Source organism: Sander vitreus, chromosome 14, assembly GCF_031162955.1.
Source record: "Sander vitreus isolate 19-12246 chromosome 14, sanVit1, whole genome shotgun sequence".
Lineage (NCBI taxonomy): Eukaryota > Metazoa > Chordata > Actinopteri > Perciformes > Percidae > Sander > Sander vitreus.
In genome coordinates, this window is record NC_135868.1 from 23,455,000 (window position 1) to 23,515,947 (window position 60,948).

The following is a 60,948-nucleotide window of genomic DNA, read 5'->3' on the forward strand; positions in this document are numbered from 1 at the left end:
GCTCCTCATCAGCCTGGCTTGGCCTTTGTGAAACGCAATAAGCTAGGCTGCACAGATTAGATAGACTAGGTCAAGCCTCGCTTTATCGGTAATACTGGATTTATAAATTCTGCTTTTGTGAAACAGCCCCCTGTTTTCTTTTGTAGTCTGTTTTCTCTCATGTCTTGTTTTATTTCCTGCCTTTTGTTTTCCCACCTTGGTGATTGTCTGCCCCACCCTGATGTGTTTCACCTGTTCCTGAGCCCTCGTGTCACCTGTTCCTTGTTTCACCCTCGTTACCTTGTGTTCATAGACATCGGAAAAACATTTTTCCGAGTGAAAACGTCATCATTCACGTCCCTTCCTGTGGGAATCAGAGGTGGGAAACTGGGGCTAGATTTTGTTAACCGAGTTTCCCAGTTGGTGACGCGTTGTTGACAACTGACGTTTGATGTAGGCGACTTTGGTTCACTGAACATATTTCAATGACAATAAACTGTTTATTGTGGACAAATGCCTCTGCCAAGAAACATACACAGACATAACATGTTTCAAATTATTCATAAATAGGCCCATGTATAAAAGAACAACACCTTATCCGTGTCCTTTCCCGTTCGTTGTCCTGCAGATAACACAAACAAACACCTGTCCGTGTGCTGTTTCTATGCTCGCATAAGAAAACAGCAGCAAATCTTTTGTTATTGTGGCCTCCATGTTTTCACACACCTGATGCTCTAGGCTACGGCCAACCGTTGGTGGCAGTCATGCAACAAGTTGTTATGCCAAACGCCAATATAACAGAAGAAGAAGAACACGCATCCCGGCCATGTGAACGCTGGCAGTCGGAAAAACAAAGTAATCACGGGGGGAGGTCCCTGTTATTCCCAGGTTGCATGAACGCAGCATAAGTCTCTGTGTTGAATTTGTCTGTTGTCAGATCATTGTGTGTGTATGTCTACCTCCTTTGTCTTGGTGTGCCAGTTTATTTTTGGGTGCCTGGTCTTTTGGTTCCTCAACGGTTTTTGGTTCCGTTTTCTGCCTGCTGTCTTCAGGACTCCTTTTGTTGTATCCCTTTTTATTTTATTAAATCCTCAAGCTCACCACTGCCCTGTTGTCTCTGCATTTTTGGGTCTGCCATTTCCCTAAACGTAATACTAGTATGTGCAGTACTAGTCATGTTGGCATCACTGGTACTACACTTTAAAGGCCCCATATTATGCTTATTTTCAGGTTCATACTTGTATTGTGGGTTTCTACTAGAACATGTTTACATGCTTAATGTTGGATGTAAATTTCCATTCTTATGCCGATGACACCTACATTTATATCCCCCTCCTGCCTGGAGATGTTGACTATGTTCTCAAACTTGAACATTGTTTAACTACAGTTAGATTTAGGCTTTTAGAGATTTTCCTCCACCTTTTACAATGACAACAAATATCCTGAGCCTAAATAGTTACTAGTCCGTACAACTAAAACAATGAGTTGAAGGAGCTGAGAACTGCAGAGTTGGTGATAACTCTGTGGTTCTTCACAGTGTTCTTTCATTTTTCTTTAAAGGTGGAGTTAAACCACAACCATATTAATGTCAGCATATGGTTATGTTTTTAAATAATATATGTAAAAGCAGTTGTGTCTGTGCATCTCTCCTCCTCTCTGTTCCATTTTCACAGATAGTGTTATAATAGGCCGAGGCATTGTTTTGTCATTTCGCTCATCAGCTCTACTCCCCCTTCTTCCCCTGCTGAGGCACCCAGTGCTCCTTCCTCTCCCCCCTCCTCCCTCTCTCAAATGTGTTTCTCTCTTCCCCTCATCATCATGCCGTTCTCCCACTGTCATAAACTACCCAGTTAGACATTTTCCCCCGTCACGACTCCGTCATATCTCTCTCCCTCACTCTTTCACTTTCGCTCTCTCCTCATTTATCTACATTACCTCTGTCTTTTCAACTCATTTTCAAATGCTCTTTTAGGCCATTGATTAGCCATAATTCAATTTCACCCTCTTTGCCATTTTAGTAAATAGCCTTTTCGCCTACAGCTTTGATTGTGTATTCTTCAAATGAACAACAAGGATATTTACAATGAAAAAATGGACATGACATATTGTGATTCTCTCTGGTTTGAGTTGGTGCAGTCTGTGGATGATTTGCTGATGGTGCTTTGTATTCTATCCGTTATAGATGCATAATATGGCCTCAGGTGGCCTGAACACACACACACACACACACACACACACACACACACACACACACACACACACACACACACACACACACACACACACACACACACACACACACACACACACACACACACACACACACACACTGGCTTAAGGTAACAGCCTGCCTCTATTGTATTCAGTGTTCATTTTGCCCTTTAGCTGATTACTATCTGCTCATTTGGTTCATTTATCATGTAATAAAAGGCTTTCTCAGATGAACAGCTTAAAAATACACACACACACACACACACACACACACACACACACACACACACACACACACAGGATTGAGATCGGACAAAAACCAGAGGATCTCAGTCTTTGCCAGAGAAGTCAATACTAAGCAGTTTGCTATGACAACTATTCTCAATCCGGACCCCTGCAACAGCCCCTATGGGCCCTAGTGGCCTTTAGATGTGTTTCTCTTACACACATGTACACATACACTGATGAAAACGCTTTAATAATGTGGACAATTTTAAAAGAAGTCTTAATTGCAGGAATAAATTAAGAGTATAACTGGTATCATGTTGATACTTTATTATTCCTTTTCAAAATGGGCCATGCTGAGAGACTTTCTATTTCAAGTGCACTTGAAGTTGTACAGTAGAAAACTGTTTTGAATATCTATGCTAGGCTTTGACAGAGTTTGATATTTCTGGATATTACCTGATAATAATTCCTTTTATATTTCTCTCAGGAACCTGTGAGGACACCTACCCTAACAACAGATGAGGCCCAGATTTGAAATGGATACCAGCAGGGAGACATTTTAATGAATTAATATGCATTGGCCCAATTAGCCTCTGCACTGCAGTAATTATCACACATGTATGCGCTGGAAATCGGAACATCCCATTGCACAGTTCTGACAAACCCAAAGGATTGTGGGACTTATTTTTAAGCTGGAGTAGGTCAAATGTTTCCGATTTGTTCTCTCAGCACATTAATTAGCTGGAACTCGCTTGCGTGAAGAATGTGATGTGACAGATGAGTGGTCTGATATCACACCTCCAGGGATGTGGGGGAGGGGACGTTGTTAGAAAGCATACATTGTTTGCTTGGAACATGTATTATCATAATTAGCTTACATTCAATCTCATGGCACACAAATTTGCTTTAAATTGGGTTTTGTTTTTATTATTTGAAGTAAAGTGAATGGGACAGAAGAGACAGTATAGTGCTCCATACACTAACTTGTTTCAGAGTTAGGCCAAACAAACTTAACTAGTGCTAAATCAATGAAATGAATAATTAATTAGTTGAATTGACAGAAAACTGTTCCAAAACCATAATGATAAGCTGCACAAATCCACACCTTTTATATTAACAATGGGTCAAAAGAGGTTTTGCACACGTGTTGCAAAAAGGCCTTGCTGTTAGTAACAAACATACATAGAAATATTAGCTAATTAGCATCTTTTAGGTCATTGTGTTGGTTTCCCTGCAAACTTTGATCCCATCAACCTCTTTAAAAACTCTAACAAACAAACTGTACACAACCTGCCCAGCACCAAACAACAGACTAAAACACATATCACATCCGGACAGGACACTTAAAAAAAAAATGTACATAAAAAAAAAAAAAAAAAACACATGGCCAGGTTGGTTCAGTGGGTAGAGCAGGCGCACATATACTGAGAGGTTTATGCCTTGATACAGAGGTCCAGGGTTCAAATCTGACCTGTGACGATTTCTTGCATGTCTTCCCCCTCACTCTCCCCCTTTCTCACCAAGCTGTCCTGTCAAATAAAGGCAGAAAAGCCCAAAAAGTAATCTTAAAGAAACATTAAAAGTGCTGTGTTCTGAGGTAGTAAACTGGCTTCAAAAGGTGGCTGTCCTTACTGATTTAGATATTTGATGGCAACAGGGACAAACAATTTAGAATAGAGGTTTTTCTTTGCATTTGCCCATTTCTTTTCCCTGAGGGCCGTAGCCATAGTCAAAGTAGCAGTGGTGGAAGAAGTATTCAGATCCTTTACTTAAATAAAAGTACTAATACCACACTGTAAAAATACAAGTAAAAGTCCTGCATTGAAATTGTTACTTCAGTAAAAGTATGTAGGTATCATCAGGAAAATGTACTTAAAGTTGTAGGAGTAAAAGTACTCAATGCAGAAAAATCCTCACATTTTAGAAACTGGAAACGATCAAAAACAGTTCTGTCAATCAACTAAGTGTTTATTTGGCTAATCATTTCAGCTGTACTTGTAGGCCGTTATATTGTTGGGTAGTTTAATTTATAATAAAACATCATGTTTTATAAACTACATGTGTTTTCTGTGCAAAAATCTTAATTTGTAAAGGAACCAATGTAGTGGAGTAAAAAGTACAATATTTCTCCCTGAAATGTAGCAGAGTAGAAGTAGAAAGTGACATGAAAACAAAAGACTCAAGTAATGTACAAGTACCTCAAATTTGAACTTAAGTACAGTACTTAAGTAAATGTACTTAGCTACATTCCACCACTGGAAAGTAGTGATTTAAGGGATGGCTGTGGTCGTCTTAAGAATTTGTCACTTAAAAGGTGCTCTAAGCGTTTTTTAGGCTACAACATTTTTTGTCACATACAGCAAACATCTCCTCACTATCCGCTAGCTGCCTGTCCCCTGAACACACTGTAAAAAAAAAACCGGTCTCTGTAGACAGCCCAGGCTCCACAAACGCCAACAAAAACAAACTGCGCCAACCTGCACCACCAAACATAACAAACAGTGTTCCAGCCAACAACCGACAAGAAGGATTTGGGGGTGGGGGTTGGGGGGTTAGTGCGCGGAAGGGAGGGGGAGGGGACGGGATGAGGAGGGAGAGCGAGATATCCTCCGTTTTGTTTGACAATACTTCGAACGTCAACAAGAAGTGACATCACCCAACATCGCTTAGAGCACCTTTAAGCTTTGGACTGTTTCTTTAAACCAATCACAATCGTCTTGGGCGGCGCTAAGCTCAGCACGGAGCCAAGGTGCTGCTGCAAAATAGCCTCGGGAAGGAACTTGTTTTGGTGGAACATTCAAAAGAAAACTCTGATTGGACAGATAGTCTAGCTAGCTGTCTGGATTCACCCTGCAGAGATCTGAGGAGCAGTTAACCATAGTCCTCAGAAATCCACCGGAGGAAATTCCAACACAAAAAAAAGGACATCGGCTGAAAAGACATCCAGCGGCACCTGAGCAATCCCGAAAATGGAACTTTGTGGATATAGACTATATGTAAGGTAACCTGTGATGAAGGGTGGTTGCTGGTTGGAGCGATGGAAGGGAACTGTCTGTGTGAGTCAAAGCAAACATTAGATGACAGAGTCAGGGAGGCAAGGATTAGACTGGCTGACTGGCCTTTGGCATTTCGCACACTTTAATTAAAACAGATTGGAGATGGAGAGAAAGAGGGGGAAAGAGGATGGCACTGTTACCGTAGAAACCAAGTTTGGGTAGATTAAGATCTTGAGTCATCTTGAAGGGGTTGAGGGCTGTACAGTATTTTCTACATTCCCTTACTGTTTTATACCACTGTAACTCTTTTCCACTGCCTCACACTGAGATATCTGCTTTATTTTACTTTCATTTATTACCTTTTCATTAAAGTGAATGTCTTTGAATAAATATTCTTTTGTTTTTCTCAGTTTCGGGTGTTATGTGAATATGAAATTGTAGAAAATCAAGTTAAATGTTCCACTTAATTATACATCTGGCAAAATCATATGAGCTCAATCACAGTGAATATTATAGGCAGAAATGTGTGTTTGTGTTTGTGTGTGTGTGTGTGTGTGTGTGTGTGTGTGTGTGTGTGTGTGTGTGGGTGAATATGCGTATTTGAGAGAGTCATGCTCAACTACATTACATTCACATCTCTGTGGACCTGTGTGTGTTTGTGTAGACGTCTGATTTCAGACACTGAAGTGATGGTGTGTCCTACTGCAACATGCCAGCTGATACAGACCACAGAGCTGACTCCCCAGCCCCCTGTAGAGCTTTGGAGGGAGACTGGGAGCAGTTCATCACTCACACAGGATGGGGGTGATTACTTGGGTACTGTATTCTGGGTCCTTGGTTCTAAATATAGAAGCGCTGTTGCCCTGGGGAAGGGCCGTGCTGCCGGGAGGATGGGGATGAAGGCATGTGGTCATCATTGATTTATCAGCAGGGGCCAGACAGCTTGGTAACATTTATGCAGACAACTCTGTGCTTTACATTCACACAACTATACACTAACTCAGTGTTGATTAGTAAAACACACTCTCCTGTCAGTCACCGGGTGCTACAGTTAAGTTTTATCCCTGCTGTTTCTTAGGTTATCCATGATCCCTCACCTATCATTTTCAACATGTCCTCATACCTAAACTGCAGAATGGGTTGTTTTCCAATGACTTCCAAAACTACACATATGACTGTTCTATTTAACATTCAAAACGGTCAAAGCTTTATTCACTTTGTTGCCAGCCTCGTGATAACTCCTAAACTAAATGGCTAGCTAGCAGAGTAGTATTATAGTGTGTCTCCTTACCTGTTGCATTAAACGTGAAAAATGTGACCTGGACTTCCCTGTGTGTGTGTGTGTGTGTGTGTGTGTGTGTGTGTGTGTGTGTGTGTGTGTGTGTGTGGTTGACTCACTGCTTGTTCACAGCTCTTGCTTTCCGTGACCAGCCCCCAGGCGACTTCTCTGAACACCCTGTAAGTGCCGCTCTGTTGATAAGGGTGGCTAGCCCACTCTTTGTTGGATGTTCAGTTTGAAAAAAAAAAAAATATATATATATATATATAGGTATTATAGACCTTTCCTGATGAAGTTTGCCATGTCTAAACTAACTATAAAAACATTGAGAAGATGCAGTGCTGCGCTTAGGACCTTATAAGTAAATATATATAATGATACAAATAAATGATGCAAGGCAAGGCAATTTCACTGGGGTCTTGGTTTACAGTGTGAAAGCAAATATATAGGGAAAAACATTTTTGTATTATTTTCTTTTATTCTATTTCATTATTCTAGACTTATGGATGTCTCAGCCAGGCATGCACTCTATTGGTGCTTTCAAGTTCTAGGATACCTTGACCACAGTATTGTTATGGCCACATGGTTGTCATTGTGCTATTGATTGGTTGCAGAATGCAGAAAGGAGGAGTCTCATTTAATATGAGCCCGTAAGAGGCAGATGCCGAGAAGGAAGGAAACACCAAGTAATATTGCAGAATTTAGTGTACACATGGGCAACGGTGAAGAGTTGGGGTGATCTCAGGGGTGAAGGCTAATCTGTCTATAAAATATAATCCACTGCCAACAAGTGAGTGTTTTGACATACTGACAAGTAGGGTGACATTCCGCTCATTGTGCACAGATCCAATTGACACGGACATTTTCTTTTCAATACCTGACAGAACAGCTCCTTCAAACAACCCATGATGGCCACCAACTGCAGAGCAGAAAATGCTCTGGTATACAGTTGAAAGCAGCACTTCACTGTGTTTGAAGGGCCATCGAGAGAATCGTTCCCAGGGATGAGTGAGGTTTCCACTGTTTGTGTAATGTGTTGTGTAAAGTGGAGAGCAGAAGAGGCAGAATGATCCTACTACTACTGCCAGGTAGGTTTCAAACAACGTATGTCATCCAGCATCTTTCTCACAAAAGATACAAGTAAAGTACAAGTACCTTAAACATGTACTCAGTATACTTGAGTATGTGTACCTAGTTACATTCCACCACTAGCATTTGGTGCACAAGTCTATGTCTCCCAAACCTCATTTACTTCAGGAACCCAAAGATCTCACTCATAATGAAAGAGTGTTCAAGTGCTAAATCCGTCTCACAACTTTAGCAACAAACCCCTGTTTAACCTGGTCTAGACAATAATCAGCATGGGCCAGAAAATCTGTTTTGATCTCTCTTCAGTCTTATATTGACATCATTATGCACAAACACACCATTTATGGAGCCATAATTCACTTAACACACATGAGTAGGTAGGTGTCATTTATGAGCAATTATTCCAGCAGTACTTTACAGATTGGGTGAGTGTGTAAACCTTTTCACTGACAGCTGAAATAAAAACTCTGCCTACAGGAGACCATTAACATAAATCTACAGATGTTATTAGAGAAATCTGTTACTGTGCTGTGTCGACTAATTACATCTTCAAAAGCAGTTGCCTAAGGCAGTCTGTCAAGCTTTTTATTTCTGTACAAGCTAAAGTGGTGTGCATGGGGTGGTAGTAAGAAGTAAGGGAGATTCAGTAGGGCCTTTTCAAAGAGTTTGGAGACTCTTTCATGTAGCCTTTCCAAAATGGAAAAAGGAATGGAATAACCACTGTTTATCTAACTTCAGTCGCAACTCTGTTGGCTTGTTTTTAAGCAGTTTCATGTTCACCTCAAGACAGAAAAATTGGCCCCTCTTAAAAGGGAAAGCAGCTGAGCTAGGTCACGTTTACAGAAGTAGTCTGACATTTTGGGAAATACACTTCTTTGCTTTCTTTAAGATAAATATACGGATATATATATATATATATATATATATATATATATATATATCTATGTATATGTAAGCTAACCAGCTGTTGGTTGTACCTTTATTTTAAGTGTGTGGACATGAGTAATACCTTTACTGCAGTAGCACAAAGATGTGGTAGGAGAACCAGAGCTGGGCAGGTGCTTAGTGAGTGGCAAACTTTAGCTCACAGTGAGTGAACGTGCAGTAGTCTACTGTGCACAATAATCGGCCACTATGAAAACTGGTAAAATACAAACTAACGAGCAACAAAACAACAACAAACTGCCCTTACCTTATTACCACCTGCTTCTACAGTGCGCTGTGGGGATACAGACTCCCATTTGGGATGTTTTCTGACCCGCTGTTTAAAAAAATAAATAAAAATGGCAACCTTTTCATTTGAATTTGAGCTAGTTACACCTAAAAAGAATCATATATTAAATTCTCAAAACGTAATTTCCATCAAACTTCAAGTATGAATTTGGTAAGAAATTCAAACCTACAAGCTGCTCTTTATAGATACATTACAAAATATGAAATACAACTGTTTTGATGTAATATTTGGAAAAATAAAAGAAAACATAGAACATAACAGTTTTGAAATTTCAGGGTTATTACTTGGTAGTACGCGAACATGTTAAATGCATATTCCATGTATTTTCAGCGTTAATATGAAAATCAAGAAAAATTAGATTTGTGCAAATTGTGTCACTTTGAATCTAGTCTCGCATTGCCAGACCTTCCTCCACAGCTCTGCAAAGGAAGGTCTGGCTAGTCCACACAGCATTCTGGGATGGGATAGGGAACGTGATCTGGTTTATTGGAATGTATTCAAACCAATCACAATCGTCTTGGGCGGCACGGAGCAACGGAGCCTCTGCAAAATAGCCTCTGGAAGGAACTTGTTTTGGTGGAACGTGTGTACGTTCAAAAGTAGTTTTAGTCGTGCAACACAAACCTCAGATTGGACAGATAGTCTAGCTAGCTGTCTGGATTTACCCTGCAGAGATCTGAGGAGCACTTAACCATAGTCCTCACAAATCCAACGGAGTTTAAAATGCTAACACAAAGAAAGTGGGAAGGTAATCAACATCTGGCCGAAATGAAAGACATCTGGTGGAATTTCCGGCAGCACTGGAGCAATCCCGAAAGTGGAACGTCGCGGATATAGACTACTTTGAATCAAACCCGTGCAACTTGCTCTTCCATTTCAATTTTCTAATGTGGGGCAAAGTTCAAACAATTTCCCTCATTATCACCTCCTCTCACAAATACAACATCTAACCTTCCCTCCCCTCTCCAAAAAAGCCTCTAGCTAGAGCTTATTGTACAAGCCTGTGGACTGCACTTACCACATATTGAGGTCCCTGCTGATCGATGTGCATATGGGCCCTCAGTGCGTGCTAGTGATTATCAAGGCATGCTTCAGTGTTCAACCACCCAGGTAGAATGAGCAGCAGGGCTGGATAGATTATGGATCCAGGCCAAACACGAACATACATTCATTCCCTTCATGTCACCGAATGTGTTCAATACTAAAGACTCATGCCACAAGAGATGTGGGAGGCGCTGCTGTCCATCACTGTTCCATCCTGTTTGATTTTACACAAGACAAGTGCAAGGTTGAAAAAAAGTTACATCAAAAGTTATTATCATTATTTTGTGGCACTTTACATGATTTTTAATCTTGACTAAGAAGTTACACTATTTAGACTCTTGTCCTCTCCAGTGTAGCCTAGTAATTCTGCTTTAATGCATACATTATGCGTTGCTTGAATCGACAGCTTCGACCAGCACATCTACTTTGTTGCCACTCAGCTATTTAAAAATATTTGGCAACGTAGTTATACAGTTCTATCCAGATTTTTAATTAGATTTCTCAAAAATAACTGTATACCGTAAAAAAACATTATGCTAATAATGTCAGACAAAGTTACCAAAATAACATTGGTCAGGTTAGTGTAGTCTGTATCCTTCACGTTCCACTTCTGGGATTGCTCCGGTGCTGCAGGAAATTCCGCCGGATGCATGTGTTTTCTATTTCCTTCCGCTTTCTTTGTGTTGGAATTTTATATTCGGTGGATTTATGAGGAGTATTGTTGACTGCTTTTCAGATCTCTGCATGGTAAAATGAGACAGCTAGCTAGACTATCTGTCCAACCTGAGTTTTCTCTCGCACGACTATTTTGCAGCGGCTCTGTGCGGAGTTTAGCCCCGCCAATGACGATTCTGATTAGTTTAAAGAAATGCCATTAAACCAGAGCACGCTTTCCTCCCATCGCCGAATGCTGTGTGGAGTAGCAAGGCCCTCCTTAACTGCGCTTTGGAAGAGGGTCTGGCAAAGTGAGACTAGGTTAGTGAAATTAGATATATTCCTCTCTGAATACTTCTTACTCTGAAATGTTTCTCTATGTTTGAATATACAGATAAAACTAATTCATTTACAAATGACTGGCAGTTACATTTTATATTCAGTCTTGCCTCCTAAAACCGTTATATTTTGAAGTTATGTTACTTGCTTTTGATACTTCCGTAACGGAACTACCGTAACTACGGCATGTTATATTTGATTGCTTTTGATTGGACGGTGCTACATGTTTCCCAGCAACCGGATATGCGTGACTTGAGTCTTTACTGGTTAAGACATTTCTTAGGTTTTTTTTTTTAAGAGTGCAACCAGGTGCAACCCAATTCATTATAGCGTAACCAAAAGTAACCAGCTCTTGCAAGTTACAGTTAATAATGCTTTAGTTGCCACGACAAACAAATAGTGTAGGCAAACACATCAAAGACGCTAACAATACATCTTTTACAGATGTGTTTTTTATGACATTTTGTGTTGAGAGTCAACAGTTAACAAATGAAGAGTTGTAAATACCTACCTGGTATAAAAATTAAGAAATGATAATAATGTAGCTGAATATATCACTGTTTAGAATAAATACCTTGTCTTTTATTCGAAATGTGTCTGTAGGAAGTTGCAGAATGAAACCACGTCCACAACCTGAGCACTCGTACACACAGGCACAGGGGCGATTCCAGGATTTTTTAATTGCAGTGGCACGGGGGGGACCAATTATCAGTCAGGGGAGGGCCAGGGGATTTTATCAGAATACAGCCTAGAAAATCTGCTTAGAAATATAGGAAATATTGGATATGATAGAACAACACAATGTAATTTTGCTAAATAAAACGCATCACATTCGACTGTTAATTTCAGTTGTTTTTATTTTCAACAAATTGTGTATCTAAATATACACATTTTCTATGGGATCTTAAGGCAAAAATGTGGATAGTCGTCATGGAAACATTAATTAACGGCTGGGAAGATTGTTTTTCACAGAACCATATACAAATAAAGTGCAATACAGTTACAATAAACTTTCCTCAAACTTCAACGAAGAAAACCTTGCTGTATACAGTTTTCAGATAATAGGAAACAGAACAGAAATAAAGTGTAATACACAATGTATTTCTTACAGCAACAAATGCTCTACAGCGAGTTCAATATGTTTCTACTGGCCTCAAAATTTCAACAAATTACACAGTTGCCATACTATGTGTGTTTAAAGTATATATCCATTTACCAAATGGAAAGGTAGTGGTTGACAGAACAGGCAGAAAAGGACAGTACTCTGAGCCAATGGAAATCAAATTTGTCGGATTGACAGCACTCTAGCCCAATGGATTGGGGGGCAAGAGAGGGGGCCAGTCATATTTCCTCTAGACCCGCCCCTGCACAGGCAGACCATTTCCAGCTTGACAAACATAATTCTGCAGAGACCCCGCTGACCTCAATAAGACAGGGAGTGACTGCGTTTGCGTGTGTGTGCTTACTGCATCTGCTTGTTTGCTGCATGTGTTGTCATGTGTGGGACAGGCATTCAGTCATACATTGGATCCCGGTACTGTGGCGAGTGAGAGTGCTTGCTGCCACCTGGGCCTCAGAGAAAGAAAGACGCAGTAAGGCAGTGATGGAGTGAGGTGTACTCGAGGTTGTGTGTGAATGTGCATGTAAATGAATAAATGTGCATAGCTGGTGGGTTATACTGGTTGTTGTTGGATTGACAGCTGCCTGATCCATCTGCTCGGTTGGAATGAAATGCCGCCCAGTTCTACAGACTAGAGGAAACACACCAGCGCCAAAGCATTATTAAAAGGTGCAGTAAGCGATGCTGCGCGAAGATTGTTGATATTTGAACTCAACTGCCAAACAAATACAGTACAACCCCAACCCCCCTTCAGAATCTCCACAGTCCAGATTAATGGATGCGCATTGCCATGACGACCAGTGAAACACTTCTGCTAGTATATCTGCTGACTAAACGAAATATGGCAGAGTCGATCTTAGCTCACGTTAGGTTGTGGATTAGCAAACTGTCGCTAGCTACTGCTGTAAAGCCAAACAGCTGGGAGCAGCAATCACAAACAATAGCAAACAGATGAGGCTAAACTGACCTATGGAAAACAGCAAACAGTGAAACAGCTAAGCTAACGTTATTATTCACTTGTGCATAACGAAGAGAGCCCTCATCACTTTTCATTCATTCATTGAAATCACGGAGGTTTCTGCAGCATTGAAAAGCCTCACTGATGTTAACAAGGCTCTTCCTCCTTTCCCGATCATACTTCTTCAAACTTCTTTTTTAATTTGTTTTCTATAGTCCTTTTCCTCTTTTGCTGTTTCTCTGCAAACTTTTCTTGTTGACAACTCCTGGCTGGGCACTGCCTCCCCCCCTCTCCCCCTGCTCCCATCACTTGCTTGCACCTGCTGCTGATTGGCCGGAATAGAATTTTTTGGCTCTTGCGCCCCTTTGTGTTTGTTTTGCTTTCAGGACAGCCAGGGCTGTGTAGGGACATCAGATTTTTTCAGCGCACACAGAAAATAGAGGGTTAGGTGACCGTGAGGAGATGAATTTGACAAAAAGTGTATTGGATAAACATTCCTTACTGCACCTTCAGTCCAGCCTCTCTGGTCTCTTTTTCTCTTCAATTATTTCTCTTTGATTCTATCTTTAAAGTTGTAAACCTTCCGTACTGTCTGCATATTGACAGTATCTAAATCAGCATCAGCAACAAGAGCCCCTATGTCAAAACCAACACTAAATTCAAATTTCTATAGACAACAGATTATCAAACAGTTGTATGCTCTTCAACCACCTTCCTCGGTGTAGCTTCACTAAAATTAACCAGTCTATGGACACCACGGCGGGGTGCAACAAGCATTATTAAGCTATATACTGTCATGGTTGTGTTATGTTTTATGTTTCCTGTTTTATTTTGTAGTCTGTTTTTCTCCCATGTCATGTCTTGTTTTACTTCCCTGATGTGTTTCACCTGTTCCTGAGCCCTCGTGTCACCTGTCCCTTGTTTCACCTTGTCACCTTGTGTATTTAGTCTCTGTGTTGTCTTTGTCTGTTGTCAGGTTGTCAGTACCCGATCCGTACCGCCTGTAAAATCCGTTCTGCGCATAGTTCAGCGCATGCGCAGAAACTCAACGTGTTTTACGACACTGCCTGGTCAGTTCTACGCTTGCGCAAACACCGGCAAACTTCACAGCTCTATGTACGCATTGGCGTAAGGATGTTTGGACATTTCTGGTTACCAGAAGAAAACATTAGACAGTGACAGTAGACCGTTATGATGGCAGAGATGAAGTTTACAAGGTGTTTGCTGGAGTTGCCTAAAGTATCCGTTAATGATATACGGAGGGTCGTCCGGCCATCCAGTACAACACCATGTAGCAAATTAAATAAAGGCTTCAAAGGCTTTCATCATTTCTTTGCAACTTTGAAGGTAATTTGCTAACGCTAGCTAGCCTGAGCTAGAAGCCTTGCTTTGGTGTTTTAAGTCATGACTCAGTCCTGCTTCAGGTTAATCATGCTTTAAATAAAGTTTAAGCATGTGTATACCTCTCACTTCATGTGTTTGTACTTCTATGAAAGTATCAGGTAAAAACAGGGCTACAAATGAGATCTCTGTGAGAGACCAGCTAACTCCTAGCAAACTATTATGTAGCTCAATGCTGGACATTTCACCCCAAATTCCAGTCACTTTACTGTATTTGTATTTGTTTAGTATTTGGTTTAGAAGCCTTTATTGGTGATTTTTTTCCAGTGCAAAGTCCTGCTACATACGTAGCTACATATATAGCTAGCTATATATGCTCCGCTATGTTGCGTTAGCATGCAGCTACAATAGTTAGCTATGAGTATGCTAACGTTAGATTGTAGTGGAACGAAGCAGCACTTTCTAACGTCAAATAAAACGTTGCAGATAAAGGCTTCAGAACCAAACACTACACAATCGGACATGTTTCAGCAGGAATGTGACCCAAAATTGGGGAGAATTTAACAACATTGCCAGCTAAGATGACATGTTTTCTGCCGTTATCATGTAACTACTATAGTGGTATACAGCAGTGGTGGCTGGAAGAGCTGTCATCCCGTCTTCAAAAGGACACTTATGTATGTTTACACTTCATCGCATTAATAATAGACAGTCTATGGTTATTAGTCAAGACGAAGTATTAAAAGTAAAAACATTAACATAAACAACACAACAACAACGTTGCTACACGGTTTTGAATCAGTGACAAGTCTCGTTTGTTTGTAGCTATGACTATTGTATAATAAAGATTTAATAAAAAAGTAAAGTGCGTGGTACAAATCTCACAGGGACATTGTTAGTTTTCTACTACGTAATTATGCGCATGCGCAGAACGGATCTTACAGGCGGTACGGATCGGGTACTGACACAGGTCATTGTATGGATCTTTTTCACAGCAGACATTTTGACTTGTCATAGTAGGAAAAGCATAGCTGAAATTGATAACCATAACAATGGCTCAATTCCATCAAGTGTCCCAGGAAGCTATTTCAGTGAGTCAGCATGCACAACACCAGGGCCTCTCCTAAGTGGAATGCAGCCATCATTAATGGTTTTGAATACACCTGTGCTTTTCCTACTATGACATGTCAACATGTCTGCCATGAAAAAGGTCTATTGTGTTGTGTTTGTGTTGGTGTGTATTTCTATGCCCTTGACTCGGTGTTCCAGTTTGTTTTGTGTTCCTTGTCTTTTGGATTCCTCAACATTTTTGAAACTATTTTGCCTGCTGTCTTCAGGACTCTTTTTGTTGTACCTTTTGTTTATTAAATCTTTGAACTCGACACTGCTCTGTCGTCTCTGCATTTGGGTGTGCAATTTCTCTGAATCCAGCAGAATAAACCACACAGACTACACACAGATCTATAAATAATATAAACTCCACAGCGGCTGCAGACACAAACATACATATTAAAGCAAAGGAGAGGCTGTACAGTTTTTACACACAGGGTAAGCACATCCGAAATGCTAAGTTGATAGTCAATGCAGGGGTTGACGTTCTCACCTGAAGAGTGAGTTCAATGAGTGTTGTTGTACTCTCCTGTCTGAATGTCACTCTGTCAGTCGTGCGCACCGAAAATTCCTCCTCAATCTGCTGTGTTTAACTTCTCTGCTCTTTCACCCTCAAAGCAAAATATTATCCTGCGGCCACCAGCTTCTCTGCTGCATTTTCTCATTAATCCCCTTTCTTTTGGTCCTTTCCAGGGGCGGATTGACCGGAGGCGCCATACCAATTTTTTAAAATGTGGGCCGGTCAGATTTCTTTTTTTTTAATATACAAATAAATTGTCTTTACAGGCTGACAGCGCATAGGACGGGTTTTTATCGCTTGCACAATTTCACTATGGTTATTATAATAATAATAATAATAATAATAATAATAATAATAATAATAATAATAATAATAAATATTAAGCATTTGGCCAGTCAGCAATGGCCGGCCTGGTCCTGAGATGGGCCGACCGACCCTTCAACGACACGTCACCTTTAAATCGCCATTTGCAGGGTTCAGGCTTTACCGGGCCCTCCTGGTAATCATGATGCTCTGGCCGTCTGACGGCATCAGTATTCAATTGACAGTTTCATTACCGGTTAAAAACGTCTCGTTGTGTTAAATAGTAGTCAAATTCAGTGTTTTGGTACAGTTGGTTTAACAAGTGTAGGCCTATAGGAGTACACATGAAAACCCCGAACAAGCTCTGCGTGGCGTCAGTCAGTTGTGTTGCGTCGTTGCGTTGTGTGTTGAGTCATTGCGATTGCTCCGCCTACCCTCTCTGGTGGACAAAACACTGCTGGGTAATGGGAACTAACTGGGTGATGGAATTCCATTACCGGGCATCATTTGTTGTTTTTCCTGGAAATATCACCACAGACACCCAGTTCGTAATACTGCAAATGCAAGGGCTTTCATCAGTGGGCCATAGACTCAAGCACCATTGTGGTACCTAGTTCCCCAATAGATAGTGACTGAACAGACATTTATTTAAATGGAAATCTTTGAGATTAAAGTAAAATTGCATATTTTCAAAAATACTGAAAAAGTACAAATACACACAAATAAACAACTTTGGTACAGCAATGACAGTAAATTAAATTTTTAACTTCTCGCCCTGGTCCCCCCTAATGCTTTGTTATTTCTAGGCTAGGGAATATACTGTAAATAAATATAGACTTAGATAAGAAGATATGAGAAGTAGTACATTTTAAGATAATGTTTAAGCATTTTGAGCTGGGAGTGGATTATTCAAGTTTAGCATTAAGACCAGAAATGGGGTAAAACTAGCCTGGTTCCAGAGAAGGAAATTGTGCTTTGCTGTAAGAAAGTAAACATATCACTGATCATACTGCCGCCGCAATCGGTGCTAATTCAGACCTCAGTCCAGTAGTAAATTCAGCAGGGGTGCACGATTTGAAGAAAAAAGTCATATTGTGATTGCAATTTATAATACTGCGATTGCGATGTAACGGTATCATGAGTCTACTTGCTTGATTATCAAGGAAAATGTACAAAATGAGTTAGGGAATGTGAAAGTTATTAGAGGTATGGTTCAAAGGGGTAAGTGCTTAATACATTCATGGGTGTAAACATTCATGAAGTGTAAATTAAAGGGCAGATTCAACGTTGATTAAACACAGCAGCATAAATCAGGCATTAGTGAGAGCGAGAACGGCAGACCACGAGTGATGTCAGTCACCGATGAGAGTGTCAGCTGTGTGAGGGAAAAGCGACAGTAAAAAAAGATAGCAAAGACGATGTAAAGTGAGTTAACATTGAACAATAAAACAAGCTTCTAAAGACACAGTGGCTTCATCTGTTAATACTGTCGGTAAAGTGAAGGATGTTACAACGTGTCAAGCACACAGCACACCTTTTTGTTGAATCAAATCGCAACATTTTTGTGGTTATGTAATGGCACAGAGTGACATCGCGATTGCGATTAGATTAATCATGCAGCCCTAAAATTCAGCCAGTTTCTGGTTCAAGCTGTTGCATTCATTTCAGTACAAAACTAGGCCTATATAAGCACTGTTTATAAGGTTAAAAGGTCAGCAGTCACCTATTTGTCTTAAAGTTTGACAAACTCTTATCTACACATTTTATTTTGTGTACGTAACACCTAGAAATAGAAATAATGTATGTCTAACATAACACATTTAGATTTTATATACATGGAGCTGGACTTACTTGAAACCCTCAGTCCTCACAATGTCTGTTTTAGTGTGTACATGTGTCACACAGTGCTGAATGGCTGGGATTTCTTAATGCTCAAACAGGAAATCCATTCTGTCAGTCTCCTCCCTCATTAATTGTCAGGGCACACACACACACACACGCACACGCACACGCACACACACACACACACACACACACACACACACACACACACGGAACATGTTCATAAAACCCTACAAGTCCCCATGCACACTAAAAATCAGAGTCATACAATGCTATTATGTGTCCGTGTACACAAACATGGACACTCAGTACACACACATATAGATTATTGGCTAATCGTGCACATTGAAGCCATTAGATGAAACATTATCTCTTTGATCAGTGATTACAGCAGCCATATACCAGTGCAGCGATGATGCCTTTTGCAAATTCAGAGTGCTTTAGATCAACTGTGGGCAGCTGACCGTTTTCTGTACCATCAGAGGCTAAACTCGACAATTAAACAACAAGACACTGGAAGAGCAAATATATTCACTGCTCTCTAAAACCCACAGCAGATAGTAAAAAGCACCTATGCCTAATTAGCCTGAGTTATGTTCCAACGTTTCAGGAGACAACACCAGATGGTATATTTCTTTTTTTGTCACAGTTAAGGGAGGTGTTGATTGATTCCATACTACATTATCCATCTCATTTCTCCAAATGATTATAAAACCTTAACACTGAGGCTTTTCTACACTGATACACATTCTGACATAAACGTTGGTAGATTCTGATTTTGTAGCATGATTAACAATACTGTGTAATGAACTGGCTTAGGGAATCTGACGAGGAGTCCACCCAAGGTTATTATAAAGCATCATTTATTAAACTAAGGTTAACACAAATGAACAATGGAGTGTGTAAAACAACAATGCAAGAAATGCATGGATGTGTGTTCTGTGAAAGTGTTGAGGGTGTAAAACCAACAGACAATAATGCAGAAACAGAATGAACACATGACCCAGCTTTTATAGACTCAGGGCCGAGGTGAGCTTAATAAAGGAGATGGCCCTCCCTTGCCCTCCTGTCTGCTGACATTGGCCAGGACAACCTTCAAAACAGTGGGAGGAGCAATAGAACATTTATTGTGGGTGTGTGTCTGTGTGTGTGTGGGTGGGTGTGTGTGGCTGTGTGTGTTTCTGTGTGTGCGTGCATGCATGTGTGCGAACATTGGTGGTTCACATGCACAAGTGGAAACATGACAACATGAACTGTGTTTTTGTGTGTGTGTGTGTGTGTGTGTGTGTGTGTGTGTGTGTGTGTGTGTGAGAGTGGGTTAGTTGTAGGAGTGTGTGTATGGAGATGTCTTTCGTCTCCTGGATGAAAAGTATACTTTTTCCCATTCATTTCCTATGGCGGTCATTTTTGACCGTAAACAAAAAAAGTGTGACCAAGTTGAATAAATCATTCAAAATTCAAAAAAAGTAGTCCCAATCAATGATATGTGTTCAAATGTCTTTTGTGAAGGATATCATAAGGTCTTCAAATGCCATATTTATGGTACGGGGAATGTGTAAATCGGTCATTTTTGACTGGAACAGTGTTAGAAGGTTAATGAACTCAAATGAACAATGGAGTGTGTAGATGCAAAACCAAAGGCAATGATGCAGCGTGGATGCCAGTTGTAGGAAGGGAGAGACAGAGCAAACACAAGGGCCAGCCTAAGGGCCCAGGTGAGCTTAATCAAGCCGACAACCCTCCTCTGTCAGCCTACTGCCTGAGGCTGGCCAGAACAGCCTCCAAGACAGTGGGAATGGCCTCATAACTATATGGGTACGATCAACAAGGGCAGCCTGTTCCCCTTACCTGAAGGACTTTAGGTCCATACTTTTTAACTAGATTCATTTGAGGTTCTGCTATGGTAACCCTCAGTGCACAGAAAAACACATGTCTAAATGTTAGAGTGCAATATAAACATAAGTAAATGAAAACTCCCGCTTCCTGTACACGTGTGCTCATCAACATCAGGACTGGTTCTCTGTTCTGATCAGATGAATTGTTTGTCCTTAACATGTTCACATTTATAATAATACTTAAACAAAATGCTCTGCTTTAAACAGCATGGAAAAAGTCCACATTGTATGACAGGGTGACATTTTAACTTAAAGTAAGCCTAAAAAAAAAAGGTTAGAGCCATCCCTGGTGACAGTAGGGAACTGCTTTCAGCTTCAATTAGCGAGCCTGTGTCTGTCTGTAATTACTGTAGCTGTTAGGTGCAAAAAGCCTTCTATCTGTGGCCTAATGTCGCATGTTGCAGCAGAGGTTTTGTTGCCTTTGCATGAAACAAATGAATTGGGAAACGTAACACTTAGTAATGATTTACTGAAATTTGGCACACAATATCAACTTTCCAAAATCCTGACTGAGGAAACACACAACTGAAAGTATGATACACCTTTTTTTTATATTACCTCTTCTAGGACAGCCAGGGCCATTTCTTCCATAAACTTCAATAAATATTTTGAATCTTCTTCCATTAGTAATGGCTTTGGCTGTTGCTTTGGTGGACATGCGTTTGAAGATAAACTGTCCCATTTTCTGTTTCCGTCTTCATCTTAGTCCCCCTGCTGTTACTGTTACTCCGAGTCTCAGCGTAGGCTCTGATGGGAAATAACCTGACAAAAAAAGACAATATTACTGCATCTGTGGGTCAGTCTGGTCACATCCTCACCCCTTGCTTCTGCCATAGTGGATCTCGACATACCATTCATCATGAAAGCTTAACTGATCTGTCATCTTTCAGCTGATTCTATTTCCAATCAATGTACCAAAAGGAAAAACATGAGGCAAATGGAAAAAAAAAAACTCCACAGGTAATGCATCCCAGATAAAGTAAAATGCCTGTCGGATGTGTAAATGTATATCATGATGAAAAAGGTCTGGTGCATGTATGTGACATCACATTTCTAAATCATTAAAACTTTTAAAGATTCAAAAGTTTCCCAACACAGCAACAACTGATATATATATATATATATATATATATATATATATATATATATATATATATATATATATATATATATATATAGCTGTGCAATGTCTTAAACATGGTAATTAGGAGAGTGGCAGCTGACTATATTCTATTCATATTTTGTTCATCTTCCAAAGACACTGAAGCAAAACATCTTTTGCACCTAGTTTCGTCAGGCTCATTTGTGTGTCACACCAATGCTTAATATACAAAATATAATTGAAGAAATTACAGTTGTCACACTGTGCATGCGGCTCGCTGCTCCTTTCTTTGAATATTTTCCTTCTGCTGGCAACACCTCTGGGGTTCAGCTATACTCAGGGTAAACACATTCATTAGAGGACATATTCTTTTTAATTCCGCTATGCATAATTGAGGCACAGTATGGAATGTCAAGCAATCATCCTAACAGGATTTGTTTCCATGACAGCTTCTTTAATAATTACAACCGATGCCATTAATGTCATAGTACCCTCATCGTCATGCAGCCCATTTTTAGTTTAAAGGAATAGTTTAACATTTTGCACCTATTTGCATTTGAAAGTTAGGTAATAATAACGCTCATGTCTGTGTGTATTAACTATAAAGGTCCGAAGTTTAGCTTAATTTTCCAAAACATTTAAATGAATAATGAAAAATTCCACTAATCATCAATCAGTTTGTATGTTTGTTTTATGTTAATGCTTGTTATTCTTGTTGATAAATTGAATTCACTTTCAGAAAATATTAAAATGGATATCTGAAACCTTGAATGTGAGCTTTGGCCATCTTATCTAGTCCATTTCAAATTGTAGAGCTGATCCAGTGGAGTTGGTTGAAGCAGACTTGGCTAAGCTCTGCTCATATGTTGCCTTAAGGAAAAATCAATCCATCTGATGAAGCCCTGTGAAGTCAAATGTCTCTGCCATCCGTCCCTTTGCTATCTCCCCCTCCAACCGTCTCTTCCTCCATCCCTTCAGCCCCTCTTGTTGCCCACACTTCTGTTCTCTCTATCTCTGAAGATCTGTAAGTGCTTAGCAACATGCCTGACCACGTTGTCAGCTGAGTGCACACACTTCATGTGACACTTCTGCCCTGTGTTGTATGTTTAAATTGCCTCCAGTGTGTGCAGGCAGGTTTGCAAATGCCTTAACACTTTGTGTACATGTGCTTGTTGTGTATGCATTTAAATATGAAAGTCTATGAAATGCACACATACTATAAATGTTTTTTTTTTATTTGTACTTTCTACTTCCTCTTTGCCTTCTCATCCTAATTCCGTTGCTATTTCCTGGCTCTCGCACCCTTTCTTTTTCTCTTACTTCCCTGCCTTTATCTTCTTTCTTCTTCTTTTCCCTCCATGTATACATTATATTCTTCCATCTTTTCCCTTTTTTTTCTCTCTCTCTCTTTCCACCTTTCAACATCTTGGATGAGGTAGCCATGGAAACACAGTCGGAGTGTGCACACACACACACACACACACACACACACACACACACACACACACACACACACTAAACCGTTTGTGTTTCTATCTCTCCTTTTTCTCTCTCTAGGGATAGTCTTAATCTGTTGCTATGGATACAAACATTATGGGATGAATCCTTCTCCAAGAAACTTTGAAGCACTTAAAAGACATAAGCATGAAAGAGAGAATGTTTTAAGGAGATTGTCCTGGTGGTCAACTTTTAATACCCGTTTACTGATCAGGATCAGTTTACTTCAGATTCAGGTTTATTTTAAAATGTAGCTTTTTCTTTCCATCTTTCTTTCTTTATTTCATAGATGGTGTCTAGATGGTGTCCCAAGATTTGCGAAAGTCTGGCGAGATGGTAAAGGTTAGGCATGGACCCCGAATGGTTAAGGTTCGGATAGGTCGTCGGGCAACGAGTCTCCCGAAAGTTTTCGCAAGTTTTCGCAAATCTAGGGTTATCATCTAGACGCGACACATTGCGTGCAATGGCGGACGTGGCCAAAATAGTGCTGATCCTTAACTTGCTAACAGAACTTTACATGTTACAGAAATGTACAGAAACATAATGCTGCACTGACCAAAGTTATTTTTAAAATAACTAATCTAATCTAATATAAGTACATTTTCCAAAGTTGCCGTTAAAAGCCGAGGGCATGGCAGCGGCAATCATATCAAAAGCAATTGCGGCCTGACTGCTGAATGTGAAAAGGTCAATACACATTTCCAGCCAGAGGTAACTGTCACGTAAAGAATTATATTTGGAGATAGGTGTTTGGGACCCAGTGGTTTACAATGATTTTTTAAAATGGCACAGAAAGTGCCTTTTTTTGTCTGAAAGTATTGGACAAATGACATGTTTGGCCTTAGATGAAAAGTCAGAGGTCACCAAAGTGATTACAATTAATCTTGAAGGGGATGTGAGCGTTTGTACCAAATTGAATGGGAATCCATTTAGTAGTTGCCGGGAGATCATTCAAAAAAACTTCAAGCTCATGGTGGCGCTAGAGGAAAAGTCAGGGGAACATCAAAAGTCATTATATTCATTCCCTGGTCTCAAATGTTATGGCAATGCATTCAAATGTTCAGATATTTCAGTCTGGACCAAAGTGTTGGATCGACAGACCGACATTACTATCTCTAGAGCCACTCTGCTAGCTATGGCTAAAAATATACAAAAAAAATGCTGGAAAACATGAATATCAGAAGCCTTTTGTTCATAACAGCAGCTGTTATTTGTTTCTTGATATGAGGTACAATGGCAACTGTGTTCTCACTTGTGGTGGGTGCTGTTATTTTGCTGACAGGCTCCAACACAAGAGATTACCACACAAACAAAGACAGATACACATACTAGTATTTTTGATGATTTCTATATTATATTTGTTACATTCCTGGTGCCACCTGATTCTCATCCAGGCAATCACAGAATTAATCACTATTCAGGTACTGGGGTCAAAGACACACACACACACACACACACACACACACACACACACACACACACACACACACACACACACACAAGCAGCAGACTATTGATTTTACCAAGGATACTGCACATTTCATATCTGATGGAGAGTTTGAACAAATTAGCTTAACATGCACAAGCCAGGTTATTAACTCTTAACTTCCTTTTCATTTTTATAAAGTGTTACCTTCTAAAAGGTGCTATCAGCTCAATGCCTGATTAAAAACGTTACTTTGAGAAATGTGACTATTTAAGAACTCAAAAAGCTACAGTGCTTGAATGCATAGCAGACAAAAAAAAAAGTGTGTTGGAACAGATCGAAAACATTTTGTGGACTGGTCTCCCACTGCAGGTTCCCGTCAGCCTCTCTGCCAAGACAGTGAGTCACCCATCATTTCCCTCCACGGGTGCCACTCTGCTTTGTAACTGAGCAGAAGGAAAACAACAACTCTTCATTTCTGTGTCTTTGGGGCAAGTGCTGCTTCCCTCTCCATCTGTCTTTCTTTTTTTAGTCTGATCTTTTCTTTTTCTCTCACTGTCTTCCTTTATTGTGTTGTTATCCATCCATAATAAAGGATAACTGCAACCCAAGCTCAACCCCCACTCAGACTCTTCTCTGTAGGTCACATCTGGCAGTAAGATAGCTTATATTTGAGCTTATGGTCTATTACGTGATGTCCCACATTCGGTCATCGATTGGAGTCAGTGGAACGTGTCCCCCAATCTGTAAAATAACTCCCCTCTTCATTATCTTTTTATTTCCTATTCCTTGCGCTTGCATGATGGTCCTCCCATCACAATCGTATGATCTCTGCTTGGAAGACAAGCCAAGTTATAATGCATGAAATGAAAATATATCCCTTAATGCACCATTTCTTTTTATCTCTTCACTGGAGCACCTTTGATCTTTTAGCATTTATCTACTAACGTGGGAATCTGTAAAAGGCGGAATGCTGGGTTGTTATGGTCATTTCTGTCCCCAGACACCATCTCAATTGGCCATAGTAAAGCACAGAGACATTCTCTTTAACTATTCTCCATTCACACTGATGGTTATTGTCTGTTTATAGATGGCAGCCTGCACATGTGTATCTTATCTTTCTGCCCCTGCTCCATATACTGTGTGTTGCCAGCAAAACCAACCCACTGTTTTGGAGCTTATAAAATCCATATGAATGTCAATCGCTCAGCGTTTACCAGCATGGCCCGTGGCTACGGTGGTGTTACAGTAGTAGTATGACTCCAGGTGGACCAGCAATGGATGTTGGCGCTTTCTGGTTTTTATTACCCAGAATGCTGGGAAGGTCCTATTCAGCTGGGAATGATTGGGGATATTAACACATTTATCATCGTGAACAGGGTGGGTAGTAATACAATTCTTCTCATGTGACGAGAAAAATGGAGTAAACAGGGAAGAAATAAGGAAGGACAGGTGACAAAAAAATGAAATAAAAAGAACTTAGGAAGGCAGGAAAGAACGAAAGATGTAAAGATACAATGCAATCATTTAAGACAACTTTAATATCAATATCAAGTGATGATTTCCCAACATTTTTCATCCTAAACAAAAATGTGGGCAATGAAGACCAGATGCTGCTGCTGGTCATTTATCATTCCAGTGCTGCCACTCCATGGTAGAGTGAAGGAGTGCACATCAGCAATGCAGAAATTACAGTATGTGTGCATCTTGTTTTGTCAGAGAGGTAATTCAATCTGCAGCTATTTTCATTAATGAGTAAAGCAAGCACTATAATTGACATCTTTATTAGTGTTCATTTACATTTTATTATTGTATGCAATTTTTGTTTCATAAGTGTCAATGATGTCGTCATGAACCTGTTGTTAAAATGTTTAAACATTGCTTCATCTGCAATAATCTATTTCCTAAATGTCCTGCTCCTGGATCCTGCTGAAACTGTATCCTCCGATAACCCAGCCATCATTTGAGGGCAAACGTCCGCCAAAAGACACATCTGTTCAATTATGTGTTTTGACTGTGAAATTAATGTGGATTGCTTGTCATGTTTCCGAGCTTCAAGGTCCTCAGACGGCTGATGAGGTGTAACGAAGCATCACGGAATATACACTAGAGGGAAGATTTCCGAGGACTTGCCAGCAGTGACAGAGTGATGTGAAGTTGATATTTTCAAAAGGCCACTGTGGCCTTTTTGTTAATGATTGACAAATTCATGTGCATCAATCAAAAAAGGTTTTGATTGCCAGTTGGCTATTGATTACCAGATAGTTAAATTGGTTTAAACTTAACAACATCGGTCAATGCCACCTTAGCAGTGTGACTTTGTACTACAGTTGATGTCCAGTAGAGGGCAATAAAATCAAGACAGCTGCTTGTTAAACACTTATTGGTGATACATTAGTTGGTGAGAAACCACATCACCCTTCAGAGAGGCTGTAATGCCCTCATATTAGCTACCAGGATGGCTTACTAAATAGAAAGCCTTTTAGGCTGTAATATGCATTATATACGCTGGGAAGTTAAATTGTTGGATGAATCAAACGTGGACATAAACGTTTGCTTTTCTTCTTTTAACCTCTAACAAAGGAAATTTGGAGTCTTAACATCTGGCCTGAGTGTTCAAAGCCATGTTGTTGTACACATCAATCAGCCATTTTGGGACATTTTTAGACCATAACTGCAAGTATTCACTCAACTTGAATCAGTCTATCCTGGGCTTAGTCATCCTCAGATTTACTTAGGCTCAGATCGACTTTAAGACCATTAACATTAGCATGCTAGCATAGTAAAAATGTAGCATGCTAACGGTACTGTACAGCTGTAACTAAAGGAAATTCAGTTTAGTTAGTTTTAGAGGTGTCGTGAACTGAAGTGTTGGAGTTTTGTTCAATTTTGAAATGTGACTGGCGCTTCATTACAGGGGACTCCATATTCCAAGTTGTCGAGATTTTTCTCTCTGGAACAAAGTGGAGCACTGCTAGCAAGGCTATACAAGTTACTGTGACCTGTTAGTGGTGCCACATGAAATGAAACATGAAACTTAATTCCAAGTTGTTGAGATATTTTGCCTGGACCAAGATTACGCTGCTGGCATAGCTATATATAGTGTCTTCATTGAAACTAAAGACACCCACTGAAAGATATGGCTGTCTATATTTTGGACTAGCAGAATAATAAAATATACTTTTTTTTCTCGATAATACGAAATACATTTAACATGCTAAGAGGAGAAACGTATGCATGCTAATGGTATTGTGTGCAGCTGAAGTGCAGGAATTGGAATTCAGTCTACAGCTTTAGAGGTGTTCTGTAATTAACTGAAACGTTTTAAACCTGTGAAGCATAAAAACTCAGGGGATCACCACCAAATTCATTAGGTTTCATTCTCTGCAGACTATAAATGTCTGGACTGAATTGTACGGCAATCCATCCAACAGTCAAGATATTTTACTCTCGCTAGTGTGGCTAAAATAATTGTCTTCATTGAAACTAAGGCACCAACTGAAACGTCCCTGTGAAGTCAAACTGTAAAATGATTGACACTTTAAATTATGATTCTTATGCTACAGTATATCGCTATCATTTTTAACCTTATAATATCTCTACATTGTGCTTATGACTCATTTATTGCCATCGTACATTGCAGTCTTTGTGCTTTACTCAAGTGAAGCCATTAATCCGGTATCCTCCAGCACTCAATGAAGAGGTGTCCTCTTTATGAAGACAAGTAGTAGTGAGAGAAATAGCAGGTCACCGTGGCAATCAAGCACCTTTGAATTTCCCATATGAAGCAAGATCTAACCACTATCCAGACCTGATCTAACTTATAACATGATGGCATTAAGCTGAGACAGTTTACATTGTGATTGAACAAACTTACAATACAATTGCCATGGAAATGATGCATTTCCACATACAATTCCGTAGAAGTTCACTTTTCCAAGCTCTCTGAAACCTCTCAGCTTCACTTTGCTCTTCTTAATGATGTTTCTCCATCCCATCCTTCTTATCTTGTTCTGTTTCTGGCTGAATGACTGTGCCTTTGGCATTTTAAGTCCTGCTTTCTACTTCCCAACACTGCTGTTCTGTTTGAGATTATGTTTCTGTGCAATGCCGTAGGGCACATGGGCAGCAACGGTGCCCATCTCAGCCGCTCCCTCCACGTGAAACATCTGATCATCAAAGTAGATGTGAGGCCTGATCTTCTCCAGCATGGGGCCCTTCGGTGCCCCTGCAAGGAACAAGGCCTCATCGATCTCCAGGCCCCAGGCTCTGAGTGTCTTCAGTGCCCGGATACCAGAGCTGGCTGCACTACGCGCTGTCACCAAGAATGTTCGGATGGGACAGTCCAGGCGATGGCCTTTAGCGTAAAACTTTTTCTGGAGCTTCCCCAGTGCTTCCAGGAAGCCCTTCAGAGGTCCCTGCCACAGATAAAGAGATTGTGATAAAATAGAGCTGGTGACATTGTGTGTTCCCATGTGTTTTAGTGTCCTGTTTTGTGTATTTAATGCCTTGCATCATTACTTGCTTTGTCATGCCACATCTATATGTACATGTAGCACAAGGAGACTTTTATTGAATTAGCACCAATTTAGCACCATTTGTTTTTAAGCCTGCACCGCTCAAAGCTAATATCAATTGCTAACTGTTTAACAGAATGGTGCACCAACTGTCTTAATCGCTGCCTTTTGAAACCATTTATCATATAATTTGCATAATGTATTCATAGAATCATCAGTTAATGAAATGGATTTAATATTGAGAACATCTGCATATCATTTACAGGTGATTAGGTATGCACGTAAATGGAAAAAATGGCAGATGATTGTTTCCCATTCTGGGATAGAGTGTAATGCAATCTGTACTGAACATTATATAATATATCCATGGCGGCAACACGTATCTTCTGACCATCTTCTGGTCCAAACAGACCTCCAGTGAAAACTACTTACATGATCCAATAGCGTGTCCTCGTTGTCCCTCTCATGTTGGAAGAACTTGTCCAGCCCATGTGCCTTGAAGATGCGTTCAGATTCATCAGAGAAGAGAACAGCATCACCATCAAATGCCACCCTCAGCTGGGACTCTGATACCTCTGTCAGATTCTCTGTCATGAACATGGTGGCTGCTGCGATGCCTAAACACAAACACAGACGTCAATAAGAATAGGTTCAACAATAGATTTGTTGAAAGCAATGGTCGTTTACAGTTTACACTTGCCTTTGTTTCACTTCACTGCAAGTTACTTCACTTCACTGCACTACTTCACTGCGCATCACTTCTTCCCTTCACTTTACTTTGGTTTTTCACTTAAAACTGCCCTACACTTCACTGCACTTGACTTCACTTCTTCACTTCACTGTGCTTCACTTCTTCACTGCACTTTTCTTTTCTTTACTGCACCTCACTACAATGCACTTCACTTCTTTTTTAACTTCACTACGCATCCCATCTTCACTTCAGTGCGCGTCACTGTACCTCACTGTACTTTACTGTGCTTCATCTACTTCACAGCACTTCACTTCTTCACTTCACTACACTTTACGTTTTCATCTCACTGCAGTTCACTTTTTTACTTCACTGCACTTAACTTCTAATTTCTTTTCCTCTTTACTATACTTTACTTGACTTAAATCACATTCAATACTGTGTGTGTGTGTGTGTGGGTGGGTGGGTGTGTGTGCAGTTTCCCTTGGTTTCAACACTATTTCTCTCCACGTGGTCTGCCCTATATCAGTATTAGCTCTTCCTTTTGGACAGCAGTGATAATGCAGTATGAAATGTTCTGCACTGAACAAATGTAAACCTTCAGAAGTGGTTGACACCCCAAGTTCCACGAATTTCACATCAATGTATTCTGTTTTCAGCTCCTTGTCAGCACAGCATAATAACACCTTGTATTTCTTTGGCAGAGAGCGGCCCATGTTTTCAAATATTTATACATATTCAGAGTCACAGCCAGAGCAAATGGGATGTTACAGCCTGCTGGTATTCCATTTAATGTTTGTCTTGATATGCCATGACATGACACACAAATTCATCAAGGAAACAGAAAGAGGGCAAATCTTCAATATGTGATTTCAGCATTAGAGAAGATGTCAGTCACTGCTACTAATTATTAGCCTGGTTGACACCAGAGTGGGTCTGGGAAAGGTTAATTGACAGTTCATTTCCAAAGGGGCGTCATCAACAGACGCCGCTCAAATGCCTCTGGGCGCAATTGGATAGTCCTTCAACCAATCAGACCAACGATCCGGGTGATGCTGCGCTTCGGTGGCCGTCATGTTGAATGTAAACAAAAAGCTGCTCTCCATCGCTGCTCTATCGTCGTCGCGTAAAGCGCGCCTCAACGGTTGTGATTGGTGTAAAGCCTGCCTCAACGGTTGTGATTGGTGTAAAGCCCGCCTCAACGGTTGTGATTGGTGTAAAGCCAATGTAAATGGGCTCGAATGGGCTCTTGGCCAGACGGACTTGCAGAGCAAATCTCAAATTTGCCGGAAGTTCGTCAGGGTTTACCCAGGCTAACTAATTATACAAACAGGACAAACAAGAATTCAGAATGTTTACTTGCAACTCGCCGCGTGTGTGTAAGAATTGAATAGCATCATACTTTTTTCCATTTAAATTAAAGTTTTAAAGGCGGTGTGAAGTTTTATTCCAACTGACAACCACTTCCCAAGACTTAAAACTGAACTTATAATTACACTGTTAACAATAACACTAGATAGGCATAAAGGATTGCCTATCTGAAGCACGGTTAAAGTATCTGGGGGCCTTGAAGGTGTAAATACATTCACTCTACATCAACAGCTTTTTAAAATGGTAAGCTGTAATGTTAGGTGCATGTTTAGTAAATGGACTGGAGGAACATAAAAATACTTCACCTTACTCCTACTTGCAAACTTAGGGCTGACTTAGAAATACTCCAGTGGTCTCTATGTTAGTTAACGGTAACCTGTTGGGTCATGTTGTCATTCTTTGAGGTTGCCAGGCAACCACCAGAGACTCCAGTCCAGCACATAACCCTCCATCTTTTTTACACTTGTTTTTTTTTGACAAATTAACCCTCATGTTGTACTTGGGTCCAATTTGATCTGTAAATATAAATAAATTTCTAAATCAGAAATACTGTATGTTGTTGCTGTTTTTTTCTAAATAAAAATTACCCAGAAATGTGATGTATTCCATACAATGCTCTTTGCGCGTACAATTCATGATTACTACTTTTATTGAATTTTTTAGCATTTCAAAATAATTGAAATGGTTTCAAAACTGTATTCTGGCTCAAGTTTGACTCTTTGAAGTCTCTGATTATCCATCAACATACGTTCCTCTAATATTAGTCTAAATATTTCATTATGTCTGCTTTTTTAACTAAAAAACTTAGGTATAATGTCCTACAAATGAGGATTATTGTCCATGAATTCCAAAAATAAGTGTAGTCGTAGTGGTAATAACTTGGTGTTAGTGGTGTTTGGTGGTTGGGTAACAAAAGCATCAAAAACGCTTTAAAATAAAGCGACAAAAACAGAAAAAAGCATCAAAAGTGTCGAAGAAAGTCATATAAATGTCAGAAAAAGCATCAAAAAGGTGTTCATTTTTACCCGGGAGGACAACATATACACGGTAGATTTGAAGACAAGGGTTAAACAAACAACCAGTGGCGGCCAGCCCATAGAGGGCACTAGGGCACTATCCCTCTTGCTCTACATCAAAAGTTCATTTTCATGGATTAATTTCATGAATTAATTATTTTCCTTCCAGATTAAAATTGTGCAGTCAATGAGTAGCTTACAATGCATTTTCTGCAGTGAAATGTAATCAAAAACCTACCACTGCAATGCAAAAAGATATTTTCCATTGTGGAGGTTGCTGGCGACAGAACTGCCGAGCTGAGAGCAGCAAGGAGAGGAAAGCCTGGTCTTGCAAATGTGCAGGGATTGGACAGGATTTAGAGCACTCAGGCTGAGCGTCCTACACTTCCACGTACAAATCCTCTATGCCCAATATCTCGCCCGTAGTGTTTTGATGAGATATTGACAGCTTACGTGTGAACGTTAACTGAAACGACCATATGGAGCCTATCAATCAAATCCCCCAAACAAAAGCAGTTTGAAAGAAGGTCACCATCTGATAAACTTGTAGTCAAACAACTTGGACCAGATCAGAGTGATGTTACAATTGACCAGAAAACAAGTGAAAGAGGTAAAGAATACAATCCATAGTTTTGTAACAGGTTGTTTGTAAAAATGCCTGCCTGTTGTGATGCTCAGGCACCATTATGCTTTCCTTGCCTCCTTTTCCATATCAAAGGAACAGACCAAGCCTGGATAAATACTGGTGTAAATGACCTAAAGCCCTTTTCTAAAATAATAATTAAAAATGAAAAAACAAGATCCCACATTGAACAGTGTATGAAATTGGTCATGTTTGGGAATGTAAATATACCAAGTAAACATTTGGAAGAAAACAAAATGCTTGTTTAGCTATGTATTAAAAATGTGTCATTCATTATCTTAAAAAGATATTTTTGTGGTTATTGATAGGAACCATATAGGGAACATATGAACTGTTCTGTCTGTGTACATTATATTAACAAACAATTTTCTCAGTGTTGCATCTTATATTTCCACCAGTCACAATTTCACAATTTAAGGAAAGTCTTTGGATAAATGCTGCTATTATGTCCCGCCCACGGACGCTAAGCGGGGGTGAATGGAGGAGTGGGCTGGCCTGGACTGCGGGCTTCTGCGTGATGATTGGAGGGTCTGTCAAAAGACTGCATCTCCTTTTGATTGACAGCGATTTTGTACTATAAAAAGTCGCCGAAGCTATTCGAGCTCATTCCCATCGCGGAAGTGTATTCGAAAGACAAACTGCAACCTATTTCTTGGTATTTACTTGGCGAAACAGCACACGATGGCAGACAATGCTAATATTGTCGACCTGATTTTGGCCGAAAATGAAAGACCAGCAGCCGCCACTTATTTCCACCCAGCCTCACGGCAGTTTGTGAAGCAGAAAGTCTGCTTAATTTGTTGGCATAGCCGGCCCAGAAATAAATCCCACCAGCCACCACTTCAAACAAAGTCAAATTTAGAGGTGCTGCTAAAGGCTGATTTTATAACTTTGTACAGAGCCAGACTAACTGTTTCTGTCTTTATGCTAAGCTAACTGGATGCTGACTGAAACAAATATCAATCTTCACATCTAACTTTTGAGCAAGAAAGCGATTAAGCATATAAGATCAACATGAATACCGAAAGATCAATAACAACGTTTTCTATATAAACAATACATCCTGATTGTGGTCCAAAAAAAAACATGTTAAGACTAAAACTGGGATGGTGTGCTTCAAAGTCTACTGGTTCACTGTACCGGTATTACTAATCATATGACTATTTGGTTTTGCTGTACTGTAGGTCATCTGCTTTCATTCTAAAGTAACACAGATAGTTATACAAAAAATGAGCCTGCTTTTTGTGTGTGTGTGTGTGTGTGTGTGTGTGTGTGTGTGTGTGTGTGTGGGCTTGTTTAACTATATTTGTGGGGTCCAGTATACTTGTGGGGTCCCAACAGCTTTGTGGGGCCAAATTGCTGGACTTGCTTAAGCCTTGTGTTGTCCTTCGGGTCACCGGGAACCAGAGGACAACACAAGCGTTAACTATACATTTATTTGACGTTTTGTATTGGCCTGGCGTTGAGCTTCGGGGTCCCCCTCCTCAACGCCAGCCCAAAATCAAAACGTCAAATAAACTGGACGGGTCCCGGTGACCCGAAGGACAACACAAGGGTTAAGACTTTAGAATTAGATTAGAAGAAGTATGAGGTTATGTTTAGGGTGAGGGTAAGGGTTAAGGTTAGACATTTAGTTGTGATGGTTAAGGTTAGGGTAAGGGGCTAGGGAATGCATCATGTCAATGACGGGTCCCCACAAAGATAGTGCCACAAACCTGTGTGTGTATGTGTGTGTGTGCGTGCGTGCGTGCGTGCATTCATGCATGCGTCTGCGTGTTCTCACCTTCAGCCAGCGCCTCCCGGACCTTGTCAGCATCAGCAGAGAGGTACAGGTTGGTGTGCCAGGCCTTTAGGTAGCCAATTGGACTGCTTCCTCCCGTCATACAAAACCTCTCAATAAACAAGTCTGGGGACAAGAGCAACACACAACAACACGGTTTCTAGTTTCAGTACATCTTCAAATGTCAACATATAGTACATTGGCAGCATTGCAGACACATTACAATATTGGGTGGTGGAATGCAACTAAGTACATTTACTGCAGTACTGTACTTAATTACAAATTTGAGGTACTTGTGCTTTACTTGAGCCTTTTATTATCAGAGCACTTTCTACTTTTACTCCACTACATTTCAGAGAGAAATATTGTACTTGTTTACACAACTAAATTGATCGGACAGCTTTAGTTACTAGTTACTTTACAAACTAAGGTGTTTGCACACAAAACACGTAGTTTATAAAATATGATGTTTTATTAAACCTACAATATATAGACCTACAAGTACAGCTGACATAATTAGCCCATTAAACACTTCACGAACAGTTTTGATCGTTTCCAGTTTCTGAAATGTGAGGATTTTTCTGTATTGACATTTCTCTGATGATACTTACATACTTTTACTTAAGTAACATTTTCAATGCAGGACCTTTACTTGTAACAGAGTATTGTACTGTACAGTGTGGTATTAGTACTTTTCCTTAAGTAAAAGATCTGAATACTTCTTCCACCACTGACAATATTGATACATTTGTTTGTATCCTTACAGACAGTGAGATACAGAAACAAAACAGAAAAATACTTGTTTTTGCCCGTAGCTGTAGCTTGGTCAAGGAGTTCATGATAAGCACTTTCGAGAGTCACAGGGGTTGAAGTGAAGGGGAGATGGGGGCTAGGGACAGGGTGAGAGGATAAACTTACAAGCACTTAAAAGTTGAAGAGGGTCCAAAGAGGAGGTTACCTAGAAGGCCGAAGAAGGGACTGCAAGAAGGGCATGGTAGAGTGTCTGTGTACGTTTAGACTGAGGCAGTCTCTTAATTCACTCCTGATGACTGATCCAAAAAGCAGTGGAGAGACGGTATGGGGAGAACGAAAGGAGACCGATATGAGGCAGGGGCGGAGCCAGATGTTGTAAACATTTGGGGCTCAGCCCAAACCCAGGGGCGCATCCTCCTTCGGAGAGATTTTTTCCCCCCCATTTGTGGCAGCTATTTGCACTATTTTACAAGCAATTTGATAATAGAATGCCTGAAACCTGTAAACCATTTGCGAAAAACATGATAGTTGCCAAGGAAAAACTATATAGGATTATCATCAAGTGAGCATGTCTGTAAAGGGCAGACTCGTAGGTAACCATAGAACCCATTTTCAATCAGATATCTGGAGGTGAGAGGTCAAGGGACCCCTTTGAAAAATGGCCGTGCCAGTTTTTCCCTCGACAAAATATACTTTGGAGCATTATTTAGTTTCATATGACACCAATATCTAGCTTTACTCTAGCTTCAAAACGGAACCCACTACAGCCTCTGAAAGACCGTAAAGTCGGCCTAAAATATTCAGGGATTTTGAGAAAACATTCAGGGCTGGAGCCCTAGAAGCATGAATACCGATTGCAGAGCTGAATGAGCTGATATTTAAGAGAGAGGACAGGAACAGAGCGAACGGGCACAGGAGGAGTAAAGTGATAGACTAATCAAATGAGCTTAAGAAGAGTTGAGGGTTGTAATAGAATAAGAAGAGGTGGGTGACACCCAAGATAGATGGAGATTTAGTGAAAGAGAAGGTTAGTGTGGGTGGCAGATTGATGTGCTTACTATGAAAAGAGAGACGGCAAGGTTAAGGCATCTATTTAAAGCTGCACTAGGCAAGAAACTTGTCTTAGACTTTTTCCACATTAAAGAGTGACTCCAGCAATTTAGTATTGCACGTCCATAAAGATGAGGGACTTGTAAATAAAAGAAGGGTCAAAAGTTGAGATTTCCAGACTTTTAGTTCAGTAGAGTCACACACCACAGCTGGATCCCATAATGCAACCAATAGGATATTTTCAATAGACCCCCTCCCCACCTGGTAAATACCCTTGTTTTGCAACCTCTCTCTCTCTGCAACTCTGCAACCTCGGTTTGTAACACGTGTCCAAGCCCAAGCTAAGGTAACCTTGATGACATCACTATGACATCACCAGGGTTTTTTCAGATTTGAGATTAGCTCTCTCAACAGCCATGCAAGACATGATATCACCGTTTTCACAGGCTGAGTAGTACTAATCATGACTAATGAAGTTATCTTTTAATGTAAATATTTTTAATTAAGCCAGTTGAAGGTGATGATATGTTTTTTGCCTTCCTTTCACACCCAAAAACAAAGCTAAGGAAAGTAAAGTCGCTTCCTGTCGCCTTACTTTCTCTGTAATCACTTATTTTAACTGTCAGTACATTCATTAATCTGTATGTTCATTTTGTGAAAGAACCTTGAGATGTCGACGTATCTGTGCACCAGTGCAGGAATTACTGTTTGCATGAGTTAGCAGGTAGAATTACTATCTCCTGACCAGATGTTGGTTTGTGAAGCACAGCTTTGTAGTTTTTCAACTGACAGAGGATAAAGACAAAGAGATGTAGCTATTGATTTGATGTGTGGGCAGAGGTCTTTATGAAAATTTAAGGTCTGGCATGAAACTGGTTGGACATTGTCTCTGTGACACTTTATGACTTTCACTTTTGCTTCTGGTTTGCCTTTTATTTCTGTTTTATAAGCTTTTATATTTGTGGTTTTGGACACTAGGTATTGTGTACCTTTTTCTAAATTTGAGACACAGTAGCACTCTTCCGTAGCACACCATGCTTCGTTCACCAAACATTTTTAGCAATTTTTGCCATCAATAGGGTGATAACAGGTACAATTTCCCCACCAGCCATTTAATGAAACAGAAGAAAATTTAGGTTGTAGGTTGTAACATGAGCCACTGTCTGAGGACTCCATTTAGAAAAATTTTCATGTTTTTGGTTATCATATTTGGATTTGTAGAAGTGCACAGTTGTGTAGTGCAGTTTTTAGTAAGTTAGACTTGTGCTAACAAAGACAGACAAAAAAACAGAGGGAAATAGAGTTCAAAGAACCAAATGTCCTTGGCAGATTTCCTAAATGGTTTACTTATCTTTGTACTCGGGCCCTGGTGAGTTTGGCCCCCGCATTTCGTTGTACCTAATCATTTCAAACCTCCCAGGCGTCCCATGCCTATCAGACCGGTGCTGGAGCGTGGGACTCACTCAATGGAAAATGTCCTCACCATTGATGTCTTTGTATCTTTTTTTCCCCCTTGCACAAATGTTTTCATATCATCTATCTTCGTATGATTTATTTGCTTGTTCAGAAGATCTAAAACATGGTAATAGGAAAGCAGGAAATCAGCAGGACTGCAGAGACACTGCTGTCGCATCAAAGAATGAGCAGCTTCAGTGTGCAGTTTAACACTTTACACTCATAGTAGCTGGGTATATATATCCATGTGGGATGATATGCATATTGTAGGCATATATGAGGTCATGTAGTGGCTCCAATTTTTTATTTCCATAGAGAACGATAATGTCATGAAATCTCAATTTGCTGGAGCACATTATAGGACCTGCCAGTCATCTTGGCCCTTGGGACCTTCTATGTCATATGCATGCATAGTACATGACTAAAATAACATATCACTATCACCGGAGAGTGTTCCCACCTGCTTCAAGACAGCCACCATTGTCCCTGTACCTAAAAAATCTGCAATGTCCAGTCCAAACGACTCACACATCTTGAAAATAACAACACCTACATCAAAATGTTTGTTGATTTCAGCTTAGCATTCAACACAATCTAACTGTGAAAAAGCTGCCGTTCTCCCTTTCAATAGGCACTTTTCCCAAAAGTAAAGTTTTTTTTTAATCTGCTTAATCCATAATTCCAGTATAAGGTTTCAGTTTCGTCCATAAATCATCATTTAATGTATGTTAAAATAACATATGCCTGTGTGGTTGGTTTATTGGTTCATAGTATTCTTGTTATGGTTCTGCCTGTGATGTGGGGTTAGATCAGCAGAGGCCTGTACTACGAATCCAGATCAACATGTCCTGGATTAATTTCAGTTACCCGGCTTCACCTAACCTAACAACCGCGGTCCCGCATTACCTGTGTCACGACGGTGGTTAACAACTAGTTCAATCAACCCAGGGTTTCCCAATTCAACGGCACACAGGTTCACCTAAAAGAGGCGGGGTTTGCACAGCACGACCAATCGCAAACATCTACCAGGGCCGCATATTTTACATAAGAAGAGCAAACTATAATTCTACATAAATATGAATAACACAGACACGGTTTTGCAGGCAAAACGCAATACAGTCGCTGCTTCCTAAAACAGGAAGGAAAGCAAGCAAAAAAATAGCCGACGCTGTAAATGCATAAATCACAACACTTATTAATATCACTCCCCCATCAGTCAGGACCAAGATCTGACCATAATTACACTTGTGCACTTTCCATAAACTGCCGTTGCTTTAGCCTTTTATTTCAGTTGCACCCCTGGCAGTGGGAAGCCATCATGAGAGCAAATAAAATATATAAAAACATAATTCAAACAGATGTGAGCATTAATTGGCAACACACGGCTCAACAAACCGACAAATATCCTATACGTAATTCCCTCCGCTGAAAATCTATATCTTTCATTAAGATACACATCAGGGAAGGTAGTTAAACAACTCCACAGTGGCAAAGCCCCAGGAATTGATGAGATCCGTCCAGAAATGCTTAAAGCTCTGGGTGTGGAGGGGTTGTCTTGGTTGACACGCCTCTTCAACATTGCGTGGAAGTCTGGGATGGTGCCTAAGGAGTGGCAGACCGGGGTGGTGGTTCCCCTTTTTAAAAAGGGGGACCAGAGGGTGTGTGCCAATTACAGGGGTATCACACTTCTCAGCCTCCCCGGTAAAGTCTACTCCAAGGTGCTGGAAAGGAGGGTTCGGTCGATAGTCGAATCTCAGGTTGAAGAGGAACAATGCGGATTCCGTCCTGGTCGTGGAACAACGGACCAGATCTTTACTCTCGCAAGGATCCTGGAGGGAGCTTGGGAGTATGCCCAACCAGTCTACATGTGTTTTGTGGATCTGGAGAAGGCGTATACTGTGGGAGGTGTTGCGGGAGTACGGGGTGAGGGGTTGTCCCTTCTCAGGGCCATCCAATCTCTGTACGACCAAAGCGAGAGCTGTGTCCAGGTTCTCGGCAGTAAGTCGGACTCGTTTCAGGTGAGAGTTAGCCTCCGCCAGGGCTGCGCTTTGTCACCAATCCTGTTTGTAGTATTTATGGACAGGATATCGAGGCGTAGTTGGGGTGGAGAGGGGTTGCAGTTCGGTGGGCTGGGGATCTCATCGCTGCTTTTTGCAGATGATGTGGTCCTGATGGCATCATCGGCCTGTGACCTTCAGCACTCACTGGATCGGTGTGAAGTGGCTGGGATGAGGATCAGCACCTATAAATCGGAGGCCATGGTTCTCAGCAGGAAACCGATGGAGTGCCTTCTCCAGGTAGGGAATGAGTCCTTACCCCAAGTGAAGGAGTTCAAGTACCTTGGGGTTTTGTTCGCGAGTGAGGGGACAATGGAGCGGGAGATTGGTCGGAGAATCGGCACAGCAGGTGCGGTATTACATTCAATTTATCGCACCGTTGTGACGAAAAGAGAGCTGAGCCAGAAGGCAAAGCTCTCAATCTACCAGTCAGTTTTTGTTCCTACCCTCACCTATGGTCATGAAGGCTGGGTCATGACCGAAAGAACAAGATCCAGGGTACAAGCGGCCGAAATGGGTTTCCTCAGGAGGGTAGCTGGCGTCTCCCTTAGAGATAGGGTGAGAAGCTCAGTTATCCGTGAGGAGCTCGGAGTAGAGCCGTTGCTCCTTTGCGTCGAAAGGAGCCAGTTGAGGTGGTTCGGGCATCTGGTAAGGATGCCCCCTGGGCGCCTCCCTAGGGAGGTGTTCCAGGCATGTCCAGCTGGGAGGAGGCCTCGGGGGAGACCCAGGACTAGGTGGAGGGATTATATCTCTAACCTGGCCTGGGAACGCCTGGGGATCCCCCAGTCGGAGCTGGTTAATCTGGCCCGGGAAAGGGAAGTTTGGGGTCCCCTGCTGGAGCTGCTACCCCCGCGACCCGACCCCGGATAAGCGGATGAAGATGGATGGATGCATGGACACATCAGGGAATGTTAACGGGGTTGTCGGTCTCTAAATGTTTGAACTTTTATGAGCGCACCTCTCTCGCCGCGCACCGAGCTCGACCTGATCTTAATGGTGACGCCATTATCAATCGAGTATTGATTGGTCAGTAGGCGGTGCTTTTACAATGGTTGATCTCTAATCTCCAACATAACCTGCTACGATCAGGTTAGGCGTTAAGCATAAGTTACCACGGCGATTGAACCCGATAACAACTGATCCACCGTCGTGATACAGAAAACCCTTGGTTGAACCTGAAGTTACCTCGTTAACGCCAAATCTCGCTTCGTAGTACAGGCCTCTGGTCACCAGCTTAATTAAGGAGAGTGCATGCAGGTTTGCCTGATTAGGTCCTCACAGCATGGAGGGGCTGCACACTCTTAAGGTGTAGGAGAATAAGTAACATATGCAATAGTTCTGCAGTTAATGATATTTTTATAATATCTGGGGTGCCTATTGTTGGGGGTGCATATATACAGTATATATATTAATGTCAGCTGTATCTGATGTATGTAAATGTAATAGTATTTCTTTCAGTTTAGCTCACCCTATACTTACCTGTGCAGGTGGCAGGTTCCAATTAGGTCAGGCTCAGATCTGAAAGTTTTTTTTTGTGTAATTCCTGGTTTTCATGTCATGCTCTTTGTTTAGTGTGTCTTTCTTTTTCTTAATAAACACCACAGTTTTTGCACTTATCCAGTTTTCTGTCCAGCTTCTCCAAAATCCCTGTGTAAAAGTTTTGAGTTTTAAAAGTTTGTGAACAATGTTTTCTGTTGGAGATGGTAAGTCCCTTAGGGGTGGACTTTGGGCTTTTTCACTTTGTAAACCTATAACATGCACAAAAAGATATATAACACAATAAAGGAAAGGGTAAAAGCCAAAAAGCATAATATGAGCACTTTAGGGAAAGCAAAATTACTATGCCAAGTTCTTGACGACTTTTACAGAGGAGCAATAGAAAGCATCCAACTGGAAACCTTTATAAATTGGCATGGTTTGTGCACGGCCCAGCACAGGAGGGCTGTGCCACGGGTGATTAAAACCACCCAGAACATCATTGGTACCCATCTACCGAGCATCTGTGATATCAGTGAGGCGAGGTGCCTATGCAGAGCCCAAAGGAGACATATATAAAAGACAATACCCACCCCAGCCACAGCCTGTTTACCCTGCTGCTTCTTTCCTCAGACTGAGATTCCTTAACTCATCCTCAATGCTCCACCAATTAAAAATGGCTTTGTTTTGTTGCTATCTTGTATAGCATAAAAGGGACTACATAAAATGTGCAAGAAAATGACAATAAATGCACCTTGAAACTTTGAAAAAGTGTCGGCACCTATGTTTGTTGTCATTCACAGCCATGCTCTAACTTTATAGTTGCCACCAGTCATCCAACTGCAAGGAAAGAAACGTTATACCTCATCCTGCAGCTGTTAAAAATAGCTACTGTAAGCATGTGATGAGAGATAAATTAGTGTTTGAATGTTTCTCTGAGGTGCCCACATCTAGTATCAAATGTCAAAAGCTAACGAGCAAGTAAATGTTTCTTTCTCAATGATTTGTTATGACTTTGACACCCGTGGAGACCCTTAGCTAGCCAAAGCAGCGGGAATGATATTCAACAAATCCGTATCTCTGTGACATCAGAGAAGCCATGTTTTTCTTTGGTTCTGTAGAAAAGGTCAGCGGTCTAATGGGTTCGGCCCCTTCATACAGAGAGCCACCAGAGAGATCAAACATGGAAGCATCTGGAAGACCGTGTGTTGCTTTGGTGACTCCGCTCAGACCTGTTTTTGTTTTGGGCCTCTCGGATTATTCTTACATCCCGAAGGACGTAAAGTTCAACTTGCCCCGGCCTGAAGCTCCGAGGACATGAAAACATTTGAGGAGCCGAACAGGAAGTGGTCTGTGAGGAAGATGTCATCACAGGGTCTGCAATTTCCCTGGGAAGGATCCTGTCAGTCAGCTGTTCATACACTTTGTCTCTCAGCTCAGCTTGTTTCGGCGACAGTATCCTATCTCATTACACCAATGTCTTAACATCCTATTGTCCTGATTTTTTAAATTTTATTAAATGTACTCCTATATATAATTTCATTCACAATCTATTCATGCACAGTTTTAGTTTGGCTACATGAAAGGGGAGATAATGGTGTCAAAATTGTTGTCTTTGTGGGTGCTTGAAATCTGACCTATCAATGTTCTGTTACCCCATGAAAAGAAGTTATTTAATGGGTGATAGAATGCAAAAACGAGTTTACCTTGTCATAGTTGAATTACGACAGTTCGGTGGGTAAAATAGGCATACATAGAACCTCAAACTCCCATTGACACCTCTTTCCTTTGCAAATCTCACAATTTGAAACTGAAATCTGAAAACGGGCGAATCTCAACAAAGCTCATAGTTGACGTCAACTCAGGTGTACCTTATTTGGCTCTAGTCTGTACCTTTGTCACGCCCCAAAATTGACATACAAACCACTGGTCTGAGACCAGCTGGTGTTCTGAATGTTGGTTGCGCAGATCTTAGACCCTTTATACATTGTTCGTCTGCTATTTCATTACTAAATTCACTTCTGAGACTTTTTTATGGGAGAAATCAACTATGTCGAGCTCAAATATGGGCCGTTTTTTTTTGATGGCTAATTGCAAATTTGGTTCGACTGTGTCGGAGTTCAGATGCTCCACAGTCTGACGTGACAGCCGCCGGGTGCCTGCCGGTGTCGATGGCTTGCCGCACGGCCTGTCCACCTTCACAGACCCCGCTGTGAGCTGGCTGGAGCTCTCTCAGGAGACTCGCGGACAAGAGGCGTTTATTTCCCCGATCGTTTGTTTAAATAACTCAAAAAACATATCCATTATAAGATTAACTGGAACCTGTGGTTTTTCAAAGTTATAATGCTCCACAAGAGATTGTTGCCGTCTCACCTTCTGATCAGTACTGCTGTATGAGGAGAAAGCAGAGAGGGGAGGGGCTGCTCCTCAGTCACAGAACAGAAGAAAGAAGTGACGGACAAAAGAGAGAAATACCTTTGCGTGCTCGCCAGTATTGTACCAAATTTGTCGCTAGTTGCTTTTTTTTAAAAAAAGTCGCTAAGGGCGTCTGAAAAGTCGCTAAATCTAGCCGCTAAGTTGGCAACACTGGAGCCTCTGTAGCTTCGCTCGCTCGGCTCGTTGTAAAGAGGGGTGGGGCTGTGTGTATGTGTGTGTGTGTCGCTCGTTGTAAACCAACCAATCAGCTCGCAGCCTATCTAAATATTCATGAGCATACCATATAAGGGAGAAAACCTCTTGTTTCAATCCAGGGCTATTTCACAGGGTTGCATTAGGGCGCATAGAACAGCACCTGGGTCATTTTCAGCCCAACCAATGTTACATACCCTATTTGGAGACCTTAAGGAACATTGTGAAATACCCTGTATAATCATTCTATCACCCCTTTAAAGCTACTATTCTGCTTCGCACATTCTATCATTTGATAGTTCCAATGAGGGTCGCCAAACTAGTACATTTTCAAATTCTACATATCGGGGCTTTTATCTCATGTGTTACTGCCATTATTGTCTAACTCTGAAAATGATGCTGGGTGTAAAGCACCTGCTTCCTCAGCTTGGAGCCACATCTACTTCATATGGAGCTCACTGTAAGACTTACTGTGATGATTGATGGTGTTGATGAGCCGGATTCCTACGTGGGCATGGTTGTACGTCACCAAAACAATGTCAAACAGTTCTTCACTCTGTGGGTACAGCTCCCGCAGACGAGTGTTCACCGCCTCCAGAGCCTGTCAGGATAAAGCAACAGTCAGCTTTGAAACTCAGGACAGCACAGAAGTGAAATGTTCAGTCCGATATTTAAAGTCTGTACTGTAGGCCTATTTGACTTTGTTTGCACTTGGTTTTAAAATGCATTTCGGTGATCCGGACACAAGTGGACTCCAGCTGACCACCGGTGCTCGGATTTTGTTAACCTCTCACGTCACTTCCGCTAGAAGGTGAAAGGGTCCCGCGCACATCCGTTAAGTTTGCACTCTCACCAGTCACGTTAGCGTTAGTGTCGGTAATGCTGGAGATATCGCTTTCAGCAGAATCCAACATGCAACACATTGTCCAACCCGTCTTAAAATGGGTAATTTACAGAGCATTGGCGCGCTGTTACGAAAACAACCACCTCGCCCGTGCATTGATGATGTATCCTCCTGTTACGTTCTCGTCGGGAAAGCATCAAGACGCATTAGCATTTATATTAGAAAATAGGGCTGGGTTCAAAAACATCAATTCTCCAACTAGAACGAACCGATATTGATTCATAAAATCCAGAGAACGATGGTTTAAGAGGCTCGGTTTTAAAGCTAGAGTAAAGATATTGGTATCACATGAAACTAGACGATCATGATAAATTACACTCCAAAGGTTGGCAAAATGTTGGCGAGGGAAAAACTGCCATGGTCGTTTTCACAAATGTATGGCTTTAGGTACAGTGTCTCTGCATAACACGCCCTGCCCTTTAGAAAGCACTTTTGTTTCTGTCTCTATGTAACTTCTTTGGAGTTGTAACTGCTTTGGGGTTAAACGACAACATTAATATTCTAAAAAAAAGAATGCACCAGGTTTGAAGGTTCCTTGTATAATTTACAGTATTAGTTCTTTGAGAATCACTTTTTTGAGGAAAACAGTGGCAATACCCAGCACTTTTACAAAAGATATGTGGTGAAGTGCGTCCCAGGCCACCTTGGCAAAGGGTTTGAGTGAATTTCGTTTACACTGCGCTGTAAATCGTGTGTGTGTGTGTGTGTGTGTGTGTGTGTGTGTGTGTTTGTGTGACTTGAATCTTGACGAAGGGGAAAGAGACCTTTGGTGCAGCTTATCTATTAGAGTCAGTTTAGTCTATGAATAACATGTCACGCAGTCTGGGTGGCCAGTTCTTTGCTGTGATTTGATACTGTTAGTGTTAGCCTGCCCTCTCTCAGTGGGACTCTTAGCCACCGGGAATGCATCGATAACAAGGCTCTTCTGCACAGGAACCCACAATAACCATAATCACTCTCTACTTATTGATTTCTGTGACGACAAAGTCAAGTGAATAGAATTAAACCTCCTGGGAATGAAGACTAAACTTTCATGTGTTTGTACTTTATGTTGCACTTCTGAATCACAGCAACATTTATTGTCCCGTGAAGCACAAAAAAGAGGGTTTGAGTGAACGGATCACAATGTCGTTTACACTGCGATGTAAAGTGCATGTGTGAGTGTGTGTGTTTGTGTGACTTGAACCTTGACGAAGGGGAAAGCAGGTCCAGGGGCGAAGGGTTCGTTCTCGTGTTCGATTTGGTATCTCAGATACTCCTCCACCCCTTTCTGCAGATACACCTCCTGCTCCCGCTCGGTCCGAAACAAGACCCGAGAAGAAACTGCAATGGTCACAGCGTTCTCTGGCTTTGGCTGCAGAAAAGGAGAGACAAGATAGAAAATGGTATGATGAAGAGGAACAGAAAAAAAGTGATGAAGATGAGCGAGCAATAATGACCCATTGAGACAATGATTAAAAAACACAGGGGGGAGGAGAGACTGGAATGGATCAGCCTATTTTTACCTGTGGGGCAAAATTGAACCTAAAACTAAACCTGGCTAATAATACTTTGAATATTTCCTTTTTAGAAGTGCATGCTTTCAAGAATGCTGCTGTGTGAGACATTGGGTCATTCAAACTTTATTTGGATGCAGTAAAAGGAATTATTAGAGCTCTTCAAATCACAATAAATAATGGACTGCATGCACAAACGTCATACATTTCACTTATTGTCATAGCTGTTGTCTGTTGTAATGTCGTTACATTACAACAGACATATGACTGTATGAATGGAAATCTATCATCAGTAGAATGGTGTCATCTCTAATCATGGGGTAAGAAGATTACATTACATATGTATGGCCAATTATTCACAGTGGCAGCAAGAATGCAATACACTACAGCTGCAACTACAACTACCTACAGCATATTTGTATATGGGACTGTACAAAAAGTATTAGGGTAAAGAGGAAAGCTAAACCTTATGGTTAACATTTAAAGAACAACTCAATGCTATTATTTTCTGTGGACCCCTTTGACTTAGTAAAAAACTGCAAATTCCTCATACAAATATGTTAAAATAACATAACATGTTGAGTTGGTGAAACTCATTTAACAATAAGTAACTAAAATTGGAAAAGCATAAAGAAATGAAAATGATTTACCCCCATTTAAACATTTGATACCTTAATAGAAAACGTTTTTTTACAATGTGCGCAACCAATACCCCTTGGATCGAAAACAAAAACATGAAAATTACAATACTCTTACCATTTTATCACTGCCTCTTCCCCCTTAATACCTTTCATACAGTACCGTTTATAGTATGCAATATTTTAAAAAGTTTGAAAAAGGTTACAACACTTTTAGGAGTTTGGCAAGTACACATTATCAACAATTAGCTCAGCACTCAGGGGTGCTGTTTAAGATCAACTGGTTTCGGTAATAACTAAACACAAGCTGTTACTTGACAAATAACAACTCTTTAAATGTGTCCCCAGAATTACTTTTATACTCTGAGTTGCTCATTTTTTAGGTACAGTCATGTGAACAAATTAGGACACCCATGCTAAAGTTAACTAAATAGAGGAATAAAAAATCATCTTTTGGAAATTGATCTTAATGCCTTAATTAAAAGAATGAGGAAAAATCCAACCTTTAAGGACACCAATTTTCTTTGTGAATGAATAATGTATCGTAAATAAATAAATGTTCTACCTTAAAATACAGGGGGCATAAGTAAGTACACCCCTGTGGGGCTATTGTAATTCCAAAGGCCAAGGGAACTTTATCAGGATGCATAGTATCCTGGATCCATGAAATAACTGGCCTTTAAACATAAAAATCTGCCTGCCTCTATGGGAATTTAACATAGGGGTGTACTTACTTATGCCCCCTGTATTTTAAGGAAGAACATTTATTTATTTACGATATATTATTCATTCACAAAGAAAATTGGTGTCTTTAAAGGTTGGATTTTTCCTAATTTTTTTAATTAAGGCATTAAGATCAATTTCCAAAAGATGATTTTTTTATTCCTCTTTTTAGTCAACTTTAGCATGAGTGTCCTAATTTTTTCACATGACTGTACATCTAGCTTGATAGTTCCCCAACACCCTATTCCAACAACAAATGCTCTCTTTGTTAACCTTACAATGTTCCATGTTTGTTGAGACTGTGCCAAAAAGCTGTTGATTGGCTATTTTGGAGGTTGTTGTGTTGTTGTGTTAAAAATGATATTGCATACAACTGAAAGGACATTTTAATATGTATGTCAAGTGGTCTGTGTGCAGTGACTCACCAAAAGGACTTGCAATGTCAGACCCCTGGTCTGTGTGTGTGTGTGTGTGTGTGTGTGTGTGTGTGTGTGTGTGTAGATGTTATTGAAGAATATTCCTCCATGAACTCTAATGAACAGTACTAGATGGCAAAGTGGTCTCATGTTGCCTGTGTGTTTACGCTCGGGTGCTAGTGTTTGAAAGGAGAGGCCGGCATTCTTTTGGGGGCAATAAGCGGGCAGCTGCACTCAGATGATGTCTGGGTGGAGGGAAAAAAAGAGTTGAGGGGGTAGAGGGAGCTAATTTTAAGTACAATACAGTGCTCGAGTAAGTCTGTGTGTGCACATTTTGTGTGAGGGTTGTACACACAACTTAGCCAAAATATGTGGCTGAATGTTCTGTACAGTATATCACACATAGGTATTTAAATTTTTCAAAAGAGTCTCTAAATCATCCATATTGTCCATAATAACTTGATGGTAAAATATGACTCTAATAAATCCAATAATGATCTAATAAATGTAATAATAGGGATAATGTTTTAATTAGTACAGTGTTATTGTTACTGCAATAAAAGAACATAACAGCAATAAATAATGCATGCTTCAATATGCCTGTGGGTTTGCAGTAGGGGCAGAAATTTGTGTAATAAAACACACGTGTGTCTGTGTCCATGCCCCCATGGCCGTGTGTTGGTAAATAGGCCACAGGCTGACAGGGAAATTGATTCACTGTCCCTCTTTTTAGCCTTATTCCATCGCACAACACTGCCTGCTGACATGTCACCTACTTACCTGCTAACACACACACACACACACACACACACACACACACATACACGTCTGTGTCCACTGAACTGATTTGTGATGAATGTTTTTATACATATAAATACATGCATACTGTGCATACAATATGAGTGTCCTCCCATGTCATACATTCTTATGCATTTATAAGACACACATTTTGAATGTTCACATTAGACCCAATCAATTTGACTATGGAGCAACAACATATGATACTTAGCTTTTGCCACACAAAGACAGGCGTATGTAAAGGTAATGTTTGTACCACACACTGAAGACGATTTTATCACCAGAGCTCTGAGAGAGCGAGAGAGAGCTTCTCCCCAGGGTCACTGTGAAGGTAGGTATTTGTCAGGACAGAACTAAATGAACACACAGGATGTTCAAAAGTGCAAGAGTGTGACGGAAAAATGAATTAGTATACGCAAAAATACACAAATGTGGATCTTTGCCCTCTTTTGGTCATGTAATAATAACATTTTCAGTCGGATCAAACTTAAGGAAGTTGGACAAACTGCTTTCTTAGTGGTAGACAGTTGAAAGCAAACAGGGTTAACTAGCCTGGCTTTCTGAATGGAGGCTAGTTAGCATAGTTTACTAGCTTCCATTCGAGTACAGAGTGTACAAGTGTGTTAATAGCACGAGTGGTCCTTCCAATTGATCAATATTATGAAGGAACAGATGTCTTAAAGGTCCCATATTATGCTCATTTTCAAGTTCATTTTTCATACATGTATTTTGGGTTTCTACTACAACATGATTACATGTTTTAGCGGTTGTGTCTTAAGTCGCCCTCCAGAAAAAGCCCAGTCTGCTTTGATTGGTCTGCGTTTCCGGGTCTTCCTCATCAGAGTCTCTTCACCGTCATTGCAGCCGGGGAATGACTGTAACGGCACTGTAGTGGCACTTTCTACCTATATATAGTATAGTTGTGACATCACAACCGTACAGAAGTCCTGACGGCTTGCTTGAAGGCACAGTTTCTGAATACGGGCTGTGTGCATTTCTCTGTGGATTACGCGTTTTGATACTTTCCAAGTATTTATATAGCACCTCAACCTGCTTTAAATAAAAAAAGACATGGAAATCTCACTTTTTACAATGATGGACCTTTAAAACGCTAACAGTACATAACGTAAAAAAGAGGGATAAACATCTTATATCAGTTCGTAGGCTTTAGAAGGCTATGACGTCTTCCAGTCAGTGGCATAGCAGTTGACATTATGTCTCCTAGGAACACCGGCCCTTAACCTCAACCGTTGCCATGAGAAACACCAACCCAGATATTTGAATTTTAGACGCTGTTTCCACAAATACGTCCAAAAAAGCAGTTTTCGGTTTTCTCTGTGGAAAAATGTACACAGCTCATATTTCTCCTTGGGAGAATTTTTAGAAATTTCTAAGCCTATAGGAGCGCATTAGTTAACTTACAAACGGAAAAAAACAACAACAGAGGAGCATGAAGACAAATCAAAGAGACATAGCTCTCTTTGACTGTAGTCATCAGAACCCAGCATGCTGGTTTAGTAACTCAGTCCAGCCAGTGACTATCCAGTACAATATGAGGTAACACTTTACTTGAAGGTATCTACATAAAAGTGACATGACACTGTCATGAACACATGACACTGTCATGACACATGAACCCTAACCCTAACACTAACCCTAACCCTAACACTAACCCTAACCCTAACTTGTCATGACAAAAACCGAATCACACTTAATGACAAGCGTTATGTCAGAAACGTTTGACTTGTTTATAATGTTTATGACATGTTCATGACAGTGTCATGTCACTCTTATGTAGATACCTTCAAGTAAAGTGTAACCCAATATGAATCACCATGACAGCACGAGTGACGATGCATCGGATCAGGTTGTTGGTTAGTAGAGTGGGTGTGTCCGTGATCATGCAGGCAAACCGACAGTGGCCACAAAGGAGGTTAAAAATAGGTGCAAAGGCAGTGGTGGTGATGGTCATTCGGTAGCCATGGACACAACCTTTTTGACCTTACGTGATAATGGGACATACTTACGAAGAACACGCCTCCCTCCACCTTCCGGGCTCGTCTCCCTGTCACCTTAGCAGAATGACAGTTTGTTTTTATTCATTCACACAACATTCATTTACAACTGAGCTTCATTGAAAATAAATCCAATCCCCAAATACATCCAAAAATACAGTATCTGTATTATCGATGTCAGTATAATTGACCTGTTAAGATGGATACTTTTATTCCCTTATTTTTTTATTTTTTTTTTTTCCTCGACATGCCTGATACCTAAATCAAGTTTGACACATGAATACAGACAGTTGCATTGAACACAAATCTGACAAAATGTGCTGTGTAGTGTGCAACCTTGTGGATCACTAGGGATTTTTATTTGTTTTATCATTTAAAAGAAATCTGAAAAAAGAATGAATATTTCGTAGTTATGATCTGGACTGATGTTGATTAAATATTTAAACTCTGTGAAATTAGTAGTATAGTAGTTTTAGGAAGGGGACATTTTTGTCAAGTTTTTTTTAATCTGAAACTGCACAAAAAAAATCATCAAAATCAATGCTGTTGCTACTCATTGACATTTTCCACACTGGCGAAATCAAAAAAATCCACCTAGTATTTAGTATACAGAAAATAATTCTGTAATTTTCTTTTTTTCTTTTGGGGGGGTGGGGGGACATTATGTAAACAAACAAACTGGCATTTAAAGGGTTGGAATTCTGAAAATAAATGAATATTCGGGAGTGATGGTCAGATCTGAAGTTGGTTAAAAGATTTAACTCAGTGTAAGTGGAAAAAAAATATTCATTTATAATTTTATGGCAGTTTTTTTTACACCAGAGGGTCTCTTTATGGGTACTGCACAGCGACAGCCTCGCAGATGTACGAGACCTTTGGTGTGGCTTATCTATTAGAGTCAGTTTAGTCTATGAATAACATGTCACATAACATGTGATTTGATACTGTTAGTGTTAATAGCCTGCCCCCTCTCAGTGGGACTCTTAGCCACTGGGAATGCATCGATCACAAGGCTCCTCTGCACAGGAACCCACAATAACCATAATCACTCTCTACTTATCGATTTCTGTGATGACAAAGTCAAGTGAATATAATTAAACCACCTGGGAATGAAGACTAAACTTTCATGTGTTTTTACGATAACACTTTACTTGAAGGTATCTACATAAGAGTGACATGACACTGTCATGACACAGTCATGAAACATGAACCATAACTCCAACCCTAACCAAAACCGAATGACACTTACTAAAAGAAGCGTTATGTCATAAACGTTTATGACTTGTTTATAAACGTTTATGACACGTTCATGACAGTGTCATGCCACTCTTATGGAGATACCTTCAAATAAAGTGTAACCGTTTTTACTTTATGTTGCACCTCGGAATCACAGCAACATTTATTGTCCCGTGAAGCACAAAAAAAAGGAAACTTGCCATTGAACCTTCCCCCTCCTCTCTTCTCCACCCTGTTTATATTAATCCTGTCAGAGCTCTGCCAGATCAGCATGACTGGTGTCTGTGCACAACCCAGATCCGTGAGTCATACATATCTGAGGCTGTGAGACATCCCTTTCATCCATCCATCCAAGAATAAAAAGTGAAGGAGACGTGGAAAGGGATTTCCAGACAACAGACAGATACAGAAAAGAGGAGAAGCAGTGGGAAGCAGTAAAGAGAGAGAAAGTGTTGACAGAGAGTGAGCGTGACGGGGTGGTGGGGTGAGTAGCAGTGTGAGGGGGCTGATATTTATAGATAACTAAAAGGCCACTGATGATGCAGTCCATTCAGGCCTTGGCAGATATGGCAACAGGAGTGTGACTGTGACCCAGGCAGTGACACATACATCCAATGTGTTGTTGATTGGATAGATTGCATTATATTACAGTGACCACCAACATGGATACAAGGAAACATACAGTATGTGTACCTAGGAATAGGAAAAGGGTTGTTTGTTTTTTTTAAATACAAAAAAATATATGACACATTTATGCTGCGTCTCATTTCTCTATCTTACCCCTACCCCCCTTAGTTTTGTGCGCTCCCGTGAGAGTAAGTGCTGTCCCAATACTCATTTTGGTCGAGGGGTAGGGCTAAGGGGAAGGGCTATATACCCCTTAACGCCAAGTAAGAACGCAAGCTTACTTGAACAGCAAGGGACCCAGATTCATTACGCAACAAGGAACATGGCTGCCCCGTCGACCAGAGAGATCCATAAATGTAAATGAAAAAGTATTTTCAGCTTTGAATTGAAAAGAATTGATTTAAAAATTACAACGGTCTTGTTTTGTGCTCTACACAGTCCTGTACATATATATTGCAACCATATTTGTAATTAAAATGTTTTTAAAAATCGCTAGCTTGCTATGCTGACGCTAAAGTTAAGGTTAACGTTAGCTACATTGCTTATTTGCACAACAGTCCCGCATTTCTCTGCCTTGAATGGACTCCATGCATGTCTACAGTGTTAACTAAACTCCATTAGCTGCTTTGGAGACATCGATATGTGCTTTACACTGTCCTGTATCACACAGGGACGCCGGAGGAAACCCAGCAGCTGATCCCCTTTCTGAAAACGAGCAGAAGTTTCTGTGTTCATGTTGTAGCCATTCATTATTGTATTTGTACTGTATTATTGTAATCATGTGTAATACATTCCTGTTCATGCACCTGTACATTGTTGTTGGTTATGATACAGGACACGAATGAAAGAAATGGGGTATGAGGGGAAAGGTTACTGGCCAACAGGCATCAGAATGGGGTCTGGAATTTCAGAATAGCTGTAGTTTTTTGTTTGTTTGTGGTCTTGTGTGTCTTTTTTTTGTTTTATACATTTGAGTGCCTTTTTTATGTGTGTGACATGTAAGTTATGGTTCTAATAGTTGTAATAATGTTTACTTTATTGGGCAATAAAGACAGCTTTTTGTTAACAAAGAAAGTGTTTCTGAATATCAATGACATTCAAAACAGTGATAACTGAAACAGATATACAACACACCATGCAGTGTGTGTACAAATATTTATTGCAAACAGACCTAAGTAGGTATGACAATGTAACCAAGTGGCGTCCCATTTCATAGGGGTATGTTTTCACCCCTACCCCTTAGGGGGGTAGGGATAAGATAGAGAAATGGGATTCAGCCTTAGCATCAAGCAAGATATAATTGGACAATTAACACATGCACACAATATAAAATGTTAAAATGTATCTTCGAACTAACAAGAACACAACATTACTTACAGTAACTGTAGGAACCAAAGCTGACTCTGGGTGATTTTGATTTTCTGTATTATTGTGCGTTCCATTTACCTCAGAACTCGTTCATTTACAAGTCGGATTTTATATTGTGGGGCTAGCTCTACCCAGGTTAGCCATTGTTAGTAATACCAGTTGATAACAACGGATTACGCACTTTTTTTGTGCATACAAACAGCAAGGTACTAGAAGGTTGTTCGAGTTACGAGCTCGGAAATCCAAGGTTTCCGACTTTGACCTCGGAATATCCGATTTCCGAGTACAAATGGAACGCACTATTATTGTAATGATTTGCTGTTGACGTATGTTGTATTCAATGAGGGCTAGTTGCTACAGATCTAATGTACTCTATTTTTATGTTATGAGCTACTGCGCAAGTGCCATGTCTTTGTTAGAGAAAAACAGTCGTTGTGGGTTAGCAGTAGCTGCGGGGCAAAAGGTTTTTTTGACCGTAACGTTTGTAACAAATAAAGAAGTGGAAATAAATGAACAAGTTAAGACTAATTCTGCCTACTGCTGATATCCACTACAGTAAATGTCATACTATCTAATTTCAACTCACATTAATTTGAATGAAAGGCCTATAATCTGTGTGGTCCATTACCTCTGATGGATAATCACATGTAGTATATACTAATACTGGCACTATAAGTCAAAAATGTATACAGTGGGGCAAAAAAGTAAGTCAGCCACCAATTGTGCAAGTTATCCCACTTAAAAAGATGAGAGAGGCCTGTAATTTTCGTCATAGGTACACTATGAGACAGAATGAGACAAAATGAGAAAAAAAAATCCAGAAAATCACACTGTAGGATTTTTAATGAATTTATTTGCAAATTCCTTGGGAAAATAAGTATTTAGTCACCTACAAACAAGCAAGATTTCTGGCTCTCACAGACCTGTAACTTCTTCTTTAAGAGGCTCCTCTGTCCTCCACTTGTTACCTGTATTAATGGCACCTGTTTGAACTTGTTGTCAGTATAAAAGACACCTGTCCACAACCTCAAACAGTCACACTCCAAACTCCACTATGGCCAAGACCAAAGAGCTGTCAAAGGACACCAGAAACAAAATTATAGACCTGCACCAGGCTGGGAAGACTGAATATGCAATAGGTAAGCAGCTTGGTGTGAAGAAATCAACTGTGGGAAAAATTATAAGAAAATGGAAGACATACTAATAATCTCCCTCGATCCGGAGCTCCACGCAAGATCTCACCCCGTGGGGTCAAAATGACCACAAGAACAGTGAGCAAAAATCCCAGAACCACACGGGGGGACCTAGTGAATGATCTGCAGAGAGCTGGGACCAAAGTAACAAAGGCTACCATCAGTAACACACTACGCCGCCAGGGACTCAAATCCTGCAGTGCCAGACGTGTCCCCCTGCTTAAGCCAGTACATGTCCAGGCCTGTCTAGAGTTTGCTAGAGAGCATTTGGATGATCCAGAAGAGGATTGGGAGAATGTCTTATGGTTAGATGAAACCAAAATAGAACTTTTTGGTAAAAACTCAACTCGTCGTGTTTGGAGGGGAAAGAATGCTGAGTTGCATCCAAAGAACACCATACCTACTGTGAAGCATGGGGGTGGAAACATCATGCTTTGGGGCTGTTTTTCTGCAAAGGGACCAGGATGACTGATCCGTGTAAAGGAAAGAATGAATGGGGCCATGTATCGTGAGATTTTGAGTGAAAACCACCTTCCATCAGCAAGGGCATTGAAGATGAAACGTGGCTGGGTCTTTCAGCATAACAATGATCCCAAACACAACACCCGGGCAACGAAGGAGTGGCATCGTAAGAAGCATTTCAAGGTCCTGGAGTGGTCTAGCCAGTCTCCAGATTTCAACCCCATAGAAAATCTTTGGAGGGAGTTGAAAGTCCGTGTTGCCCAGCGACAGCCCCAAAACATCACTGCTCTAGAGGAGATCTGCATGGAGGAATGAGCCAAAATACCAGCAACAGTGTGTGAAAACCTTGTGAAGACTTACAGAAAACGTTTGGCCTGTGTCATTGCCAACAAAGGGTATATGACAAAGTATTGAGATGAACTTTTGTTATTGACCAAATACTTATTTTCCACCATAATTTGCAAATAAATTCATTAAAAATCCTACAATGACATTTTCTGGATTTTTTTTCTCATTTTGTCTCTCATAGTTGAAGTGTACCTATGATGAAAATTACAGGCCTCTCTCATCTTTTTAAGTGGGAGAACTTGCACAATTGGTGGCTGACTAAATACTTTTTTGCCCCACTGTATGTGCAGTCTGACAATACACCACTGTGGCCGCACTAATCCTCAAGCAGCATGAGATTACTCCGCTTTTAGCTACTTTTAGCTCTAGTACCTTGATCTCAGTTTGCTCTCCAGTATTTCGCTCACGTTGTTGTTTTCTCTTTTGTTCTTCGTTTCCAGTGACACTTTCTCACTCAAATGTTCTGTATGTTTTAGTTTCATGAATATAATTGCAACACTTCTGTTTCAAAGTCACCCAAAGTAACTGAGTCCCCTGATTTCTTGGAAATGCTGTTGTGTTCTGTACAGCATGTTGAAGTCCTGCAATGCAATAAACAGTACTAAACCATGCAACTGAGTGGGTCGGATTCATGTTAACCTTTTTGCAAAGTGCAAAGTTTCTCAGAAGCAAAGCTGCTGGGCGCAACACTATAGCCCTACTGGTGGGGTAAAACCTCAGTGTGGGGAGTCTAACTATGGAAGGTAGTTACATTGTTCACAATATAAATCAAAGCAAGCAAAACTAGCTTCTGATTCACTTTCACTGAAGAACATTTGGAGTGTCAGTTAGAAATATGATCCAGTTCTATAGAACACTGCTGTAGCAGGCAGTCATTTACATGTGAAATATATTGATTGATCATGTATGTTGTCTGATTAATCTGCTATGAGTTTAGTTTCATGCTCAAATTTTGAAATGCAGACCATGTCATACATAATATTATAACCTTTATGAGGAATACTGTAATAAGATGTAACTGAGCCTTAGCCTAGACCAAAGTCCAATGGAAAAGTTAAGTTATGTAGGTAAGCTTGTTAGCCCAGCCTCTAAAATCTGGAACGTATGTTCATTAATGAGTTCTGAAGAAAGTGAATCACCACTGTAAAAAAAAAATTGCATTTCTGTGGCTCCCCTGCCTGTTCATCTCTCACTTTCACACTTTTATTCATTGCTTTTACGTATGTATCTGCCATTAAAATTCCATTCATAACTTGGAAGGATGGTGTAATAGGAGCTTGACACCAAACTCTGTGACCAAACTCAAGACACTTTCACCTTATCTAACCCCCCACATTCAGAGCTACACTTTAATGCTGCGTTCCATTTATCTCGGAAATCAGAAGCCAGAGGCTGGGAATAACGCCACACCCAAGTTGACCGCGTTCCAGTTCAACAAGTCAGAATGAACCATTATTTCACTGTGGGGTTTATTCTAGCCAGGTTAGCCATTGTTAGCAATACCAGTTGATAACAACACATTAGGCTAACGTATTTTATACATGCAAACACTGTAGCAACATGTCCCCAGATAGATATTGGACAGTACTGTGTGTACGTCTGGTTAAATGAGACCCAATTAATATAAATAATATCACTAGAGCTTTCACTACTTTTGATGCACGGAGCAGCCATGTTGGATTTTGAGGTCGGCTTTGGTTGGGGTTGGTGAGGTTCTCCGACTTTCCGACTCGGAAATCTGACTTCAGGGGGCATTCCAGTTGAAATCTCCGACTAGGAACTTTCAAATTCAGACTTCCCTGTTCAAATGGAACGCACCATTAGCTCCACATGGGTGACATAAACATCTGATTCAAAAGACTAAGCTGGGGAAAGAAGCAACAAGGCAGATGAGAAGAGAGGAGGATGGAGCGGTCTTGGAAAGAAATGTGTTGTTCAGTAAATGTCTTAACAAGAGGCCTTTGCACACTGATGATCTACAAATTCAATACATTGGACTCCAAAAATCCAGATTTCTAACACAGATACAGATAGACACAGGTGTACTGACATGTATGACGACTGGCATGTCACTGAGACTTACTAGTTTTGGCTTGGTGGTGAGGCCCAAGTGGTCCTGATCAAACTCGTTTTTCTCTTCCCATGATCCTCTGCTGTCCCCGTTGGACGAAGGGGAAACTTTGAGCTCTTTGACCTGTCCGCTCATCACCTGTAAAGGGTCCAGGTTCATCTTCACCATAGAGAATCACCCTGTCTGTGCTCCCAAAAGGCGCCCTCCAACCTACCCGGACTCCTCTAGGCTACCTTTGTAAAACAACAACAACAAAAAACAACAATTCTCTTCGTTTGCAAAATCAAATAAGCAAAATGTCCCTCTGCAGTCCGTGGCAATTATCGAGATTCTCCTCTACATTCATAACAAGCATCCTACAGTATTTTGCTGGACTTGTGAAAGCAGCCGAAGTGCGAAGAGCATAAGTGTGCACTCTTCTGTCTCCTGTTCACTTGTCTGTATCCTTTTTTTACCCCCCTCAAGAGGATTATTGCTTACTGCGTCCAATTCCAGAGGACATGAAAGACGCTTGCTGCTACACCGTCACTCATTCACAACCATTGTCCTACACACACACAAGCCCACACACACAGTCACACATACAGTCTATCCTTTGTACGTGTGTGTTGCAGGCTGTGCAGCGATCCATCTGCTGCTATCGCTGTGTGTCTCGCTCTCTCTTTCCCCACTCAGTGACCCTCTCCGCTCCCTCTCTGTCCCATTCAATCACTCTCTCAGCTCCCTTGCTTCGCTCATTCCCCTCGTTCCTCCTGCTGACCAATCACAGCCCTGCTTCCTTATTCAGCATGGCTCCGCCCACCACCACCCCCTCGGTGTCCCTTGTTGACGGTGCAATTTGGCCAAGAGGTTCAGGCACACACTAAGTACACAGCAAAAAATAGCTGTCACGATGAGCCATTTAATCTGAAGGCAAATCAAAATAGTGAGAAGGGCTGAGATGATATTGCTATACAGTAATGATAAAATAGATTTTTTTTTTAAATCATTTAACCCTTTAAGAAAAAAAAACATTTTTTAAGTCTCACATTGGCAGAATGCCTTTATTTTAACACTTTTTTAATTGACTTTTTTTTTTGCACTGTAACACACTTCCTCTCATAATACTCTAATCTGAACGTTGTAGACTTAAATAAACTATACACATTTTCACGTTTTTTTTTAGTCATCTATAGTGGTTTGAATGTAACAGAATGGAAATAACTAACAGGCATAGGAAAGTCAAAACCAATGACAGCTGAGAGTAAGGAAAGGGGACTTATATTAGCCTAAAGGTAGCAGATAATGGATGTAACCTTTATTTAAAACCAAGGTTGTACACCGAATGTACAACAGGGCCATTAGTGTTCTCAATGGTGCATGTTGAATACAACACAGTGCCTGGGCTTACAGTGGCCTTTGTGGTTTGTTATTTGTTTCATACAAATTTGTTTCTTTTAACCACAAGGAAATGGGTGTTTTTTTGCCGTCGTGACTGGACTTACTCCCTAATGATCTACAGTTTGTCATAACTGGTATGACCATACTTGGAAAAAAGAAAAGAAAAGAGAAGGCATAGTGTACTTGAATATTGGCTTCACTTCATTGCCTACCAGAGCAGTTATGGATTTATTTCTAAATTGCACTCATCTCTGCGGCACATTTTGGACTCTGATCTGTCCGTAGGCTACTCAAGGCTAAATATGAACACTGGTGGAGTTTCTTACTCTGTGAATGCGGCAAAACATAATTATTTGTCAGACTCTCAGGTTCTGAACCCAAACACAGACCAGGACAAGGTAGGTGGTGAAAAAGGTGAGTATTTATTGAAGACTGAAAAAGGTAATGCCAGACATGTAGACAGGTGAGTCCGGGTGGTGGAATGCTGATGACGAACGGGTAGGTAGGTGAATACTGGTGGACAGGAGTCTTGATGGAACGATGTAGTAGATGGTTCTGGTTGCCAGGTTGGGGTGAAGGGAATTCCAGGGTGAAGGTACTGCAGACAGAGGAACAGGAACCAGTTAAGCAAACCCACAAAAGCAACAGACTCGCAAACAATTTAGGCTGACACGCAAGCACAACATACGAGTTTGGCCACAGGATGGCAGGTCACAGCTTAAATAGTGTTGTGATGATGATCAGGACCAGGTGTGTAGATTGCCGATGAGGAACAGGTGAGAGCAGGTTCAGGCGATCCTGGAATTCCCGCCTTGCACCCGGCAACCGAAACAGGGTACGTTCAGGAACACACAACACAAAAACATACCAGACAGACAGGGAAAACATGCTCAAGGGGATGGGTTTGTGACATTATTATGCCTGGTTTAATTATTATGTGCATTTGCCTTTCAATATTTAATTATATTTCTGTTTATTGTCATCATTCATTCTTAATATTTGGAGGATTTTTGTTGCGTGCTGTTCTGTCGAGTCGAGTACTATCTTGTTGTGGTTTCTCTGGTCTGGTATGTTGTGTTCCTGTTTTGTTCCGCGTTCCTGTTTTTTTGTATCCTCGAGATATTTTTCCTGTTTCTTCAGGACACTTTTTGTTGTACCCTTTGCCTAATTAAATCTTTGAACTGAAGCACAGCTCTGTCTTGACTGCATTTGGGTCCAAGCCTCGCCACACACTTGACAGATCCTGACAAATAGTGTGTGTTACTATTACTAATACTAATGATAGTAATACCAGTAGTGGTAACCTAGAAGGAGCAGGATGACTTGTTATCCTAATATTATTACTAACAATATATTGGTATTAATAGTAATAGTTAGAACGTATTAATTGCACTACTTTTGAAATGCTTTATTAGCAGTATTGCTCTAGGGATGGCAATGTCTGTCTGTCGGTTGTTCAGTCAGTCCTCGCCTTCGCTCCAGACCTGAAATATCTCAACAATTGCTTTTACATTTTTAAAAGACATTTATGGTGCACAGAGGATAAACGCCTACTGACTCTTCGTCTAGCGCCACCATGAGGTTGACGTGTAGTTTTGAGTGAAATGTCTCAGCAACTATTGGATGGAAACTTGGTTAAGACATTTATATCCCCCTGCAGGATAAATTGTAA

The 60,948-nt window shown here is 40.7% G+C and overlaps 1 protein-coding gene across 1 annotated transcript; it reads right to left on the bottom strand.

Annotated features, from left to right (window-relative positions):
* Window positions 1–28,228: 28,228 nt before the first annotated feature.
* nt5c1aa (5'-nucleotidase, cytosolic IAa) lies at window positions 28,229–58,064 on the bottom strand. Its single transcript, XM_078268114.1, has 7 exons — window positions 57,909–58,064; window positions 50,604–50,648; window positions 45,692–45,859; window positions 44,073–44,202; window positions 34,186–34,308; window positions 29,117–29,301; window positions 28,229–28,585 (listed from the first exon to the last, which is right to left on the bottom strand). The coding sequence occupies exons 1-7, from the start codon at window positions 58,062–58,064 to the stop codon at window positions 28,229–28,231; spliced, it is 1,164 nt and encodes a 387-aa protein (XP_078124240.1).
* Between the last annotated feature and the right edge of the window lie 2,884 nt (window positions 58,065–60,948).

Excerpts from the sequence above, each read along its gene's own strand:
- nt5c1aa (XM_078268114.1), bottom strand. The coding sequence starts at position 58,064 with ATGGTGAAGATGAACCTGGACCCTTTACAGGTGATGAGCGGACAGGTC. Across the intron at positions 45,860-50,603 it reads TGGAGGGAGGCGTGTTCTTC|CCAAAGCCAGAGAACGCTGT; the intron begins GTAAGTATGTCC and ends CCTTTTCTGCAG. Across the intron at positions 44,203-45,691 it reads CTGCTTTCCCCTTCGTCAAG|GCTCTGGAGGCGGTGAACAC; the intron begins GTTCAAGTCACA and ends TTATCCTGACAG.